Here is a 72,089-nt window from a genome sequence, read left to right on the forward strand (position 1 = left end):
AAGAGGACAGGAAAAACAAGAATGGCATGGAAAGAATGGCAGCAAAATATATTTAAGCCATCCAAAAGATAGTCCCACAAAACAAAGTATATTTCAATTTAAGTGCATGACCAATTTTGGATATTTTCATTGCTTCACCGTGCTGTGAGACAGACTTTTCTACTCTCCTCAAAGCCACCTTCCTCCATTCACAAAAACACTCGTTTTATCTCCCAGAATTGTATGTGATGTGTTATTGTATGACTTCAGTGTTTTAAAGGGTAACTCCGTATCACCCGAGTCACTCAATTACACGTACAAAATCAAGGAAGTGGTATATTAGCAGATTTGAGAGCTAAAAGGACTAAAATGTTTTTGTCCATGTAGCCTGGTGTCTTTCCAGAGAGCGTAGATTACGACTCAAGTTCCCTTAAGAAAGGTCTGAATAATATATAGAGAACACTTAAACTCTATTGATTTTCTTTTAACGTTGGCTCTTCCTAAAGGTGGCTTAAATATGTCCTTCTACTGCCATGGCAACACCTCATATAAAACCACTTCAAAATATCCGAACTATCCCTTTAACATGCCTACAATTACAATAATCATTTTCCCTGATATACATACCAACATTATGTACTAGTATAACTATTGTTTATGTTTGTTTAAAGGATACAACCATGGTTAAGTGTGGAATTTAGTGAGGTTTTTTTATGGATCAAAGCTGATGATCTTAGTGCTGAAAGGATTGTTGGGACTTCCCAACCTGACCTGGTTATAGTAATACAAATAGGAAGTTACAGTCACTGTTGCAGCTAAAATTAAGACAGAGTTTTCAGTGGATTTCAAAGCAGTTGTATATTTTGAACTTTATGGAGGTATAACAGTTTCTTTTAAAGCCTCCCCCTTCCTTTTTTTGCACTTTGTCATAATGCCCAGATCTTTAATCAACGTCTATTTATATACATGTTTGAGATATTGAAAGCAAATCTATATATATATTTGTAAAAGTGTTTTTTTGGCAACTGCAGTGAAAGAAGATGGAGTGTTTTGTGGGTGAGTTTACCAGCACACCATTGTTTGTTGTGTCTGATCCAAACATGCCTTGTTGGAGTTATTCACTCTGACTGCAGTTGGATACCAAAAAAAGGATTTCCCACCATACAACAACACTTGCTGTATAAAATGTTTTCTTATATCCAAGCTTTTATTAAATGATTGAAAGTGGATGTTGTTTTTTGTAATCCAAGCTTTTGAATTGGAAGGAAAGTCCCACTGAGGCGAGAAATAGAGGGGATTTCCTCAAAGTTGGTCCACTTTGACTCAAGTATGAATTAGTTAGAATGTGTTGGTTGAAGGTCAAACTTACTGGGATGTCACTAATACATGTAAGGCCAAAACTCAGCAACGTATACTCTAGTTTAAAGAATTTCCCACATGCTTTCCATAGGAGAAAATTAGGAAATCGTGACATTTTAGACAGATATGGATGTTGACATCGGAGGGATACAATGGGTTTTATACGTTGAGTGTTTTCTCTGTAAGGAACTCATGATCAGTGATGTATCACATGACATGTTTGTGTTGTTGGACGAGAGCAAAAAAAAGTCTTCTGTTTGTCAGAGCAGCTTCAAATGTGTGTTTTGGGTTTTAAAAATGTTTCCAGATGCAGAAACACTGAAGAATGCTGAGCCCTGTCTGCTTCTATGCCAACATCTGACAACAGGTTTTGTCCTTATTCCACATTTTCTGCCACCATTTCCCCCCCAGCATCGTGGATCAGCACTGAAACATCTCAACATCTATTGGCTGAAGAAGATGTCCTTTCCTTTGGTACTGGGATCCTTGATGTTTCATGCCACTGTTTAAGCCACTATTTAAAAAGAAAAATCTCGATCCCTCCATTCTCGCAAATTTCAGGCCCATCTCCCAGCTACCCTTTTTATCTAAAGCCCTGGAGCGAGTAGTCTATGCCCAGTTGCAGTCATTTTTAACCACGCATGGTATCCATGAAAAATGTCAGTATGGCTTTAAACCTATGCATAGCACTGAAACAGCCCTTTTAAGAGTTTTTAATGATCTGCTCTTAGCCGCCGATTCAGGCAGCCCAGCTGTTTTGGTGCTGTTAGATTTAACTGCTGCCTTTGACACTGTGGATCATAGTATCCTGTTGTCACGGCTTGAACAGTCCGCAGGCATTACAGGCTCTGCCCTTGCATGGTTCAGGTCTTATTTGACGGACCGTAGCTTCTCAGTGCAGTTAGGTGTCTTCTCCTCTGCCAAAGCCCCTCTTACCTGTGGGGTTCCCCAAGGCTCGATTCTGGGCCCCATCCTTTTCCTATTGTACATACTGCCCCTAGGTTCAATTCTTACAAAACATAATATCCCCTTCCATTGTTATGCTGATGGTGTAGAGATCTATCTGCCTCTCAATCAAAATGCCAACTCACTACAGCAGTTGATGGACTGCTTAACAGAGATTAAATCCTGGCTGAGCCAACACTTCCTCACCCTTAATGAGAGTAAGACCGGGGTCATCTTTTTTGGACCCCAACCAACAGTCTCCCCGGTTGATATTCTGGGCTCCCTCAATAAATATATTTTCCCCTCTGTTATGAACCTTGGAGTGACCTTCAACAGCGCATTTAAAGTTGATAAGCAGGTTAGCACTGCTTTTTCAAAATACGATTATTGGCTAAGACCAAGTCGTTTTTATCTTTTAAAGACCTAGAAAGGGTTATTAACGCCTTTGTTACCTCGAGATTGGATTACTGCAATGCTCTGTATGTGGATATGGACCAGGCCTCAATTAGACGCCTCCAGCTAGTTCAGAATGCAGCTGCACGTCTTCTCACTGGCCATAAAAAGTGCGACCATATCACCCCAATTCTGGCTTCATTGCACTGGCTTCCAGTTCGGTTCAGAATAGATTTTAAACTCCTTTTATTTGTTTTTAAAGCCCTAAATGGGCTGGCTCCTGCCTATATAGCCGAAATCCTGATAGTGCCTAAGACCAGGCTTAAAACCCGAGGGCATCGAGCTTTCGCAGCAGCTGGCCCTAGGCTCTGGAATACTTTGCCCCTCCATGTGAGGTCGGCCCAGACCCTGGGGGATTTTAAATCAACACTTAAAACTCACTTTTTCTCTCTGGCTTTTGTTTAATTGTCTATTTATTTATTTATTTATTCATTTAGTTCTTTATTTTAATATTTATAACATAACATAGTATTTCATAAAGTATTTTTAAAATAGTTTATACATTATTCAAATATAGAAATAGTAGATAGGATTACTTCAAATATAGTACCTTATATTTCATATTGTTTCCCTTTAGACCCTTGCGGTTTATTCTTAAAAACCCTTACCCTCCCCCCATGTTCCCTCTGCTGGTCTATGCCTTGTAAAGGGTAACGGGGTACAGAGTCACTTAGATAAGCGGGGGAGTGCATCTGACGAAGAGATAGGTTGTTGTGCTCCCTATCTCTGTTTCCTATATCTAATAGAACTGCTCGGGTCTTGATAGATTGAGTGGGGAAGTTCATGAGATCTTTCTAGAGGGTTATCAAGAATAACTTTTATCCAATGACCTTCTCCCTCTCTGTCTGTGTCTGTGTATTCTCTTGTTCCGATGAACCCAGCCACATCTTTTTTCTTGTTTTGTATCTATATCTACGCCGGGATCCGGAGTCGAGGCTGATCCTCTTGCTGTAGTCCTGTGTCTTGGATCCTCTGTCCTGAGTTCTGGATTAAGTCGTGGACTTCGGGTCGTGGCTGAACCTGCATGCGGTCCTGCCTTGGGTCTCGTCATGCTGCTTCCCTGATGGCTTCCACAGGACTGTAGCTGACATCCTCGTGGATTCATCTTCTCATTACAGACACATGCATTTCCTAACATTCGGTCTATATGCTGTAAAATGTATTATCTCTTCGATTTACACACGGCATCTATTGCACATCTGTCCGTCCTGGGAGAGGGATCCCTCCTCTGTTGCTCTCCCTGAGGTTTCTCCCATTTTTTCCCCTTTAAACTGTGGGGTTTTCTCTGGAAGTGTTTCCTTGTACGATGTGAGGGTCTAAGGATAGAGGGTGTCGTTTTTCTCATACTGATATTCTGAACAATCTGTGCTGTTGTATTTGCTGTAAAGTGTCTCTACTGTAGGCTATTGTTATTATATGTACAGCACTTTGGCTCGACCAAAAATCGTTTATAAATGGGCTATATAAATAAAACTTGATTTGAATTGATGTAGCACCATCCCTATTTTTAAAATGTCTATTTATTTGGCATTCCCATCAACCTGCCATGAACTTTGCAGGCGCACTGAATAAAATAGTGAACAAATTGTAAAAAATATACCTGCCAAACATTAGTATGAGACTAAATCGATAAACCATCAACCAACAAAAAGAAAACATATCTGGTGAAGTGTAATACTTTTTATATGAAATGAAATATCTTTGGGTCTTATACTAACAAAACAAAGCATTAAGAGACATCTTAATATTAACATATTGACATATTTCACTATTATTTGCTTGACCAATTCATCTAGAAACTACCCTTACCCTTACCATAAGGACCTTTTAAAGCTTTCCATTTTTCCTAACCAGTGTTGGACACACCACACAGTAAACTAAGATATAACTAAAACAATGTGGAGTGTACTAACCAGAACATGTCTTGAAGAATAGGGAAGGAGATATCCTACTGATGCTGTAACTAGAAAACTCTCCATGTTGACAAGGAAATTAAACAAACAAAAACAAATACCCATTTTGTGCACCACATAATTAAGTGCAAATTAGGGCTGCACGAAATTGGAAAAAACTGACATCCCCCCCCCCCATGCGATATATATTGCGATATGAAAACATCCAGGAATTGAATAAAAGACCGTGTTTTTTTCCGCAAACCATCCTCTCTTAAACTTTAATGCTATACAATTGGTATTTTTTTAACTATATTTAACCGGATGAAGGATTTTAGTCACGGACGTCTGGATCTTAAGTTATCAGAGCAACAAGCTGAGCTAGCTCGGTTAGCAGCGCCGAACTGGAGAAACACATGAAACAATTTTATTCAGTGTTTTTACCTTTAATCACCGTCCGGTTGCTTTGCAGATTTGATTGTGATCGGTGGTTTGCTGCATGCAGAGCCTGCGTATCACTCACTCAAGTACCCCTGACAAGTTTCCTTTTGTAGCAAGCAGCAAAATAATTGTAACATGACGTGTTTGAGTTAATTTGCCTACTTAATTAATATCGCAAGTCTTGCATTTTTAAAAAAAAGAAAACATTTAAAACATTGCACGTCCTGCGATGTGAATATCGCGATTATCGTCACGACACGATATATCGTGCAGCCCTAGTGCAAATACATTTTTCTTTGAGGGGGATCTAAGCTGCTTATTACCTACTAGTTTATAAGTTACAAATAGTATTTTCTTCACAGACGTCAGGAATACTTTTAACGTCTTGCAGCATGAAGTTTTGGGGCCTTCAAACTATTTCATGACACTGTACTGTAAGGGGAATACAAAGGAAGCCAAAATGTTCTTCAGTGGTGCATTTTACATAAAGTGCCTTATAGCACTCTTGTTATGTTGCCTCTGTTGACAGTGAGACATCACCTCTGCCTTTCCTGCTATTTCTTGCCTTTCCTTTTCTTTTCTGACATTTAACAGAATGACAGGACACAGCTAGCAGGTATCCAGATATTTGCTCATTGATGACCTTTCATGCTCTCCTGTGATTTTCTTCAATCTTTACCTGTGAATCAATATTAAAAAAGGTCAGACAAATATAAATCATGCATTTATTTAACGACAAAAGAACTGTCGGTTTTATCCCTACTTTTTCTTATTTTTCGTTTTTATTTACTGCCAGAGTTCGGGTGGTGATTGGCCCACTGCAGTATTATGAACCGTGGCAACATTCTCAACATTCAAGTGGTTACACAATTTGGATCTTAGGGAAGTATAAAAAACATGTGCTTTACCAATTATCGCCATAAGTGCTGCCAAACTGTATAAGCAATTTTTTTATATTGATCAAATTGTCCATGGCTTCCTGTTGTTCACGTGAGTTAAAACCCATTTCGTTGGTAATTCTATTATCTGTTAAAAGGAAACGTTATGTGACAAAGGTCGGACAGACAAACAACCTTATTGACAGGATGAAAAATCCATGTTAAAATAAAATATGGCCAACATTCACAACACTTCATGGTCAGAGTCTGCATCCCCAACATTTTGCCCCAACATTTAATCTAAGCCTGGAGTTTCGAGTGTTTTTCCACAAAAGGAGCTGCTGCATAATTTTTTTCTGATTACCGTTCTGCACAGCCACTTCTGCCTTTTCCAAACAGCATTGTCTTCTAAGTGGAAAGCTTAAAACACAATGTATGCGTTTCATCCTGTTACTATTACACTGGGCAGTTTAAGGACGTTTTACAGATGCTTGTGCATGGATTGCTTTGGCTCTGATGCAGAGGCTGTAGTTACATGTGCAGATGGCTCCACTGCCAACTATTACTGCTCTCCAGACAAATCGCTACATCCAATTAGATGTATTTGAGCATGACATCCAGCAGGCATTTTGTCCCCGCTGCTTTCCTCCTTTGTTTTTACATGAATGTGCTGCAATGACATCAAAACACAAACCTGACAACATTGACACCTTGTGGTCAGTTATCTCCACTTTCACATCAGAAGCACTCGAAATAAATGCAATGCAGCAGAAACGATGTTAACCTCAGAGTAAGGTCTTCATTTATTCACATGCTCCTGCAGGTTGAACAAGTACTGCACAGGTCGTCCGCTGAATTCATAATCGCAGCCAAGGATGGGGACATTCATCTTGTTTGCATTTTACTATCCCACTGGAATCGAGCCGTACTCTAGTCTCCGGCATCACCCCTCCAAACACTTGTAATCATAAACAGGCTATTTTAAATGACTGGCATAAACAAAGTATTTGTCATGCACGAAAAAAGTGTCCAAACACGCCACTAGGTTCTGTGATAAATGCAGCTTGCATGTAATTGAGAAGATAAAAGCTCTCGGCTCTATTCGGGCAACGTCCATGAATGCCGAGGAGTTTCTCCCCCCATTGCAAACAGCATTCTTATGATAATGGAATGATGCTGGTGCTTTAGTTAATTGTGTATGGCCGATAGTGGTGGGCACCTTTTGTTGTGAGCTCTCGTGAGCCCAAAGGAAAGAGCTGCCAGGGATTATAACTTATAGAACTTCTTAAGTTCCCCCACTTTGCATTCAATGAGTAGAGTGTTTTTCTTAGATTGATTTAAGATCTTAGGATGAATTGAGGATATGTAAAGCATTTTTGTATCATTTAACACATTGCATGCTGCCTAACCTGGGGGGTAAATGATTTGTTTCTTTATGAATAGCTCTAAAAGGATCTTTGACAACATGTGCAATCAATTTGTTCACCATGTGTCCAAATCTAAATCAGTTCTGGTTGAATAGGATAGCAGCTTAGCTTTAAGTGGGCCTTTTTTTTTTTTTTAAATATACTCATATGCTCTAATTCAAACTCCAACCTTGAGGTTTCAGTTTGATTTAGAATTAGTTTTTGCAATTTTCCCCATAAAATGATTCACCAGGTAGGGTTTGACTCTGGATATAAGGGAAGATGCTGCCAAAGATGTTGAGGAATCCCGAATCACTGTTGGTAAGACCATGTAATTGAGCTTACAAAATAAATAGCATACTATAAAAGTGGTATAACACTAAATATAAACTTAACAATTACCATTGAAAAGCCAGTATGCTAATCTTAATGGTCTGTTATTCCTATTTTAGCATCACTGTCTATTTGCTTTTTGTGACTGTGTGGCATTTTCATTTTGTTATATTTTGTAAAGCACGGTGAGCTACATATATAGCTATATCTTTGGATCCATTACGGCATGAAGTGTGGTAAACACATTGCAACAACTATGCATGAGTGCTATCTATCTACTATTGGCATTAGTTATAGTACTTCTTCCTGCTCAAGGCCTAATTATAGACCTACAGTATGCAACTTATTATACATTTTACTTTAAGAAGCCTATTGTACTTTATTGATTGTGTTAATAAACTATGTTGTACCTCTGTTAGAGGAGACAGTGTGGCACACATGGACACATTTGGGACACAACACATGGCTACTTAACAGGAGTGAAAACATAATTACATTACATGTTAGACACTTTTATCCAAAGCGACTTACATACTCAATACTGTGGACAATCCCCACAGGAGAAATGTGGGGTTAAGTGTCTTGCCCAGGGACACAACAACATGCTGACTGCAGTGGGGTTTGAACCTGTGACCCCTGATCCCAACACCAAGGCTCTATCCACTGCGCCACACGCCTCCCATAATGAACGCTAAAAAAACGATACACATGCACATATTTAAAAAAAAGTCAAAGCAAATATGAACACAATCCATCTCCTTAGATATTACAGCTACAACACTTCACAAACTGAGCTATGTGAAATGTTTTGCACCAAAGTGTAGAAAACAAATCAAGGCATTCTACAGACATGTTAGAGAGGAAAAAGGCCCGTATCTTAGATTGTGATATCATGGCAAAAAGAACGAAGAGTGCATTTCATTTTTCTCACATGGGACATTTTCGATACTTCTCTTTTCGTTTCCATCGCCAGAGGCAAAGTACCACATCTGACCTGGGCTCAGACCTCTGAAACGTTTCTTTACTCAAAACTTTTTCTGACTATTGCTGTTCATGTTTGTTTGTTTGTCGCCTTGATTTAACAAGGTAAAATCAATATATTTTTCAAGGGAGACCTGCAGCACATTGGTTACACATACAAACAACAGAAAACAAAAAGGACATCATACAACATAAATACAGGGGTACAAATGACAACCTATTCACAATGACAGGTAACATAACATTTCATCTATCCGAACTTTAAAATGATGCAGGGGAACCAACATGCTCACTTTCAAATACATGTGCATAGTATTCCAGGCTAGACGAGCAGCGCACATACAAGCTTTTGTACCTAAAACAGTCCTAGCACTTGCAATAAAAACACATCCTGGGATCTCAGACAATAGCTACTTGCCACTCTCTGTGAGATCAAAGAGCATATATAAGTTGGTAGTTTACCCAACATGGCTTTACAGATAAACATGTACCAATGACTGAGCCTCCGTACAGTTAGTGAAGGCAAACCTCATTGTTTTCTCATGAACAATTGAAATAGTAATGTGTTTTTTTTATTTCATTTAATTTCAAACCTTTATTTAACAGGTCCCATTGAGATCATTGATCTCTTTTTCAAGGGAGACCTGAATATAAGAATAAAAAGTACAATTTTATTTATGGTGACCTGCCTTTGTAAACTCCCTTACACAAGAAATAACCAAATAGAAAATGTCTTTGGTAATTCTGTTATTGGGCAGCTAAAATAATCTTTTTCACAGTTCCAACATGTCCCGACACTTCAAATATGTGATATACCTCTAATTACTAAAAACTAAACTAACTACACCATTAGCATACTTGTTGTGTTCTCAATCTATGATACAGAGTATGCCCCCTAATGATAGAGCTTTATTACTTTGTTAAAGCAGCTTTCTATCACTCAACCATAAAAAGTATACATTTTTCTTATTTAGCATTAGGGACTCGGCAGTGACCACAAAACAACCTTGATCTTGTATTACTCTGTACAATTATTTATATGAAACTAGTATATTGTGCTGTTTTAATTAATACCCTCGTCTGAAGTAAATCTTTAGTGCTTGTGTTACAACTTATTTTATATTTTTTGGAAAGTAGCCTGTGAGATGAGATGTTTTAAATATAAAAATGAGTTGTAAAAAACTATGGTAACAAAGCATTTAACTAAAATAGGCCTACTAATGCATTAAAAGGTTTAATAAACTTTATTGTTTGACCACAGCCTTTTCTAGTCAGTTTACTTCAACCCATTTTCATGTATTCTATTTATGTATTGTAGAATGTTTTGATATGAATATTATTATCTTTTAAAACGGGACAAACTCCAGGATAGACACAATTGTACAAGATAATTAACCGGCTTCCCCTAATTAATCATAACTTATACACTTTAGGCTACATAGAATAACATACACTAGCTAGCTAACTTTAGCTTAATATTTAGCTTGTTGTAGTGCTTGTTAACTTTACTCTACTTAGTGAATGGATATTTAAGTTGTTTTTCAGTCAATGTGTGATTTATATTTGACATAACTCGAATAGTATTCATATTTTATTAGACATTGAAGTGATGAACCGGATGATACACACGTTTTTGTTCAATGGCCTGGGACCAAGGTAAGGCTGTGCTGTCTATATTTCCTTGTAAACGGTTTTATTGTCCATAAATGTAAAAAAATACAAATTATAACATTTTAAATAATTGTTATTTTAAATCGAAAAATCGCAGAAGAGCAGTGTCACCCTTCAGTTTAAAAAATAACGAGGACAATACGTTTGTTTTTAGCCGTTTCTGCATCAAGCATCTATGCTAATTTAGCTAGTTTTGGTAAGAATTAGCATAATCTAGCTAAAATGCTAAAGCGACAATCAATACATTAATTGAGAATATGATAAAACCTTTGGGTATTTTCATGGTTTGGTATCATTGGTTAGTTGTGATTAAGTAGCAGTTGTTGTGAGATAAAGGGAACTTTAAGTTTGGCTAAACCGTTATTTCTTAGCTAACATCTACATTGGTACATTAGTTAGCAGCATGGCTAGCCGTTACATTTTAGAATTCACTTACTTAACACTGCTTCAACGTGTGATATGCATTAAATCAAATACTGAATAATACTAATGTCACAATAACACTATTCACAGTTGGCTTAGTCTTTTCTGTCAACTATTGATTTACTCAGTATTGGCTTTCTGTGCTCTCTATTAGCACTGATCGGATTTTTTTAAAGGAGACTGAAAACACTAGAATCAGCATTTTAGTAAATCTGGGAGAAGTTATGTTGTTAGGGGACTTAAGTGGATTCCCATCCAAATGAATGATACTTCATTAATACCAGAGTTGGAATAAGTACTCAAGTAAAAGAAGAAATACTACAAGTCCTGCATTAAAATACTATACTTTAAGTGCCATAAGTAAAAGTACTTGTTGTGCAAAATGGCCAGCTCCAGATGTAATAAAAGAACAATAATTTATTGGTGCATTTTTGTGATCATCACTTTAACGTTGCACTTGGTGTTTTTTTTTATTTGAGTTACTTTACTACTGGGTAGATTAACCTATACTAATATAATGTGTGTCGATTTGAATATAATGTAACTGCAAATACATCTGGAAAGTAACTACATAGTAAAATACATGTTGTCGAGTAAAAAGTTCAATATCTGCTTAAAATATATATATATATATATAAAATAGTGAAGTAAAAGTACATAGTAGCATCATGTGTAAATACAACACAGTACTTGAATACATGCACTTGGTTACACCTTGTACTCTTAGGCAAAGTGTAGAAAGTGATGTTGAACAAGTTAAATATAATATTCTGTATAGCCTAATGCTTAGCTGAACAAGGGACATACTATTGTCAGATGTGGTTCATAGTAGGACAATAAACCAAACAGTGTTCAATGTATCTGCAGCATACTTGTGTATCCTCTTTTTGGAGAAATTTGAATTTGGACAATGTGTATTTTAATGAATCAATGGCTCACATTTCTTCAGATTATTGACTTTATTCGTGTTGTTACCCAAACAATGAAGTTGGTATTTAGTTGATGATGGGGCCATTTATCTGTTGTAGCCTATTAAGTTTTGAGAGGGTGTATCCACCCCTGTAATATTTGGCGTTTGCGTCGTGGACTCTCGTGGAGAGCTAAACAGGTTGCGCGTTACAACCGTGGCCTTTGGTTTAAAACGGGAACATAATCTAACTTTTCTTATTCAAAAGACGTCAAATCGTTCTTTTTTGTGCCAATGTTGCTCTAAAGTTCCCACATTTCAAGCTGAAATTGGACGTAGAGGTTGCACCTTTGCGCAGAGGCTGGTTTTTACACTGAGAGGCTCCTCTGGGTGCACAAAGACAGCGGCTCGCAGAGGAACTTGTTCAGAGTGAACCGGGGACGCTGGGAGGCGAAATAAACAATCTCCGGACTCGAAGTAGCTACGAACGCGTAGTTTTACCCTCTCAAACACTCAATTACACCACCCATCGAACCTAGACAAGGTAAGGACTTGTTTTTAGTGCGTTTCAGCGGAGGAAGAGGGCTGCGGAGCGGGTTAAACCTCCTTCGCTTTGGCTTCCCGAGCATGGTTGTTTTTTGCAGAAAATGGCGTCATCGCCCTCTTGTTTCTGCCTGGCCGCGGCGGGGAGAGGAATAGTTTCAGAGACTTGTAGCAGCCTCTACACGCAGCGTTTACCTCCTAAAAGAGGAAATCAGCTAGTAGGATGTGTTTTATTCAATGGTAAATCGTCAAAACGTGAGATAGTTCATGGTTTCGCTCGATAGAAGGACGCGCAAAGATGGAAGGGTCTCCGGTCCTGTGCGCCAAGCTGCTTCTTGGAAAAGGTGGCACGGAGCCGCACAACGCAGCGTTTTACATACATAATAATGCCATCCTCACCGGCCTAATGCTTATCCACATGACGACGGATGTTTTAGTGTTGTTACCATAGTGGCGATGAACGTATTTATGGAAGCATTGCACCTTGTCTTTGTGTGTATTTTATTCGGGTTAGCTCGTTTTTACGCCGCACTCCCCTGCCATGCTGCAATCGTTACGAGGGGCCTCTCTTATACGGTGTGAAAGGTGCATTTTGTACTTGGCTTTTCCTTTGATCAAGTCAAGCTGTCCCATTGTTGTTCAAAACTGTGTTTTTTAGGCTGACAATATAAGCGTGTAAAAAGAGATTTTCGGGGATAATGGGGGCGATGCAAATCGTGCCATGAGAACGGCGACTGCCCTGCGCTCTGGTTCCCTGCTCACCAGACAAGGACAGCCTGAATGAGATGCACATAAAAGTATTTCAGACAAATCACATAGTTTGCACACAACTGGGGAAGTCCGGCGCGGCGCAATGAGTGTGCTGCTGCTTTGCGCAGAGCAGCTGCTGTAACCGCCGCCACCATTTCGCCGCGATATTTTTTTGTGTGTGTTGGCCAACCTTTTGTAAATAGTTGGGGACTCTTGGATAAAAGAGCACAATAGTATTCATGCGGGCCCTTTATGGCCTGTGAATGCGGTCCTATAAGTCCCACTCCGGCTGTCCTGTCTCTCCCCGTCAGCTACGTGCATGCGTCCTTTGGCCACCACACATCCACCATAGCGAGGCCACTCGGTTCCCTGTATGTACGCTCTGCTTGGTTCCTCCTGTGGCCAAAAGTCGAGCACTGATCGTGTGCAGAGTGATACGGCACAGGCCATCACGATCAACCCGAAACAGCACATCAGCTTTGGAGACTGCACATCGCTCGCTCCGTGCACATTTTTATTAAGTTTCCCGAGTTATGCAATCGCATCCCCGTAGAGCAAACTGCTCATCCGCCTTTATTTACTCGTCACCCACCGTCGGAGGGATATGTGTGTGTGTGTGTGTGTGTAATATCTCGTGAATTGGACTAGTCCCTGTGGCGACGGTAGTGAATTAGGAAGATATGTCATTTGCGAATCACTCAGTGCCATTTGCGTCACAGCCCGCGGCCTCGCACGCCCATGGGGGGCGATGGAGTTGCAAATGGAGACTGTGTGTGAGCTGACGCTGCCCCAGCTGAAAGGGAACCAATAGACAGGGACCCGGGCGGCAGCGATCGCCGTGCGCTTCCACTCTCGAGTAGTGCTCCGACTCAGGATTGCGTGTCAACACGGAAGATCGCTCGGTTTATTCGGGATGGTTAGGTTTCTTTCGCCCAGCCCGGGATGCGTAAGTGGATGCGTACACACACTGGTTTACGCTGATTCAAAGGCCAGCCGGAGAGGAGTATATCCGTCCGGTGCTTCCCTCATGGTGCTCGGTGCATGTGGCTATTGTGGAGTCACTCGTGTGTGAGGGTACATGTTTCCCCACTGGATCGTGACGATGTGACCGTAAAGGCTTTGTTAACAGCGAAGAGAATACGGGTTGGTTGTGTTTTGGACACTGGATACACGTTCGCATTGTTTCTGTTGGATCCACGGCGCGCCACGCGTTTCTGCTATAGACATGAGCAGGGCGTTTATATCCAGCAAGGTTTTGTTTGTTGCTGTTGCGCTTTTGGGCACTGCGCACGGGTCCACCCAGCAGAGCTCAGGGAACTTATTGACACGACTGAAAGCCCGTGGATTGTCAAAATAGTCTGTGCAGATTCACATCATTGCAATCTTGTATCGGTTTAAACTGTAAGAGAAAGCAATGTTGTGTGTTTTTTCACAGTTGGATTTGAAAAATAGTTGATTGCTTTTATGACAACATTTCATAAAAAGCATTCTTTTGGAGAATATGACTAAAATGTTTGAATATGTTCATCTGCAGAAATATGGGAATATAGCAAACACGTATACTGTTAAAGTAGTGATTTAGTTTAGATGTGTATTTTATTGTCTGTTTAAACATTTCCTGGTGGCTAAGCCAAGGTATTTTTGCATTTCTTTATTTGAAATGACTGTTTGTCTTACCTGTGTTGAGTTTGAAGCTGCAGTTACAGTTACAACTAAATCAAGGACTAGTGAGTGTTACCTGCATCCCAGAATGATGTCCACTGAGGTAGAGGATCAACTCAGAAGCACTGAGCGAGAAAGCCCTGCTGCTATGGACTGTTTGTATCTCTGATCATTTAAGGTTCAACTTTGAACCTGAATGTGGCTGCTGTTACAAGTTGTGTCAGCGATGCTGGTTTTGTTTTCACCTGTGAGCCGGTGTTGTCTTGGAGACACCTAGTCAAATGTGATATGACTGTCTGTCTATGGTCAACCGAACCGTGCAATAAGCAGTCAGAAACTTGCCGTGTGTGTAGAGTAGATGGCAGAGATTGATGAGTGGGGACTGGGCCTTTTCTTCTCCCACCTAAAGCTTTCAGTTTAAGAATATCATCGTTTGAGCGGAGACATATTTAGCACTTTATATTAAACGATACGACGGCTCAGTGTTATTTCCGAGGAAGAGATGGTTTACTGAACACGTGTAAAGCGAGTGAATATCAGATCAGAGCCATAAGCACGACGTCCTCTAAATATCACAGTCCATGCGTATTTGGACACAACAGAGATGGCCAGCTTAACCTTGAGAAGATATGAATGGGTAACTGGGGCATGAGTGTAGTTAACAAAGTGGGTTATGCAGAACTAAAATAAAACCGACAGATGGGCCTGAAGTTGATTGAAGTGGCTTGCATTATTCTAAATGCACCACATGAGTTGTTACGTACAGTAAATACCTTAGTGTTAGCGTTCATCCCATTTGCAACTCTCTTGACTATCTCAGCTGTCCTCCCATCAACTCGTGCAAATGTGGGTTAAAGCGAGCGAAGATCGTTTTTTACTTGAATACAACAGCTGCCGTGACTCCCTGGCTGTCCTCCCTGATAAAAAAAACGTCCGTACTTGTCATTGGGTTTTGACTGCAACGGTTTAACGATGTCACCGTGTGATTCAGTCAGTTTAATGATGTGTTCAGTCACCGAGTCATCTTATTTGAACAAAGTTAAATCAGTCGACAAACCCAATAATCTGCCGGTCGTATAACCAGCAACTAGTAAGGCAAACGGAGAGCCGGACACGAGTGTAATCCACCCAGAAAATCAGTGTCAGCCAGTCAATAACTGAGTCCACGACAGAGTCTTATTATCCACACACCAGGAAGCTGCAGCCATACACTTGCACGGTTTACTGTGTCAAAACTAAACAGTTGTGTTAGTGGTGAAGGTGAGCATTGACTTTCCAGCTCAGCTTCACGTGTCAACAAAGGCCTACCGTCTGCCCTTTGTGACATAGCGCCGACTTCTTGGTATAAGAACAGTCTGAAACCAGTACCCTTGGATGACCCAGGAAGTGCTCTGGCAGTCCCTTCTCACCATATACGACGCATATATCTATACATTCACATGTGATTTTATTGGCTCGATTTCAAAGATAATTTCCGTCCACACCTGGCCTGAACATGGCCATTATGCATTTCCCACATCTATATTGAAATCCGTGTCCTTTCCCTCTGCTGCTGCCGCATGCTTCTTTTTTTCTTTTTTACGACGCTCCAATGGGCTTTGTGCCTGCTTTAAATCCTGACTTCGAAACAACGTACTGCGCTGAAGTTTCCTTGCGTATCTGGTTTAAAAGATTCAACAGCTAATTTAGCGAAATCCAACTGTCTGGGTACCAGCTGTCCTGCCGCGGAGATGTTTGTTTTGATTGGGCGGTGAAAGTGATCACGGAAAAACAAGTGGCGCTTATTGCAGACCTTGGAAACAGCATATGGTTCTGTTGTTGAGAAATGTTCTTTGTGTCCGCACTGAAATGTGCTGTTTGGGAGAGCAGTGCGTGTTTGTATAATTGTGGTTAGTGTTTGAATAATATATGTTTGTTTTTCCTCATTTGCAAAGAATTCTGCGCAGAGAGAGGATTGTTTGCCGGATTGATGAATGTTCCGGAGGTTTCCTCATACAGAGGTGCGATATTCCCACGCAGGATACATCATTTACAACTGGCGTGTGTTTGTATGGGAGATGACCTGTTTGTTCTTGATCGTTGTCACAAAGGACATTAAAGCAGTAAGGTCAGACAATTATTCTTCAAAGGTTATTAGTTCATTTATTTTTACATCAGTCAGCTGAGTGAAGCATGTTATTAAACGTTTCCAAGTGCCGTCTCGCACGTGTTTCCCTTTGCCACTGTGGTAAAACAAAGGCATGTTTTATTGCACATGGGATCTCGGTCAGTGCCCGACAGCATTTCCCAGCCCGTGTGGTGGTCAGCTGGTGTCACTGGTGCGTCTGTCTGCCTGCAGTCGGCATCATGTCAGTGAGTGGCGTCCGTCCATTAGGAGGAAGTCCTCCGCCTCCACACAGCCATCGGAAATAACTACGAGAAGGCAGTGGTGATTGCAGGATACACACATCTCCTCTTGAACAACACACACACACACACACACACACACACACACACACACACACACACACACACACACACACACACACACACACACACACACACACACACACACACACACACACACACACACACACACACACATAAATGCATATATATTACGTACCATGTAGGCATTCATAGCATAGATAGATAGATAGATAGATAGATAGATAGGTACTTTATTGATCCCAATTTGGGAATTTTTTGCGTTTAAGACACATAAATAAACAGTCCAATATATTGCCCTCCCAAACCAGCTGAGGACACCACAGACTGTGGAGGCTTTCAAAAAAGGCCTAAAAAAGCATCTTTTTAGAATAGTCTTTAACTAGATTTTTAAATCCCCCACATTATGCCATGCGGGCATGAATGTCACAGCTTTTATTATGTTGTTTTAATTGTTTTTTTATTGTTTTTGTTGTTTTGTTTCACCCTTTTTAATTTTTAATTTTGTAGCACTTTGAGTTTTGTTTACGCAAATGAAAAGTGCGCTTATAAATAAAATATATTATTATTATTATTTCAAAAATAGAAATAAAATGGCATTAAAAAGAAAAAAAGATTTTTTTTAATATATATATACATGTGGAAATACACATTTCCACTAACAAACAACATTTCAGAATAACAAATATTATTTGATTGTTCAATATTATATAGAACATGAATGTAAAATCCTAAGATACACTTGCACACACTTTCACGACTAAACATGACAGGCTGCTTTTACTACGAGGTAGACGGCTCACTGGAAAGAAAGTCTGACTCTTTCCGCACATAGAATTATCCGTTTGTTGCAGCGTTTCCGCCAGACCAGGGCTGAGAGGGCGTCCACCCCGAGAGCAAGTCATAACGTCACGCGACTCGCATTTTGAATTGAGCCGTCCCATATAGACAATATGTGACCCGCTCTATCGAAATCAGTCGGAAGTCGCAACGGCTCATTCCAAAATAAACGTGGATTTGCGTAAATAGTTTTTCGGGGTTCGGGTGTTTTGTTTGATTTCAACTAAACAAAGTCTTGGCTTTCAGAATATTATTATATTATTGTTTCGGCAAATTCAGATGATAAATACAGCTTTGAAGCTTCGGCATAATTACAAGCGGAGAACGGAGTAACTTGACGTCACAGCGGGAAAAACAACAGCCGGTGTTTCTCGTGAGGGTTTTCCCCGGGAGACAAACACAATACACACAAACGCAAAATACACAAACACACACACTCGCGAGCTTCCCCCAGACCAGTAATCCAAACGAAAATATCTTCCCTCCGTAATATTTTGATCATTTGCTAATAACCAATCAGATCGATGGGTTCCAGAGAAGAGGAAACTTTAAAGGCCTTTTTCTCAAAATGATGACTCGGTGACAGTCGTTATATAATGTGACATATTTCGCTTAATATTTGGAGTACAACAACAATCCTGATATCATTAGAAAGCTAGGAATCTCCTCTTTCCAACAGGGCATACAACTCAAAATGTGTCTTCGGGTCAATGCGACTGATTTCGATGGAGCAGGTCACACATCTCTTTACGTCAGTGATGGGACTTACGGCTCTTTTCAGTGAGCCGGATTATTTGGCTCGGCTCACTGAGAAGAAGAGCCGGCTCCGTTTACCGCAGTATACCACGGAGCCTCAGTTTCGCCGCTGCGAGGCTCCGGCGCTCGCAGTTAACGCGCACGCTCCACCGCTCGTCGCGTACACATCGCACACGTTCCGCGTTGCCCCGTGGCAGACGGTCCAAGATATGAAAAGCTGAGAAGAGGCCGATGGCGGGGATGTTGGACGCCCTCGGCTCGAGTTCAGGGCGTTCCGAGCTGAATAAGGCCGTCAAGACGCCCCCCCCTGGCGGAAACACTGGTTTGTGGCCTCTGTAGGGGCGAACAGATTCGTCCCCTACAATAAGGGACATTCCCAAAAGGAAAGCACTTAATCGGAGATGAAAATTAAACATATTTTCTTATAAAAGAGAAGAAGATATTAGTATTTGTGAAACATGTAGCAAAGGATCACAGCATTTCCCCGGAGGGTTAGTATGGAGACGTGTACTTTTTAATGTGTCAGGACCAAGTTTTACATTTGGAAATGATCGGTTTAGATCAGGGGTGTCAAACTCAATTTCATCGCGGGCCACATTTGCATTATGGTTGCACTCAAAGGGCCGGTTGTAACTTTAAGACGATATAAATTTATAAAATAATGTATTATATGACATTATTGCCTCTGCATTGGATTAGTATCGGATAGGGTAATAACTTCATAATTAACTACGTCTGAAGGCGAAAGTCCAGGGCAAATAATTGCAAGTCTCTTCAGTGCGCATGTCACAAAAGGAGATGCATTGTGGGACATGTTGTTTATTGGCAACCTGCTTCTGTAAAGTGACAAGTAACCGTATAATAAACATATTATATTCTTTGAAAGCTCTTGCGGGCCACATAACATGAAGTCGTGGGCCGGATTTGGCCTTGAGTTTGACACCCCTGGGTTAGAGGCAAGTTGATAATGTGTAGCAGAGGAGAAGATAATGCCATATATTTCAGAGTGTTAGCCGTTAGTTCTTAGGATTGTCAGTCTCATATATTTTCTCCAAAGTGCCTCAGACACTAGAGGCTCATTACAATTACAATTGTCTTTCAAGAACTACGAGAAGGAAGAAAAGAAAGGCCTTTTGCAAATCTGTAGTGGTTCTCATTTCATTTTTTTGAGAGCTTGTGTCGAAGAGGGAGTCATTTTCATTTACCCTGCTTTGGGTATCCAGAGCAATGTTGTTTGCTCAGTTGCTACGAGCAGTTGTTGAAATCAAAGGTCAGGACATCAATGATTACTGCTTACCCAAAACATTAACACCCAAACGAAGCTTGGAGCTGAATTTAATTGATGTATCAAGGGGCTGAGAAGACTTTGGTATATTGGGATTTCATTTCTAAAGAATAACAACAAAGCGTGCACGAGCAGGAAGTGGAGTGCGGGCGACGGGGTCGGACCACGGACGCCAACCATCCTCAAATCCTCCCCGAGAGCGCAGGACACCTTCAATCTCATTACCTCCGTCAGAACTGGAGTCACTACTTCACGAGCACTTCTGTCTGTTGCCACGGTAACGGGAGAGTCCCTCGTGTTAGTGCGCGAGTGTATTATTGGCGCGTTTGTGTGGCTATAGATGTGTTTGTTTTAAAAACCCTTTGTCGTGCGGAGAGCCTCTTTGGAAGTGTTCTCAGACAGTCGTCCACAGTGGGGTCTTTTTTACGAAACGCTTCTCATCAAATTAATGAGGCTGCTGTTAGTCTCGGGTTTGCAGCCTTCACTGTGCCGCGGTTCGCTCAGATAACAGAGTCCCAGGACAACCTGAGCAGTTGATTACCATCTTCTCAAAATGGCAATGTGGATGTACATGAGGGCTGTAAAGTGACTTTTTTGCTTGTAAACTTGTGTCACTCTGCTCGTACAAAGTCACCCTGAACTGATGTGTGACGCACACAGCCGGGACCGGAGCGCTTGTTGACATTCGGGGATTATGAAGTTTGACAAAGTTGTCTGTTTCATAATTGAAGGTGTTTTGTCAGTATATTTGAAGTGATGAGGTTAGCTCCGTTAGCTAGCTAGCTTACAGCAGATCTGCAGCAATATCTGTGACATTGTTCAAATAAGCCGAGTGACAGCGTTTCTGTGAGTCCCCGTTGTGTTTTGAGTTTATTGCATCGTTTTTTTTTTTTTTGCAACGGTTCCAGAACACGTTGTTGTTTCATCAAGTCGTCGAAGAACTTTCTTAATTTGCACGTGTTTTGGCATATTGGTGTTTTTTATATGCATTGTTTTTGAAACGGCAGCGTGTTTCTTTTTAGGGAATTGTTTTGGGCTAATGCGTTTGCCCGTGTCCGTCGACGTAGTTTTGATGAAGTATACTGTATATGTCCTGTTTAAAATATTCTGAGATGTTGTTTAGATTTTATTTGTATCTTGTTTTATTGTATATATAATTTTGGCACAGCAACTTGCACTCGTTCAGGTTCTTTCTGTGGGTCACTCGGTACGATCCTCTGTTGCACTCCACGGTGTACATCGCCTCGTTTAGGCGATTCTATTCTCCTCTCTAGTATTTTTCCATGATTGTCAAAAGGCCTGTAAAGCGTTGCTCTGATGACACGTTGTTGGCAGCTGTACTACTATTCACAAAACACAGCACAGTGATCGGTCAACATGACTTCTCCAACTGCTGAATTTGTGATGCTTTTCGTCTGCTGATTTCTGACGGCAGTGCTTGAAGCTCCGCAGTGTGGCGCTTCTTCCTTTTCGCTTTTAAGTGGATACATGTCTGATTAGGATCACATCTCTACAACTCATGTATACTCATGAACAGGTGACATTCATCAGGCAATTATCGACACATGTGTACGAGTGGTTGGTCACAAAGTTACAGAGATGTTTAAGATAGACAATGAGATTGTTCTTGCATCATTCGACTCATTGAAGAAATGATAGACGGTAAAAAATGGAATTTGCTGCTTTTTCTCATGTGTTGGATTGTATCCTGGCTTGCATTTTCTAAACAATGAAAACACCATCAACAGGCCATCAAAAGGCCTCACAGATCAGTGTTTCCCACAGAATTAGATTCTATGTGTGGGGGCACAGCACCCAGAGTTCCCGTTAGCCGGTAATTACCGGACTATGACCGGTAAAATATGCTGAAGACCGGCAAATCTAGATCTCTCCGGTCAAAATGATTTCCCCTTAGCGCAATACCGCATCAGTTGCGCCACTTATGAGACAGACAGAAGAGTATGTGACAGACAAGAATAGTCAACTCTAATGTCTAACACTTAATGTGGAGAAAGAGATGTCCTGGATGGGTTGATTGTGCGTTGATCTGTTGGTAATGCCTCGGGGTTCGGGTGGGGATGTAAACAAAGGCATAATGCTGCGCTATACTTTGCGGCCTCACCCGGTTGCATAGCGACGCTTATTGTTTAGGCGTCTTTTAATAAGCAGGTAGTCATATCATTAGCTAGAACTAGCTGGATCTGATCGATATGGACATAAACGCGAGTCTGACAAAACACACACTTCAGGTTAGAATATCACACGTAGCTATTTTAATTACCTCTCAAACTACCGTAACTAGTTATAGATATGTTTAGTTGGACTGTCGGGTCACTCTGGATCCGCGAGCTGCACGAGACGGATACTGACACTTTTGAATAATTTAGTTAATCTACTATAGTTAGTGTGTTTAATATCGAATCGTATCAATTTGTTTTAAAGCTCAATAAATAACAAAAAATACCTTTGACCGGCACTTTTCTCATTTGTCCGGAAGATTTAAACTTTAACGAAAAAAAAATATTCTAACGGAAACTCTGACAGCACCACATTCTCCCTGGAGTAACTGAGGGCTGACTCAAGGGCACACTCGTAGTGGTGTTCCAGGCAGGATTTGAACTCGCAACCTTCCGATCATCAGCCCACCTCACTGTCCATTAGACCACCAAAATAAAAACAGTAGACAAAATGTTGGCACGCCACAAATAAATCAATGTATGGGAAACGACACACAGAAGAGTTCATTTAACTCACACTCACAGATAATGTAGAGCTTCACCTGAACTAGATGCATCTACACACCGTTTCAGTATACTACCGACACAAATTAACTTTATTTTCACAAGATAAAGAAGTAGAATCTTTGAATTCGTTTTCCCCAGACCTCAGTAGTCGGTAAGGTAGACAGACTTTCCTGTCCAAGTCCCTAATTTCTCATTTAGGGGTGTCAAAGTCAAGGCCCGGGGGCCAAATCCGGCCCGCGACATCATTTCATGTGGCCCGCAAGAGCTCTGAAAGAATGTGATATGTTTATTATACGGTTACATGCCGATTTACAGATGCACCATGTCCATAAACTACATGTCCCACAATGCATCTTACATTTGACTTTTTTCAAAATGTTACTTTATTTTTAATTTTGACTTTTTTTCAGAATTTGGCTTTTCTTTTAAAATAATTGTGTGACATTCTCACTGAAGAGACTTGCACTTATTTGCCCTAGACTTCTTCTTTCAGACGTAGTTATTCATGAAGTTATTACCCTATCCGATAATAATCCAATGCAATAAAGTAATAATACATACATACATTACATTATACATTATTTTATATATATAAAATATTTATATATGTATGTGAATATAGTCTTAAAGTTACAACCGGCCCTTTGAGTGCAGCCATAATGCTGATGTGGCCCGTGATGAAATTGAGTTTGACACCCCTGATTGAAATGGAACCTGGAACGGTGCGTAATGCATTAATATCCCTGCTCTCAATCTGGCCAGAATATACCGTGTTTGTATCTAATGGTTCCGTTTAAATAAACTCATGACAGTTAAAGCTCAGAAAGGCATTCCTGAGCTCAAAGCGCTCAGGAATGAAGTCCCTAAATCAGAGTCCACCTGCAGCGCCTCTCCTCTCCTCTCCTCTCACTCAGAATTTGGTGCAACTGTGGTTTTGCGGTGTCACAGTAGGTGTCAGATATATGAAGTGTGTCATCTACCAGTGTGAGATACGTTTAGAGTTGTATTTGTTTTGGACATTCCCTTGTCTGCTGCCCTTCATTTGAGGCTCAGCTATAATTGGGTGTAGCCTCTCACAAGCAGCTGTCTTGTCAATATTTGTATTATTATTATTATTATCTATAATGTTCGATAAATAACTTGCAATTACGTAACGACCACTACGTTTTTTTTGCACTACTAAATACTAAATAATGTTCATTTAATGATGTGACCATCTCTGTTTCCTGTAGTTATTGAATTGCCCTTTTAACCACACTGTCAGTGTACAGTTTTATTATTATGGTGCTTCTGTGTTTATTTGTGTTACTCTGGCACAACAATTTCCTTCAGCATAAATAAAGTCCTATCTTATCTTATTGCAAAGTTCATTATTAGTTCATCCTCATGACCTCACGCAGATTATTGAATGTTTTACTGTCCGCTTTGTAGTTTGATCAAACCCTTGACTTGTCCACACAGATCTGATTAAAACAGACACATCACCATGAACAATCTTTCATCTTGTCTATTTGTTTATTATATTGTGTCCTCCAATTTCATTGACCGCAATCTGGGAAAATCTATCGCTCCAATTTCACAATAATTTGTCTTTGTTGTGTCAATAACACTTGCTAATGACTTGTCTCAGTAATAACCTAAAGCTCACGTTGCACTCTGACCTACAAATGATATGGAAACACTAGACATGAGCTATTTCTGTTGAACTTCACAAACAACTTGACTAATATTGATGTGAAATCCATAGTAGCGTCCTGAATTAGTGCCTACAAAACACAGGTGCAACATGTATTTTTAAATTCTATACTTCAATTTGTCTTGTTATAAGTGATACGTCCATACCCGTGTGAGAAAACATGATTCACACAGCTGTTATCTCTAAAGTATTCAATTTCCTGTCACAAGGCAATTGTGTAGTTGTTGTTTTGAAATGTAATCAGCTAACCTGCTCCCCTGTGCTTCGGCTGCTTTAATTACCCGGCAGGACTCTTTCCATTATCATGCAATAAAGCAAAATCACATTCTTTTTTATTAAGACATACGTTGGGGCAACCCCTCTGTGGCCCCTTCACTGTGTCCCCCTCACCGTGTCCCCCTTTACTCATACATCAGCAGACTGCAAAACTTAAAAAAAAAACATTTTAAAGTTCACGCTTTGTCTCCCTCTGCTGGAGATCAGGTGGAACTACACATATACCCAGGTGGGGATGTGCCGGTGCTGTGAATATGACATTGGCTGTGTCATGAAAGCATGTGACGTTCCCACCACGCTTATCACTTAGGGCTGTCATGTGACCGCACTGTAGACACAAGCTTTTCAGTGAAGTATCTTAAACCATGTGATTTCTCTCAGATTGTGCCATTAAGTAGTCATTTTAATTGTCCCACAGTAGTAAGGCACAATGATTATTTTTGTATTTACTACAGATTCCATATCGGCAGCCCCAGACGTAGAGACGATGTTTTTGAAGATCAGTGCAGCTTCATATTCCTCTTATTATAGAGGTAGAATTCTCCACTGACAAAAACTGTCCATATCTCAATGGCTATACTTATTATTATTTGCACTTATGATGTCAGGTGCAGGTGGCTGAGTTGGACCAAGCTGCTTTATCTTAAGCGGCCACTAGAGGGCAGCAACATACTTTTTTTTGGTTGCGGGCTAGGATTATTATTAATAGTGATTAACATAAGCTTAATTAGTAGGGGCTCAGGGACAGATTTTTGTATAAAGACTTCATTTATCCCAGGGATGTCTATTTATTTCCCAGGAGGGGGTGCAACGGATGAAAAGTGGTTTGAATATCCACCCTTAAGTTCTCTTATATCCCAAAAGTAAGTTATATACCACAGAAATGACCAGAAATATAGGATATACGTTGATACTGACTCAGGACATTTTTCTTATTTTCTTTTTAACTACAGTAGAAGTTATTTGTGTACTTCATTAATGTGTATGTAGACTACGGCTGCGAGGGAGTGCGGTCGTCTTTCCACCAGAAGGTTGTGGGTTCGATCCCAGCCCATGCAGTCAACATGTCGATGTATCCTTGGGCAAGATACTTAACCCTGAGTTGCTCCTGATGGCATGGCCAACGGTGTGTGAATGTGTATGCGTGTTAGTTCCTAGAGTAATATACACTGCTCTGTATGAATGGGTGTGAATGGGTGAACGACATGTAGTATGTAAAGCGCTTTGAGGGGTCTTAAAGACTGGATAAAGTGCTATATAAGTACAGTCCATTTACCATTTACTACAACATTACTTATACGAATGAAGTATACGTGGTATGATTTTTTTATATGCAGATCCACATACTGTACCTATGCAGTGTTCCCTGTGCTGTAAGGTCCTCTGGGAAAACCCCCATAGCCATTAGCATGAATGTTTATTTAAGGAAGGCTAGAGCTCATCTGAAATGCACACAGGGATGGCGTGCCTCACACTGACTCTGCTGCTGCTGCTATCATTGGTTTAATTGTCCTGCTGCCACCAATATGGCAAGCAGCCAAATTAGCATTGTTTGAAACTATTACTCTGACCTTTTAAAATATTCTATTCAGATTTATATTTAGAAGCAGCGAGCAGCATGCTGGTCTCTAAGCAGTGCACTTACAGAGCTCTTATTGCGTGTTTTCTGCAGCATGAAAAATGTTGAGATTTTTTCTCTCAATTCCTGCATTCTAGTGAATTTTCATAGTAACACTGCACTTCAGACAACCTACAACTGGTGATGGTGTCTAGGTCTTTAAGTGTTAAACAGCTGAGAGCAGTCACTGCTGTTTTTTGTGGTCTTCTTTCACACACACACATCTTACCAAGTGTGTATGAACATCCTCACATTAACTGAGTTGTAAACATCACTTTAAATGGAAGATCTCCATAGGCCCCGCCCACTCGATCCATCGGGCCGATACTGATTCCGGCGATCGGCCCCAAACATGGCGATCGGAGCGTCCCTAATTAACACGCGCATACTTTACTGTTATTTGGTGATTTGAACTACTTTCGGAAGTTTAATCTCTAACAATTGATCATATTATTTAAACTGATCATTGTTCTGAATCTAAAACATAACAAAAATTAAACTGGTAACTATAGTTATTTAATTAGTTATTTGTTAAAATAAAATTCTCTTAACAGTGAAGTATAAAGTAGCATAACATTTACCTCAAAATTGTACTTGAGTAAATGTACGTAGTTACTGCTGTTTAGAGGATTAACACATGTCTATTAGCATTTCCATTGCAATCTTACAATATGGTTTCAAATATTGAAATATTTCCCTCTTGTCCTTAAGTGTTTGATTGTCAGCGTGAAGCAGGTAGATTGTGTTTCACAGAGAGAGTAAAGATGAGACATGACACGCCTCGTGTGTCATTGTTTCATTCATGTATTTATATTGAATCAAAGGAAGCTCACGTACGGACGTACACATTATACATGTGTAGTGTAATGTGATGGCTGTGTGTGTTCCCTGGCTCATGTGCGGTGTTGTTGCAGATCGCCGGAGGCTGCTGGCAGTGACCCTGTGGTGCAGGAGGCCCCTCTCGGCGCCATGGTGAAGGTCCAGAGGTCGACGAGGAGGAAGAGCTCCCACTGTCTCCGCAGACTGGAGGTACTGAAAAACAACAACAACAACAACAATGCCTCGATGTGACTCTCCAGTCCCACCCCCTCATTGTCAGATTGACACTTCATTTATTTAAAGGTCACCTATTATGTCAAATCCACGTATTTATGTCTCTTCTACATCAACATGTGTCCCCTCTTCTTCATGTCTCTTCTACATCAACATGTGTCCCCTCTTCTTCATGTCTCTTCTCCATCAACATGTGTCCCCTCTTCTTCATGTCTCTTCTACATCAACATGTGTCCCCTCTTCTTCATGTCTCTTCTACATCAACATGTGTCCCCTCTTCTCCATGTCTCTTCTACATCAACATGTGTCCCCTCTTCTTCATGTCTTTTCTACATCAACATGTGTCCCCTCTTCTTCATGTCTCTTCTACATCAACATGTGTCCCCTCTTCTTCATGTCTCTTCTACATCAACATGTGTCCCCTCTTCTTCATGTCTCCTCTACATCAACATGTGTCCCCTCTTTTTCATGTCTCTTCCACATCAACATGTGTCCCCTCTTCTTCATGTCTCCTCTACATCAACATGTGTCCCCTCTTCTTCATGTCTCCTCTACATCAACATGTGTCCCCTCTTCTCCATGTCTCTTCTACATCAACATGTGTCCCCTCTTCTTCATGTCTCTCCTACATCAACATGTGTCCCCTCTTCTCCATGTCTCTTCTACATCAACATGTGTCCCCTCTTCTCCATGTCTCTTCTACATCAACATGTGTCCCCTCTTCTTCATGTCTCTTCCACATCAACATGTGTCCCCTCTTCTCCAGGTCTCTTCTACATCAACATGTGTCCCCTCTTCTCCATGTCTCTTCTACATCAACATGTGTCCCCTCTGTGTGAAGAGATTCTGAAAGTTTCCGGAAAAAAGATTCTCTCTTTTTGTCCTGATCCATTTCTATAAAAAACTTTTGGCCACTTTATGATGTCATAACGATGTTTTGTGTAACCATTAGCCAATCAGCAAACAAATACAAAACTTTTCAGAGTTTTACGGGGCGTGGTTTGCATTTCGCCCAGCCAATCAGAACTGGGGCACTTTCCCCCCAGGATAGCACCAAAAACATATAATACAAAACAAAACGCCTGCCTGCTCTCCACACTGATCAATGACAGCGAACAGATGGTCAAAGTAAGGTACAAATAAACACTAAGCCTGGTTAGTGTGTGGTTGCATTCTAGTCACTTTGCTCAGCGCTACTGCTTGTTACAACTTTCATTTTCCGTACTCGCCATAATCTCTTATTGCTCAGGTTGATCCCGCCCCTGCCCTCACCTCCGACGTTAGCGTGATGGATGCGGTTATTTTTGGTTTTCGGAGCTTAGAGCCGGCTCCGCTGCGGTGTGAACAGGACAAACCGCTGCTTTTCAGGCTCTAGCTCCGAACCGGCCCTGGAACCGCGTTGGTGTGAAAGGGGCAAGAGACATGTTTTGTATATATCTGAGACCTATAATATATTGATGAAAAACAGTATAATGGAGGACCTTTAATACATGTCAAATTAAAAGACAATGTCCTCCTATAATCATATGAAACCTGGCTTTATACTCAAGGTGATAGCTGCTCAGAACAACACAACACTCCCCTGTGTGTCTGCATGTTTGTTCCTTTATTTGTTCACAACTTTATTCATAGCCTTTACCGACCGCAGGGACAGGCCGCCTGAGCTCCAACACCAGGCACCACGATGAAAGTCCCTGAGGGAGATGCATTCACATGGTCGTATTCCAGGAAGCTCCTCAGAGACGCTAGTTGCTCTTTTAATGAACAAAATAAATTACGAGGTCATATCATAATGTAATTTTTATCATTATGATTTTAATCCAACCTGTTAAGTCGAGGTCTATTTAATTCTGTTGTTCTCCATGGCTAGTCCGCCCACTCCAATCAGCACTTAGTGATACATAACAATGATGCACGAGCAATGGATTGATTGACAAATGAATATTACTAACTGTGTGTGTGTGTGTGTGTGTGTGTGTGTGTGTGTGTGTGTGTGTGTGTGTGTGTGTGTGTGTGTGTGTGTGGTGTGTGTGTGTGTGTGTGTGTGTGTGTGTGTGTGTGTGTGTGTGTGTGTGTGTGTGTGTGTGGTGTGTGTGTCTGTATGTGTGTGTGTGTGATTGGCCCACTTGCCCTGTGTCAATGTGCGGTAGTGAAGTCATTTATCCTGTTCAAGGGCAGCGGGGACGCCAGGAGTGAGAGAAACAGACACTGCGAGAAAATTAGGATAAATTGGTGGGTGGGAGAGGAGAACAAAGATTTGGGACTTAGAGAGAAAGGTAGTGTCAAGTAACACAGACACACACACACACACACACACACACACACACACACACACACACACACACACACACACACCACACACACACACACACACACACACACACACACACACACACACACACACACAGATGTATGTCCTCAAACTGAAGGGTTGATGTGTAGTCACTTATCTGCTGAAGGGTGGCTCTGTGCGACAAGGTTAATGCCCCCTTACAAAATCTCAGGAGACGTGACACACACTCACACACACTCACACACACTCATTCTGCCCGACAATATGGATTTTCTAGCATGGGGTGGTGACACATTTTATTCACGATGGGCACTGTTTCCTCTCTTGGATTTATGCCCGTATTTATTTATTTAGGATCAACTTCCACTTATTAGATTTTCTGTGTGTGTGTTTGTTTTAGGCGTTTGAGCTGGACTGGTGGTCTCTATATATTGAATTTGAACATTTCAAACTTTGGCGCCTTATCTCGCTTTCACTGTGGCCCAGATTAGGCCCCAAGACACTGAGCAACACACTGAGTGTTTCTCAATCTCGAGGATGCTGGCTTGGTAGTCGCGTACTTCCGAAATGAAGCAAGTATGCTTCCAAGCCACGGCTTCGGAAAACAAAGAAGAATGGAACAGGCTAACAAGTGTGCCACTCTCTCTAACGTTTTCAACATAAACTGTACCGAAAATAAATACCTCACGATGTCTATCTAATTATGAACTTGCTTTACTTTCACGGAACACATTTTTGATGATAACAAATGTAACAAAGTAACATATTTACCAACACATGTTCTACGCCACTACACACTTACATTTAAATGTGTGCTGCGTCGGGTCAGCCATTCTCCCCAAGGGTTTTTGAAATTGGTCCGTGCGCAAAGCATTGTGGGGATTGTAAGGACGCGAAGTCTACCCATGTGCAGCCTCGAAATTACCCCCAAACCAAGGACGTGGCCTCGGTGGAATTCCAAGTATGCTGGACATTGGAACAGTACTTCGGCGGCACTCGATGTAGCATCCTTGAAATATTGGCTTGGAAGCCAGAATCCTCGAGATTGAGAAACGGCCACTGGCTGCTCTATACTTTTAACATTTGCGTTTCCTTGTTTCTTCATTAAAAAAAAGAAGCTAAAATTATGCGTACAATTCAAATGCTTCTTTTTATTCATACCTCTCATGGTTTATGTGTCTATGTATTATTATATATTTATAATTGGGTGTACAGGAGTGTATGCATGTATGAATATATTCATATATGTATATTCTTATAAACGTAACAAAAAAAGTAAGGCAATTTGTGTTTGGTAAATCATTTCTATGTTGTAACGATGCTTTTGTTTTGGTACCACTTTTGTGAGGAACAAGCATGTGTGGGATGAGCAGCAGAGCTGAGTATGTGGGGTGCCCCCATGAACAATGTGACACATCTCCTCTGCCAATGCCAAACAGGCTTTCCGACGGTATAAGATGTATTGCCAAAAAGCATTGTTACAACATAGAAGTCATCGACCAAACAGTTTATATCTGTATTCTTTGGGACGGTGAGGAACGGCATTTCGCTCTCCCTGTTGGTATCACACATGCAGAGAAATTGACAATACAGTTGACCTTTTTTCCACATCTCATGATTTGATGTGATCTTTTGTCCCCACAGAATGTCGCTGAGACGGAGATGGAGGAAGGCCAGACCCAGCCAGACCCCCCGCGGCCACCACAGGAGCCCAAAGGAGGAGACCAGCCCTCCGAACCAGCCCCGCTCCAGACCCCCGCTCCAGAGGAGGCTCCGTCAGAGGGCTTGGACCAGAAGGAGCCACCGGGCGACGAGGAGGAAACGGGCGACTCAGCGTCCCAGCTCCAAGCCAAGCCGCTGTGGAAGCCCATCCCCCCTCTCCTGCCCGAGTCCAACATGAGTGAGAACGGAAGGACCAGGGACCAGATCTGCCAGACTGACGGCAGCGAGGGTCACAACTCAGGTGGGTGAAGCTCCCTCCGTCCTCGTTCAGCCACCTTCACGCTGACGCTGTCCGCCAGCCTCCCGTGGAGCTTTATGGCTGGCTGCGTGCTCCACATCACTTCACGCAGGAAGTGGAGCAAAAAGGGGCGGTGCAGATACTGCGCACCGCTGAGTAGTCTAACATTTCGAAAAGTCTTTATTTAGAACCTTTCATTAAATGTTCAGACCTGCAAAAGTAAACCTTTGGGAAAGTACATTGAATATGAGAGGCATATAAATATACAACATAAGATTTATATTCTGGAAAGACAGAATGTTCTCCTAAATGGATATTTGGCGCACCGAGCTGTAACCACTTCCTCCACCGAACCGAGCTGGCTCAGCATTACGCCTCCGTCAGCAGGTCGATCTGAAGCTACAGGAAACCAGTTCTGCAACACTTCTTCAGCTGACAACTCGCGTGATTCACGGATAAGAACGTGTGCCGCATGGCCATTGCATCTGCCACCATGGTGACATCACGTCTAAATCGGACATATTTGTTTCCTTCCTCCGTTAGTTCCTTCCTTCCTTCCTGCTTTTCTTCCACAGTAGCTTCCCTTTAAGAACAAAGGTGGACATCTTGATTCAGATCCTGCTACAGAGCTACTCGCGGTAAAGGGAACTTTTTAGCTGGGCCGACATTTCTGCTTGGTTGATCTTTGACCCTGTTGCGGGGGGGGGGTCGGGGGTCACTGACCTGCCCCGCTGGAACTATAGCAGCTAGCCGCGGTGTGGGGGGAGGGGCACGGGGGAAACTCATTCCGTCACACGTTAACACGTAATCTCCATCGCTCTCTCTGTCAAACTCACTCACACAGTTGTCAGTCACTTTTTTTGCTCTTTTTCTGTGTCTGCGTCTTTGTGGGTGTGTCTGCCTGTGTCTCACACACACACACACACACACACACACACACACACACACACACACACACACACACACACACACACACACACACACACACACACACACACCACACACACACACACACACACACACACACACACACACACACACACAGTGTTGTTATCTGACCAGAAGTAATAATAATAAATAATAATTCATTTATTTTATATAGGCGCCTTTCAAGGCTCTCAAGGTCGCCGTACAGATACATAAAAAACAAGATACACGATACATAACACCAGCATAAGAGACATAAACAAGACAATGCAGTTTATATCAATCAAATGACCAAATCAATAAAAACAGAGGGTGTGTGATGGATAACGATCAGGGTGGATATGCGAGTGTGAAGAGATGTGTTTTGAGGCGTGATTGAAAATGGGGAGAGAGTCAGTGTTGCGGATGTCAGGTGGGAGGGAGTTCCAGAGGCGGGGTGCAGAGCGGCTGAAGGCTCTAGACCCCATGGTGGTGAAACGGAAGGGGGCTGCCGTGAGGCTGAGGGAAGCGGAAGGGAAGTAACTTGATCTTCCAGAGAACAAAAATAAATATCAAAAACAAAACGGACTAATAAACAAAACGTGGATCTTTGTCACAGCGAGAAACATCGACAGTGTTTTACTGAGAGATTCATCGCGGTGCTTTTAAAATAATGAGACATGTGATTGCAGGGTGTTCGCTGGTGTTTGTGAGAGTGATTGCTCTCGCTGCTGCTCACCCCTCTCTGATTACTGTTCATTGCAACGGGCATACAGTCGTTGTATTGATGTAAAAGCCAAGTGGCTGGAGTAATAAAAAAAACATGAACATCGCTAGAACGAGAGCACCTCGACTCCCGCAATCCATCTTAATAGCTAGTGGGGACCGTGGAGTCTCAGGCCATGAATTATACAGGAAGCAACAGCTTTATTTTTAATGTTTTATACAAAGGAAAAATACAATTGTTCGGACCTATTAGTGAAAAACACCGTAACAGGATCCCCTCCTTTCAAAAAGTGTTTTTCTAATGTTTATCATGGCGATGAAACCATAAGAGCAACTCAGTGAATCAAAGAATGATGATTCTCCAAATACACTTACATTAATTTCATCCTGGTTCATATTTTTTATTAGTTTTAGCTGATAAAGTGAAACTGTGACACCCAAGCTGTTGGACTAAGCACAACAACAATTGTTGTGTGTGTGTGTGTGTGTGTGTGTGTGTGTGTGTGTGTGTGTGTGTGTGTGTGTGTGTGTGTTTAGGCTTTTATTGTCATGTGTGCATATCTACAGTGTTGTTATCACAATGAAGATCTTAGGTCACAGACTCCTCCAACAGTGCAACACAATACACAGATACAATAGTACAAATAAATAAAATAGAATATAATAGCAACAGAATATGAGAGAAACTATGCAGAATAGTCTATACAGCCATTGGAATATTGATATATATATATGTGAGTGGCAAACAGATGAATGTTATGTATGTTCTTTCAAAAGTTCAGGTGTGTAACAGTCTTGTGTGTGTGTGTGTGTGTGTGTGTGTGTGTGTGTGTGTGTGTGTGTGTGTGTGTGTGTGTGTGTGTGTGTGTGTGTGTGTGTGTGTGTGTGTGTGTGTGTGTGTGTGTGTGTGTGTGTGTGTGTGTGTGTGTGTGTGTGTGTGTGTGTGTGTGTGTGTGTGTGTGTGTGTGTGTGTGTGTGTGTGTGTGTGGTGTGTGTGTGTGTGTGTGTGTGTGGTGTGTGTGTGTGTGTGTGTGTGTGTGTGTTGATGGAGGTAATGAGGTGAGAGTGAATCACTGTCTCATTCAGACCTCACTGCCTGACAGTGATTGTGTGTAGCCTTTAACCACACTGCAATATACCCTCTGTGTCGTAGCCGGTGATGGAGTACTTCTCTGAGTCTGTCTTACTGATGTAATTATATGCCGGATTTGATCAAATACACCCCCCCTCTCTCTCCAGGCCTGTGTGCGGAGCCCGGAGATCCTCCTCTTCTCCAGCAGCCTCTGCAGACCTCCAAGTCAGGGATCCAGCAGATAATTGAATGCTTCCGTTCAGGTTCGTGTGTTTTCTTATGATTTATTTTCATTATTTATGGCGCGAGCAAAGTGCAAAGGTTTCCAGATGGCAGGAATTACACGTCCTGCGTCTTTATGTCTTGCAATATATAAAAAAAATCAAATGAACCAGCAAGAAAAGAAAGATAATGTGTTTAATGTAAACCAATTTCGAATAGAGTATAATTTGTCTGTCTCCAGCAGTTCGTCACTTTCCACCGGGGAGCGTTTAAGAATGTAAAACAGTGGCAGTACTTTGCACTAACTGCAGCTCAACTCCAGGTGACTCAGTGCGACTCGTGTGTGACTGAAATACCAAACAGAGAACAATAATACACGATACTACTCAGACAGTGCTCTATTTGTTGCTTCACATATGACTCACATCCGACAAAGCACTGAACACATCCACATGCACAAACCGAATGGAAATTGAAAGTATGAGTCAGACGGCAATGACGGAAAACGTGGAGCTGATGACAGCGGTGACGCAGAAGTGGCACAAAGCAATCGTCATGGCAGTCCTTTTTTTAAACGTCACAGCGGTTCTGCAGTAGGGCTGCTCAATTATTTGGGTCAATAATTGATATCACGATTATTAAAAACGATTATTATTTACTTTGAACACATCCATTTATTGAGAAAATGTGACCGGTATGTTTTGAACAGTGAACCCTGAACTTACCCTGAACTTTAACTCAACTGAAAAACCAATACAAATGTTTTTTAATAATAATAAAAATAATCGTTTTATTTCGATTACGTTGTTTTCGTAATCGTCGCCAGCCATAATCGTAGCCTACAGTTTTCTTCTGTTTTCTCGGATCATATACGATTATATTATGCCCAGAGTTTACAGACCTTCTTCTCGTTCCTATTCAAGCTGTATCCACTAGAATTTACAATTTAAAAGGCTTGTTGTATCGAAACACTTCAGCGATAAATGCCAGCTAAAGAAACATCTTTTTAGATTCGCTTTTTATTAGCACCCCCCCCCCCCCCCTTAAATGTTATTTTATTCTTTATTATTTACCTACCGTTATAATAGGCGCTTTCACACCAAGTACTTTGCCGTACTTAGTTCCCAGTACTTAGTCTGATTAACTAATATATATATTATATATAGCCCGTATTAGGGATGCTCCGATCGCCAATTTCGGGGCCGATCGCCGGAATCAGTATCGGCCGATCCGATCGAGTGGGCGGGACCTAAATGGAAGATTTAAACATCACTTTAAATCTTCCATTTAAAGTGATGTTTAAACTCAGCTAATGCTCATTCACTGGAGCTTCCACAAACAACAACCAACTTAATTATTACATTCAAATGATTTACATTATTCAAGTTTACATTCACTTTGGATAACACGGGAGAGATGAGCGGAAGCGCTCTCTTTTCCTCTCTCCCCCCTCTCTCCCTCTCTCTCTCCCCTCTCTCTCTCTCTCTCCCCTCTCTCTCTCTCTCCCCCCTCTCTCTCTCTCCCCCTCTCTCCCTCCTGACAGCCTGTCAGCATCTCATGCAGCTCACTGATCCAGTAATGAGTGACCCGACAGTGAAGAATAAACATATTTCTAACTAGTTTAGCTTCTTCCAGAGGTAGATAAATAGCTAAGTGTGTCAGGTCTAACTCTTAGTGTGTGTTTCGTCCCGCACCCCGGTCCGGCGGGCGGAGCTGCAGGACTTCTGCTTCACACACGTTGCATACCGATATTTTACTGTCTTTTTCGGACACCTTGAAATACTGCCAGACCGGTGAAGCCATGTTGGCGAGCTTGTTTTGCCGCACACAGAGAAAAGTGTCATGTATTTTACGTCATGCGATCGGCTGTCGCGATCGGCATGTTTAGAGAGCACCGATCGATCGGTAGAGAGTGAGTATCGGCCGATCGATCGGAGCATCCCTAGCCCGCGTCGCCCTTTCGTTCACACGAGGCCGTAACAAAACGATAGAAACGGGCCCCGCAAACGATAACGGGTCCCAAGGTGGATAGATCTGCAAGCGGAGCGCTCTGGGGGTCAAACGGCTCTGTGTAATCGCCGCTATACGATCATTTTCTGATAACGATGAAATAGCCCCGCCTCCCTCTCCCCACGTCTCCTGCTCAGCGTTTCCAGCGGTCTCGTGTGAACGGACACGTTAGTTGAGCCGAATGCAAGACTTTTTTGAAAACGCATACGGTGCGCAAACGTTCCCGTGTAAATGGGGTAAAAAGGTTCACATGAACTAAGTTCTAGTTCTGGATTATTTATCCGGAACTATGTTGTGAACGCAACATTTCAAGAACTATCGGAACTATACTGGGAAAAGTACTCCGGTGTGAAAGCGCCTATTGTTTTATTCTTTTTATTTGTATTTCTGTTGTACCTATATGTTCACTTTATGTTTTATATCGTTGCATATCGGTTCAGTCAGAGAGAAGCTATTATGTATTTTACTTAATTTTTATTATCCTACATTTTACCTCCTTGTCTATTAACCTGATAAAATGTGTTGCATGTACCTTTTTAAAGTTCTTAACAAATAATCTGAGGGGAATTTCTTGTTGTTTGTTTTTAACTTGTGATGTGTCGCCATTTTGTACTTTGAGCTGCACGTGTTTCAATAAAGCTTTATTATTATTATTGTTACAGACATCTGTCAAACAACTACATGACTAAACAATTAAACTCATTTCCTTGTCCGTTGGCTTGCAGGCACGAGCCAGCTGAGACACATGCTGCTGAGGGAGGTGGACACCATCTTTGAGTGTAAACTGTGTCGCAGTCTGTTCAGAGGCCTGCCCAACCTCATCACACACAAGAGTACTACTGCCTGTCACGGATGCCCGAGCCCGACGGTTAGTGACGCACGTCAGCATGCACGACCTGCACACACACACACACACACACACACACACACACACACACACACCACACACACACAACACACACACACACACCACACACACACCACACACAACACACACACACACACACACACACACACACACACACACACACACCACACACACACACACACACACACACACACACACACCACACACACACACACCACACACACACACACACACACCACACGCGTCCAGAATACAAACAACTAAACTGCTTTCAAAAATCTAAGCACAAAAACACGACCAGAAAGCTCAATATAAAAATGAAAAGGCAAAGCAGGTAGAACGAGTGCATGCGAGGACATGGAAATGCAATCTTTATCGTATCAACCTGACAAACAGGCAAGAATCAAACTGTATCGGGCACATATGTTAGTTTGTGCCTAATACACAAACTTATGAAGATAATCATTGTTAACTTCTCCACATTTTACTTTAAAGGTCCCCTATTATACTCTCTTTCATCAATATATTATAGCTCTCAGATATATACAAAACATGTCTCTGATTGGCTGAAACACCAAACAGATCATAGCAGCATTACCCATAATCCCCTCTGTTTCAGCCCTGTTTCCAAAGTGCTGATTCTGTGTCTGTTACTTTAGATGAAAATAAGGAGCCCCTCCCCACGCCCCTCTGAGAGACATTTGGTTAAAAAGAACTAGGGATCGACCGATATGGCTTTTTCAAGGCCGATACCGATACCGATTATTAGTAATCAAGGAGACCGATAACCGATATTTGGAACCGATATACATTTGCAGTAGAAAAAAAAAACTTGGTGTCAAAATGTAGAATAACACAAACTCCAACACAACTCAACACAACTTTTTTGAAATGCATTTAAGCATAGCCTATATTATGTTTAATTAACTTTTAAACATTTTACAACTGGTTTCCTCTCTGTGCCCTTTTCTTTAGTGCAGCCATCTGCTATGAGTTAGAGAGAGACAAGAAGTGGGGCTGCAGGCTGACATGCCTAACTAACAATTAGAGATGTCCCGATCCGATCACGTGATCGGGGATCGGAGCCGATCACGTGATTTTCAAAAGATCGGAATCGGAAGAAAAAAATCGGGGATCGGGATTTTTATTTATTTTTCTTAATAATTTTAATTTTTTAATTTAATGTTACAAAACAAAAATGACCATGTTCACGTCTTAAAGTCATCCTGAGGACTTAGTTTTGGTTTAAAATTACACAACATCATGTCTGTGTTGCTTCTTTTGGGCTTGTTTTCAGACCTGCTTATTTCTCTGAAATCTGGCAACAGAGTGGGCGCAGTGTCTAATAGTAGCAGCAAGCTAACGAGAGGCTACGTTCAGCTGGTGACTCGGGAGTCGGGACGGAGAAAATGTCAGGAGTTTGGAAGTATTATAAAATTGAAAGCGAAGGCAGTGTAACAGCCAGATGCAATGTTTGCAAGGCGGAGGTTCCGCGTGGTGGAAAGAACAGAGCTACGTTCAACACGACCAATCTAATACGCTACCTGAGAAACAAACACCAACAACAACACGGCGAGTACACAGCGGCCACTCAGGTAACGGCACTGAAACAAGCGACACTTTCAGAGACTTTCAAAAGGAAAGAGAAACTGAACAGTGAAAAGGCCAAACAATAACAGCCAAGATAGCTGAATTCATCGCGTTGGATGACCAGCCGTTATCTGTTACCTTTTTTTTCTCTTAATGCATAAAGATCGGATCGGGAAAAATCGTTATCGGCAGATTGTCAAAATCAAATGATCGGAATCGGATCGGGAGCAAAAAAAGGTGATCGGGAGGTCCCTACTAACAATAATGCTTAATTTATTATATCTGTCTGTCTAGCATAACATCCCAATAAGCTGCTAGCAACTGCAAAACACTAGTGCTAGCTAATGTTTTGCAAAGTATTAAAAGTGAGGCTATCACAGTAGACCTAACGTTAGACTAGTGGCCTCACTTCTAATATGTTGCTAAACATTTGCTCGATACATGTTGGCTAGCTAACGAGCTTCACATATCAACCTGAAAAACTGCGAGGCTCCACTCGCAGCCCCTCCCCCACTACAGTTACTCCGCTGCGAGACGCTGCACGCACCCCCAACTCTGACTGACTTCCCGCGTCCCTGTGTAACTGGGAAGCTGATAGAATTGCGTCATAAGATCGTGGTACCTTGGTTGCTGATTGGCTAATGGTTACACAAGCTAAAAAAAATCGTTATGACATCATAAAGTGGCCAAAATCTGATCAGCTCACTTTCAGACAGGTTTTTATAGAAATGGATCAAAAAGAGAGAGAATCTTTGTTCAGGGGGGACACATGTTGATGTAGAAGAGACATGAAGAAGAGGGGACACATGTTGATGTAGAAGAGACATGAAGAAGAGGGGACACATGTTGATGTAGAAGAGACATGAAGAAGAGGGGACACATGTTGACGTAGAAGAGACATGAAGAAGAGGATTTTGCATAATAGCTGACCTTTAAAATCGTCACTACAATGTTTCTTCTCTCTCTGTCACGCTTTCGGCCTTCCACTCATTATTCTCCCTAAATGTCCTCCATCGTTACACATGACTCTTTCATCCACACACACACACACACACACACACACACACACACACACACACACACACACACACACACACACACACACACACACACACACACACACACACACACACACACACACACACACACACACACACACACACACACACACACACACACACACACACACACACACACACACACACACACACACACACACACACACAGCAACGTGTTGGATCCATCAATCCTTCCCCCCACTCGGAGTGAGTGGATCTAAGGAAGTCCGCTTAGAGCCGGCAGCATGGCGTTATGAACGTCTCATTAGCACCAGCGTGTCCGATTCTCTGTTCTCTGCTGCTCAGAAGTGGAAGGAGACCACGGAGCCTCTGAGGGTTCTCTGTTTTAATTCAACTCACCTCTCCTCCTAAAAGGGAAATCAATCTCAACACGTATTATGCACAGTGAAATCCACTATAATGATCGGTGTAGTGAGAAAATAACTTAATGAATCTCCTTTCCATCTGCTTGTGGCCTTAATGCTCTTGTTTGTTACAGAGGCAGAAAGTGTATCGTGTTGTTATTTTGATGAATGGAGTAATTGGTGTCTGTTTCTCTCCGTCGAGACGCTGGGCATTCATTGTGCATTTTCTTGTAAACCCCTCAATTTTCCCCACCCTCCCCGACAGCGGACCTTTACAGCCCCCAGGGATGATTTGTGGTGCGAGTGCCCTTACATTGAAACCCACTCTCCATCCTCTCTTTATCTCCCGGTGTAAATAATGGTAGGAAGTAAACTTGCACATTTAGCAAAAGAAAAACATCCACATAAAGGAGGCTTTCGAGAGGCGGAATAATTGCATTCACTTTAAAAGCCCTGCGTGGATAAGATAATGTTCCAAACAAAAAGTGCACAAACAGGAAGTGTGTGAGACCCTCGTCTGCTGAGAAGTGGAGTCACAGAAACCTATTCACATGCTGCCTTTGTTTGTGTCCAGTAGCACACAGGAGAATCAAAGAGACGAGGTGTCTGGTCTTTGGGAGAGGATATGGTCTTTTCAAAATATGGGCTTTTATCTGATGCCACCGTGATGCACTCGTTTCCTCATTATGATGATTTGCTAACTATTAGAAGACTCCTTTCCACTAATTCCTACATTGCCATTCTGGTTTGTTATCTACTTCTGCTACTTTATACTATCAAGGCTACGGGTACATTTTAAAAGCTGCTATAAGGAAACATGGCTTGTGTCCTTTTTTTGTTTTTTCCGATGGAAATCTTAATTTAGTTTAGCTTTCTTTCTGTAAGACCAGAGTTTGGTTTAGATTAAGTTTCCACATGTTACACGGGGACCTCCACTAAGTACACACGGACTCAGGTGGTGCCATTCTTCTTTAGCTAGTCGTAAAAGCTATATAACACCTACAGTAGTAAGACGTCGCTCAATTTCCAGGAGGTTTGTTAAGCAGACTAAAATGCTGTGGCAAGCTCACACCGGTTCTATGCAAAAAACATTAGCTGATGTTGCTAACGGTAGCTACCACTGTCTGAAGCTCCACGCGCTGCAGCCTTGTTCACTAGGTTTGTGGAAAAAACAAAACAAAAGCAAAGCACACTGTGTCTACTTCAGAGACCCTGGGAAATTCAAGCACCCAATGATAAGTGAGCTGGGTCGAGTCTGATATTGGTTTGAGACGCTCAAGGATGCTCGGACCTACCTTGAATTAACCTTAATCAACCCTTCTGTAACTATTATCTTTAATTCTTATAGATTTCCTTCATTTTGATTAATTATAGGTCCGTCGGGTGATGACAAGCAGAGTGTGGCCATGAAGGAATTACTGGACGTCATTTACCCCCGAGCTCCAGACTACGTGGTCCGACTGGAGCCCATTCAGACCAGCAACAAGGCCGTGTTCCAGTACCTCACCACCGAGGAGGAGCTGGCTAGATTTCCATCGCAGACACCCAGGTAGGGGGGGGGCACGCCGATGTTTTTAAATACACTTATTTTGTTAGCGGTTGTTGGGAAAATACTGAATGTATTCTTCCAATATCAGAGTACACATGATAACAAAGACCAGTGTTTCCCCTAGGTTTACTGCTTTGGGGGGTGCTGCCTGAGCGGAGGGGGGGGGGGGGGGGTGCTGCCTGAGCGGAGGGGGGGGGGGGGTGCTGCCTGAGCGGAGAGAGGAGCTGTGGATTATTGTTATTGAAAGTGTTTAGTTTATTTAATAAAAGAGCACATGTTCAATGTGAAAAGGGACAGTAGATATAGATTAGTTGCTATTTGGTTCCAAATTTTAAAACATTTATATAAAAAAAAAAAATTATATATATATATTTTTTTAAACACCTTGAATTTCAGGGGGGGCGCGGGGCTCCGTTGCCGGGGCGCAGCGCCCCTCCAAGACAATGGTAGGGGAAACACTGAAGACCCTACGTATAGAATGAGTAGCTGTGTATGTAACAGGATGTATGATTACCAAGCCGGTGACGAGTGATTATTAACATTTTTAAGTATTCAGAAAAGGTCTGCATTTTGAGATTTTGAGAAAAAGTCAGAATTTTGAGAAAAAGTCAGAATTTTGAGAAAAAGTTAGAATTTTCAGATTTGCAGAAAAAAAAGCCAACATTTTGAGAAAAAACTCAGTATTTTGTACATTACAGGATGTATGATTACCTACAAGACCCGGTATTCCTCCACCTTGTGACTGTGTAACTCCCTCTCTTGTATATCAGCATGTGAAGGACACTGCACATTCTGGAGAGGACCACAGATACATGGATCCTGATTAGTGAAGCTCAAGCCGGGGACGAGTGATATCTTCTTAACAGCGGTTTACAGAGGATTCATGTGGTGTCTCTTGGCTGTCTTCAAATCAAATGGGATTTTAGGAGAGCTTCTCTCGTCTCTGACGGTTTGTCTCGATGTCCTTCACAGTGCTCGAGAGAGTCCGGTAGCGTGGGAGGGAGAGCAGGGGGAGGGAGCCGACAACAGCCAGGCGAGCCAGCCGGAGAGCCACAGCAGCCCGGGACACACTCAGGATAAGAAGAAGTGGGAGGGGGAGGAGGAGGCCAAAGAAGAGCCGCCGCCACCGCCCGAAGACGAGGGCTCCACCAGCGGGGTAAGTGACCCGAGAAACACCTGCCGTGTCCATACGCTCGCTGATGATGTTTCTCACACGTTGTTCCTCTTCCCCCCCCGACCAGGTGGACGATGTGACCATCTCCTGCTGCCTGTGCGGTCAGGACTTCAACTCGCGCCGCAGCATCCGCCGTCACTGTCGCAAAATGCACCAGAGCAAACTGGACGAGCTCCGGAAGTTCACGGAGACACGGACTGTTCCCACCAGCCTGCTCTCCATGGTGAAAGGTGAGAGGTGAAATACAGCCTGCCCCGAAACATTGTGAATGGTTGTGATTGAGAGTCCAGGTAATTATGATAAGAAATGTTTTATAAACCCACCATACGGTCAGTGATTAAAATGTTCCCAACATTTTTGCAAAAAGCAAATGATAATACGGATGTTTTCTTGCGTTGGTGGAAAACTATATTTTCAAGACAAGCAGCCTTAAACTCGTCAGCACTTCATTGGATGCGGAGACATTTCAATGTGTTGTAAATAACTAATGAAAAGAAAAACAATGCTCAATATCTCATTATGGGGACAACACATATTTAGTCTATTCATCATTACGTGACACGAGCTCCGCTCCGTAGTTCTCTTTACTCTTTGTTTGCTATAGAAGTCATTTCTTTCTTCGAGTTTCAAGATAAGGATGAGTAATGATTGTTGTTGTTGCTTCAGGTCGACCGAGGACTCTCAGCACACCGACCGGAAAGTCCTGTCCCGTCTGCATGAAAACCTTCGCCACCAAAGCCAACGTGCGGCGTCACTTCGACGAGGTGCACCGCGGCCTGCGGAGGGATAACATCACCCCCAACATAGCATCTCGCCCCGGACAGCCCCTCAATCTGGAGGTCACCCCCCCCAGGAAGAGCAACAACTCCTCTCCGACGCGTAGCAGCAGCTCCAAGTCGACCCCTGTGACCTCTAAGACTCCGCCTCCCAGCCAAACCCAGTCCAAAGCTCCGAGCACGCCCCCCGCCTCGTCACAGGCGGCCCCTTCCTCCAGCCGCTGCACGCTCTGCAAGAGGAACTACAGCTCTCAGGTTAGTGTGTCAGCGTTCTGTTACGGCCCGTCCACACAGCAGCGTTACAAAAATATTCCACCGCTTCTCTGCCCTTTGACTTTGAATGGGGATGACGTCACTTTGCCTCGCTTTTCGCCGAACTGCATTGTGGGGGAGCGAAGCGAAGATTTCTAGGATTTCCAGGATTTCCAGGATTCAAAAGTTGAGCAATGTTCAACTTTTGAAGCTGAGGTGGAAGCGTCAGCCAATCAAATCCCGTTTATGCAAATCTGACAGTACAAGCGCTAGCCAATCAAACCGCGTGCAAGCTGGGAGAGCCAGACCGCAGTTCCTTTTCTATATTGCTGAAAATGGAGTTCGTTATTACGGTAGCAAATCACCCGGTTCTTTATGACCAGTCGCTAATAACTTACCGGGATACAAACCGGAGGAACCAGCATGGAGGGAGGAGGCAGAGACAGTGGGTGGAACTGGTAGGTTTTCGCCTGTTTGGGGAGTTTATATCCAGTTTACTTCGTTTTAACATTGCTATTGCTTTGAATGTCGGGGGCGGGAGATTCATGTGATTGGTTGTTGGTCGCGTTGCTCGCAAAAAATCCCCAAGCTTTCAGACACGCCCAGCTCCAAGATTTTCAAGATTTTTTTAACGCTGCTGTGTGGACGGGCCGTTAGTGTGCTCCAAACATCTGGAACACACTAGAAACCTGCAGGTCCGCTGCAACTCTTAATACTTTTAAATCCAGGCTGAAGACTTTCCTTTTTGCCGCTGCTTTTAATTGACATATCTCACACTGCACTGTAACTTTTATTCATGTACCTTTTGTCATGCATGTTTTATTATCTTTGCTTTTCAATTAGTGCAGCAGAAACATATTCGAAAATGGCATTTCAAAACACTATGTCTTCACGCTCTCAATGTCTTTCATTGTTGTAAAGCACTTTGAATGACCTTGTGTTGAAAGGTGCTATATCAATAAACTTGCCTTACTCTCAGCTTTTCTAGATTTGAAAAAGTCTCCGTGCCGGGCATCTGTTCTAGTTGGTGCTATTTATCACCTTGTATTGGTTGGAATTCTAAAGGAGGAAAACGATGATTCATTATTATTTCTCTCTGTGTATTTCAGCTCATGTTGAAGAGACACATGCGCATCGTCCACAAAATATACAGCATGAAAAACGTTCGCTCTGCCCCTCCGCCCGCCCCCCCCGCTCCGGCGGCCCCGCCTCCGAGCAGCAGCGCTAACTCCACCACGAGCAACAACGTCAGGGTGAAAGAGGAAGCAGTAGAAGCCTCGGATGAAGAGGAAGAGGAGGAGGAAGAGGAGGAGGAGGAGGAAGAAGAAGAGGAGGAAGTGGACACTAGTCCGACCCCGTCTCCTAGCAACAGCACCGCGACAGCTAAAGGTGTCCCTGTGGCGAACAACGCCATGAAAGTGAAGGAGGAGGAGGCGCCGTCGAGCCCGAAGGTGGCGTCGTTATCCTCGTCATCCTCACGCGGCACCGGACCCTCCAAAACCCCCAAACTGTCGGTGGGCTTCGACTTCAAGCAGCTCTTCTGCAAACTGTGCAAGCGGCAGTTCAGCTCCCGGCAGAACCTCACGAAGCACATCGAGCTGCACACGGACGGCAACGAGATCTTCATCAAGTTCTACCGCTGCCCGCTCTGCCGCTACGAGTCGCGCCGCAAACGGGACGTCCTGCGCCACGTGACGGTGGTCCACAAGAAGTCCTCGGCGTACCTGGGCAAGATCATGCCCAAGCTGGAGAGCCGGGCGGTGAAGAGGCAGGCCGAAGTGGTCCTGAACAGCGGGACCCCCAACAAGAGGATCGGCAGCAGCGGGGTCAAGGAGGAAGTGAACGGGCGCCCGCCTTCTTCCTCCCCCTCTTCCTCCCCTTCGCCTCCCATCACACGCAAGCAGGAGGTCTCCACACCTGCAGCAACCTCCTCCTCTTCATCGTCTTCCTCCTCGCACCCCGCCCCCGCCACTCGCAAACAACAGGAAGTGTCATCGCCGGCGTTAAGCCCCTCCCCTCCCCTCACCCGTAAGCAGGAGAGACAGCAGACGCACCAGCCTCGCCCCGTCAGCCCCCCGCTGACCCGCCGCAGTGAGAAACACACACACCAACGCAGCTCCTACTCCAACAGCTCGCCCGGCAACCAGACGCCACACACCCGGCAACACGACAGCCAATCAGAGTGCAGCGGCTCGTCGTCCTCCACCGAAGTCAGAGTGACCAAGAACTTCTCCCTGCACGCCTGCGACCAGTGCGGGCGAGCCTTCGCCAAGAAGGTACTGGATTTAAACTTCTGATATGCATGTTTCATGGAGTGAGGGATGTTAGTGGATTTAAAAAGTGCATCTGTGTGGAAATGATCAGCTGTAGGAACTCCAGTGTGAGGAGTGGGTGAGACGGTTAGCGTAAAGACACGGACAGCAGGGGTGGCTCTCTCAAAACTTGGATCAAGTGCTTTGAATTTCTGTGAACTGAGTGTGTCTCAAAGTCTCAGTTTTAAAACACAAGTTCTTCCTTTTCAGCGACACAGACGTGAGAGGCTGGTTTTTGACTTATTTATTGTTATGTAAATGTGTGTTTTGTGGAAGAGATGAGACACATTTGAAGATGCCTGAGGACAACTACACATTTTTAACTCAAAAGTGAACTCGTAAATCAAAAATAATTATAACTGCAGTTGATAGATCAAGACGTGCTAAACAGCTGATAGTAAGTAGATGATAACACGACCTTTCCTGTGTTCGTCAGCTGTACCTGGAGTCTCACAAGCGAAGCCATCGCAACGCAGTGACGGCGGCGGCCAGCAGGAGGAAAGGAGTCAGCACCCGCTCCAAATCCCTGGTCTGGTGAAACACTCGGTGAGAACACACTCTCCTCTTCCTCACTGTCCACTCGTCCTCCTCTCAAGTCGCCTGGATTGCTTCCTGTCACGTTACGCCTCTGTTCAGTGTCTTCACAATGAGGTTAAGCAACCAGGCAGAGGTGGAAGAAGTACTCAAATGATTCACTTGAGTCAAGGTAGCAATACTACAGTGTAGACATACTCAGTTACAAGTACAAGTGAAAAAGGTATTTGCATTACAGATATTTTAAGTGCGAAGAGTAAAAGTACCTTTTATGCAAAACGGCCTTTTTAAGCACCTGATATTAAAATAAATAATTGTTTGTGTTCATCACTTTAATGTGGCACTTGGTAAAAGTGGGGTTTATTTGAGTTACTTTTCATACTTAACCTATTATAATATATTATAATGTGTGTCGATTTGAATAAAACTGCATATAAATCTGCAAAATAAATAAATATGTAAAATAAATGTATTAAAGTAAAAAGTGGCATAATGTGAACATACTCAGTACAAGTAACTCAACGTCTTACTTAAGTTCAGTACTTGAGTGTGTGTGTGTGTGTGTGTGTGTGTGTGTGTGTGTGTGTGTGTGTGTGTGTGTGTGTGTGTGTGTGTGTGTGTGTGTGGTGTGTGTGTGTGTGTGTGTGTGTGTGTGTGTGTGTGTGTGTGTGTGTGTGTGTGTGTGTGTGTGTGTGTGTGTGTGTAAAGATAAGAGAAGTGACCGCTCAGCAGGTGTAACAGCTGTTTCCTCTCTGTGTGTGTATAACTCTTCTCATTAGAAATCTTCCTCTTTGTCTAATTGTCTTCCTCTCCTTTTTTATTCCCTCTTGATCTCTCTCTCCGTCTTTTCTCTGCTTCCTTTTGTCGTTGTCTCCTCTCTCTCTCTCCCTCTCTCTCTCTCTCTCTCTCTCTCTCTCTCTCTCTCTGCTCACAGTCCGCAGGGATAACGCCGCTAACAATGAAGGAGCCAATCAAAACTCTCAACGGGAATATAATGGATGAATGGACGGAGCGCAAACCAACAGAAGGAGAGCAAAGGGTTTCCACCTTTTGCTCGAGAACCAAATATAACGTTGGGAACCTTGACATGTATTTGAGTGAAGTGTCATCAGCCGCACAAAGCCGCTGCTATCCACCGAGACTGTAGCAGACAGAGGATTCATTATGCTGTACATATCTGTATCTACTGAATGATCAGAGTCATATGCAGATGGCTCGTTTCTACCGCTTTGCTCTCTGTAGCTGAAGGATGGAGGGTGTGTGTGTGTGTGTGTGTGTGTGTGTGTGTGTGTGTGTGTGTGTGTGTGTGTGTGTGTGTGTGTGTGTGTGTGTGTGTGTGTGTGTGTGTGTGTGTGTGTGTGTGTGTGTGTGTGTGTGTGTGTGGTGTGTGTGTGTGTGTGTGTGTGTGTGTGTGTGTGTGTGTAAGTCAGAACTGGATTGCGACCTACAGAGAAAATCAACTGGAAAGGACATTTGGACACATGTTTGGGTCCAACTTATGTTTCGTGTCATTAAGTTATTTGATACTCTCACATCTACGTGCTCAACAGACACACATTTCTCTATTCCAATTTGATTTACCTGACCTTTCCCCACGAACAATTAAGGCTTGGATATTTCCCTTTACTTGAGAAACTTCCCCCAAGTGTGTCCTCTTGTAAGTCTTCACGTGGCTACATGCTTACCTTGAACATACGAGTTGAAATGTTCTCTTCTAAACGTTGATACTGACAAACCGTCGTATCCAAGTTCCCGAAGTAATCTTCATGCAAGCAGCTCCGTAAACTGACTGACCTTAGTGACCGACAGGGACGTGTTCATTAAGACCAGGGTATGGGTAAGTGAAGGGAACCCCAACATATATTCTTAGTTTCCCCTGAATGAATTGCTTGTGTGCGCTTTGAAAAACAAACGTCTGTCGAGATGTAAATTGTGTTTCCTTACATGTCCCCGTCATGTTGTCCCCGTTTTGTTTGACTGCATGTGAAATCATTTTGTGACGGGCGTTTCCTTTACCTTGACCGTACCCTGTTTTATTTATAAAGCTATATAAAATGTTCGACGAATAGCCTGGTTGTAAGAGAACTGTAAGGCAATGTGAAGTGAGGATTAGGTACTCCTACGGTGGCCCACAGGCGGCACTGCAACGACCCAAAACACTTTCATTCGTTGAAAACGCGCTGCCGTTTCAAAAACGATGCAAATATAAAAACGGTGTCTAAACACAAGAAAACATGACTTTATAATAGCCAACTTTATAACCCCTGAATGTCAGCAAGCGCTCGTGTTTTTCAGCTTTTTAGTGTCCCTGTTTTCGTTATCTGCACGTCTTTTGACACAATTGTGTTTTTAAATTTGCATCGTTTTTGAATGATGGGAAGGGAGGGAAGCATTTCGAGGAAAAGTGACACCTTTACTCAACACAAATCCAACAAACTGCACTAACTATGATGATTTGAAACATAGAAATATGCTTTTTTTTATGCTTGAAGATTAAATCAAATACATGTTCTTCCAATTTATTGAATTATACTTCAATGTAACAGCTCCGTTTAACTGTTGACTCAAAGGTGTGCTTCATAACATTTAAACTATGAAATGACCCCCGATGTGGTGAATTACCACTTCTAATGTGTGAGAATCTAATATAAGGCGAGCAGGAGAGGTGTTTCGGATTGGTTGGTGTCGCAGGAACATAGAAACAATTAACTGGAAGGATTTAATTTCCGAGCAGCCGGTGCAGGAGCTCTGAACTGGTTGTTTGTGGTGTTATAACGGGCCAACATGTGTGAGAAAGCTGCACACTTCTTGTCTCCAAAAGTAAAAAGTTTACATTAAACTTTTCGTTCCTTTTACGAAACTGGGATTTCAACTTTGTGAACTTTTCTTTAAGCTTAAGGGGGCTGCGTTGTTTGACGGCAGCAACAGGAACCCCGAGGTAGTCTCTGAAAACACTGGCACGTGAGTTTGGTGGAAAGAACCGGAGGAAATGTAGAAATGTTTTAATGTCTTAGACGGAAAGCCATGAAAAGGATCAAAACCAGTGGGAAAGGAAAGACCAAACTTTATTTTTATAAACGCTACTGCAACAAGGTCTTATCTTGGTATACATAATAGTTCTAATATTCAGAGTAGTTATCGACTTGAACTTAACTGTTGGTTGACCATGCGCTTCAAACATCGTTAGTTCTGTCACTGTTTCAAACTGTTTGTGTTTCACATTAAATGTCTTTTTTTGTATTTCATTCCTTTTTTGTTGGAAAGAACAGAACTTTAATCGAACCTCACGAGGACATGTTGTAAACTTGTCATCATTTCCTCATCAGCTGTACTATGTTATTAGAGAAGCCTTCAGATGTGACAGGAATGTTAAAACCAACCACTTAATGAATAAAAAATTAACTGCTTCAAACCTCACAGGCGACTGTTTCGTGGCTTCCTCTTGTTCTTTCATGTGTGAGTCATTAGGCTTGTTTGAGACACATTGCGGCTCGCCTCGAAAGTAGACGAGAGTAGCCGATCGCAGCCGGGGGAGGTGTCAAAATGCTCGTCTTAAGTCGGACAGCTCGGACTCGGAGTCGGCTTGACTGGCTGGGTTTGCAATGGCGGAAATTGCGTTGGCGTTTTTCGTTGCAGATGAAGTGGATGCAATAGAAATCCCACATGTATTGTATGGAGAATAACATGATCTAAAGGGACTGTGATTGAGAGAAAATTAAATATTTGTTTACAATAAACATGAATATGTCATTTGTTTGATTTGCATTAAAAGACAATACCATTTTTGATTTAAATGATATTACCTTGTGCATTTGTTGCAGCCCGTGCTTGCTGCATAAGTGCAGCTGCTAAACTGTTATCTGAAAAATAATTTACATCATTTAAAATCATATCCAGATTGTTGGAATGTAATTTAGTTGTTTACTCACCATTTTGTAGTCTTTGGGAAATGTCTTGTGAGACTCTTACAGTGATGTCTCCCTGTCCATCACGCAGTGTAAGCACCACAAATTCCATTTTACCCACTGTAGACAAAGGTGATCTCCATTGCTTTATATAGGTTTGTTAATTCAGTCATGATGAGGAACCACACCAGTGACTGGGTTCCATAATTAGAAATGCTCCTCCCTCTTAATGTTTGCAAAACTGATAGGTGGACAGGCTACAAATGACTAGTCCCTTCAGATCCGCACACATGAAGCTTCATGAGCATGAATTGAACAGACCTGCTGCTGTGTTAATTCTTTAGCTGCCACTTTAAGCTTTATGATGTGTACAACATGGATGTAATTTGATTTAATCTTGCCATTTTAAATGATGTATTCAATAAATAAGGTTAAACCAAATCATTACATTACAATAGATTTTATTTTAATGATTTGGTTTAACTTAAAGAGAAACTTTATTGTTATTGCACATATTACAGGTACTGAGACAACGAAATGCAGTTTAGCTTCTAACCAGGTGCAACAAGCAGTGAAGTGGAAAGTAATGTACACAATCTACAGAATAACATATAGAATGAATTGAATGATGAATAAACAGTGGGATATGAATACACTAGATATCAGCCTGTGAGCAGTATGAACAGTGTGTATTAATACACTAGATATCAGCCTGTGAGCAGTATGAACAGTGTGTATGAATATGCTAAGATATATAAAGTATGAAAACGGTAAGCAGTATAGTATAAAATATATAGATATTAATTTCATGATGATAAACATTGTGGAACAATGATGAAAAATGGGAATGGATGTGGCGACGTAAAACTGACACAAAACAACAACAAACTTTTGCCAGCCAATTGGAGAGTTTCATCAGCAGCACGTGGTAAAAAACCACCAATGAGCGCTCAGCTCGAGATACCAGCGAGCCGTTTCCCATCAAGCATTTCGCTTCCGCAGCTCGTGGAGAGCAACTAGGCTTGTTTGAGACAAGCAAGACCTGCGCAGACCTGCGCAGACCTGCGCAGTTGCGATCAACGTCTTGCTAGTGCGTTGCATGATGGTTAGTCATTTTGTCCGACTTGCTCTGGAGGCTCGCCCACATGAGACTTTGAAATCTCGCGGGACAAAGACGGCCGCAGCCTTGAGAGCGAGGCGAGGCGAGTTGGCGCACTTGCTCTCCACGAGCTGCGGAAGCGAAATGCTTGATGGGAAACAGCTCGCTGGTATCTCGAGCTGAGCGCTCATTGGTGGTTTTTACCACGTGCTGCTGATGAAACTCTCCAATTGGCTGGCAAAAGTTTGTTGTTGTTTTGTGTCAGTTTTACGTCGCCACATCCATTCCCATTTTTCATCATTGTTCCACAATGTTTATCATCATGAAATTAATATCTATATATTTTATACTATACTGCTTACCGTCTTCATACTTTATATATCTTAGCATATTCATACACACTGTTCATACTGCTCACAGGCTGATATCTAGTGTATTCATACCCCACTGTTTATTCATCATTCAATTCATTCTATATGTTATTCTGTAGATTGTGTACATTACTTTCCACTTCACTGCTTGTTGCACCTGGTTAGAAGCTAAACTGCATTTCGTTGTCTCAGTACCTGTAATATGTGCAATAACAATAAAGTTGAATCTAATCTTGAGCAGGAACACATGTATTTACTTAGTACATATCTGACATTAACGATTAAACACATGTGTGCATTCTTTATAAATGCAAACCGAGTCAAGCCGACTCCGGAGGTGGCGGTATGCACCTTCAAGCTGTTTGCAATCCACCAAAAAACCGAGAGAAGAAGAAAAAGATGAAGAAGCCGACTCCGAGCTGTCCGACTTCAGGCGAGCTTTTTGAGACCTCCCCCGGCTGCGATCGGCTACTCTCGTCTACTTTCGAGGCGAGCCGCAACGCCTCTCAAACAAGCCTACTGTGCCAACTCGCCTCGCCTCGCTCTTAAGGCTGCGGGCATCTTTGTCCCGCGAGATTTCAAAGTCTCATGTGGGCGAGCCTCCAGAGCAAGTCGGACAAAATGACTAACCATCATGCAACGCACTAGCAAGACGTTGATCGCAACTGCGCAGGTCTGCGCAGGTTTTGCTTGTCTCAAACAAGCCTATTGACTTCCATCAATCATGTTTGTTTACTGCCTTTGCGCACGGCACACTTCATTTGCCTTCTCAGAAATCGCTTCTACATCTAGTTTCCCTTCCCACATAATTTCCTGCGTTCCAATCTTTATGTATACAGTCTATAGGCGCATTCACACTGCGGTACTTTTCCCACAAAGGTTCAAGCGAACTTAGTTCATGATCGCGTTCACACCAAAAAGAGCCGGTACTAAAATTAGTTCTTTTAAACCTTTAAAGAGCCTTTGACACGGTTTTCCCCCATCATCCAAACCCATCAATTTGAGTACATATTGTCCCCTTGAAAACCGTTACTGAACTGATTTTGGATATTTGTACTTTGATAACCATTAATCTGCCTTCAATGTTGACAATTTTCTGGATCTTCTCGCGGATTCTTCAAGTCCCGCCAAATGATGGGTGACGTCATTGCGGGCACAGCGCTCCAGCTGCACCGTCCAGGATCCCAGCATCTGCATGTAAACCTTTATATATATACAGTCAGATGTAAACGCACGACGGCGCACACAGCAGCAAGCTCAGACAGCGATGACAGGTTAATGTTGAACGTGTCTGAGAGCTCATATGAGGCTGAAGGATCGGTTTATGTTGTATCTGTCTAGAGTTTAGGAATGAGGTGCGTCAATATGGGCGATCATATGGTCATGTAGCCAGTGGTGGACTGGGACTACAAATCATCCCGGGACTCTCGACCGGCCCACTTCGGTACCGCTAGTAAGCTGTCAACGGGGGGAGTGGGGGATGTAAAATACAAATATAATGTATAATGTCTGTGTCTTTGACCTTAGCGCTACTCGCCACCTGTGCCCTGTACTACGAAGCCAGTTCAACAGACCCTGGATATGTTTGAGTAACAAACAAACTAACAACAACAAACTAACAAACGAGATCTCGCTAAGCGGTCCTACGACGCTGGTTATCAACTCGGTAAATCAAGCCAGGGTTTCTCTCTCCAGCTGAGAGCGCGTTCACGTCTAAGACACGAGTGGATCTGACTTTAATTACATTTGTCTCGAGTGTTTCGTCAACATAATGTGTTAAATAATACTTCTGCATCCAGTCTGTGACACTGTGAGTGTTGCACGGCCAGATGAGGCTGGAGAAGCTGACTCAGATAAGGAAATATATGATATATTATGATTATTATATGATCGATGATCTGATTGATGATGTAATATGAATGATAAGTGCGACACGTCGGCGTCTTCTCTGCATACGGCAGTTTAAACTGTATTTCCTTTATCCTGTAATATGACTTGAGAGATTTAAACTCCGCACACTGAGTGGATCTCTTTTCTATAGACGCCAGAGGCGGGCAGCGTCAGGTAAAATAAGTTATTTAGCCTTCTCAAACCTGAGCCTCACGCGCCGCCTATGGGGGATGTGCTAGTTACTTATCCGACCGGCCCACTTCGGTACCGGCCCATCGGGATTCGTCCCGATGGCCAGTCCGCCACTGCACCCACAGTCCGCCACTGCACCCAGACACGTAAACTGTCAACGGGGGGAGCCTCGCTGCGGGGAAACGGTGGACCTAGTGTCCCGATCGGAGTGGGAATAATAATAATAATCCGTGCATTTTATCCATTAATTTCCCCAACATTGTGGTAAAAAACCAAAAACCACACGTTTAATCCACGTTGTTGGTGCCTACTACAACTACAAAAAGCATCGGTTTGTTTTCTCATCAGTAAATGCAGACCGGCTCAAACAAACGATTTTTAATCATCATCCTCACTCATCATTTAATGTGTTCATATGTTCGCCGAATTGACATGAAAGCACTAATAAATGTAGTTTCATCCACTTGAGTTTATAACCACAAAAATAATCGATTTGTTTTTATATCACATCCGACGGGAGGAAATTCAGCAGCTCTCACTCCCGATTTTTAATCCTAATGTAATCATCATCTTCACCACGATCATCTATGTTTATGTCGCCGAATTGACATGAAAGCACTGACAAATATGAATATACTGTAGTCAACTTCATTAAAACGTTATTAACGTGCCTAAACTCAGTAATTCACCATTTATACGCATGACAACACACTTTGTCCGTGTTTGGCTCTCGAAGCGTTCCCGCATTGACGTCACTTCCGGCTTCCCCCAAAACTTCAAAATGAGTGAAGGAATTTCCCCGCGATGTTCGAAATTATTGATATTTAACGAAACGGTATCGCCTTTTCTTTTTTAAACTGACGGTTCGAGATTACTAGTAGCCCAATATTTCATTGCACAACAGTTGTTGGGATGCTGTCACAGGCTCTTTAAACCTTTTTACCCCCTCGAAAGTCCCTGCTAGAGAGCAGGGACTTTCGAGCGGCTCTTTTGTGAGAAAAGAGCTATATTTCTGATTGGCTGGGCGGATTGCAAACCACGCCCCGAAAAACTCCCAAAAAGTTTTGTGAAGCCGCCATTTTATTATCCTCGCATTAGCATTATTAGCATTAGCCCATCGCAGAAACGCAGAGAGACTAATTTATGGCAACACAAACCTTTGTGGGAAAAGTACCGCAGTGTGAATGCGCCTAATGGTTCCAATACGTTTTTTCTTTCAATGTCTCCAAGATACAACATGTTATGCTTGGTTCATTGAGAAACAATATGTTTTAGGCACATTGACATACAATTAATCCATGGTTGATTGAAAACTCAGAAACAGAAGTATTTGCTAATTTTGTAATTTGACGGATTTTTACTGATGTCATCAGGGTATTTCTGCTTCTAGTTACAAATGTTCAACAGAAATACTGGTTACACAAAGTGGGGGTGTGGACAGAATAATAAACTCAAATGTTACTTATTTTATTTACTTCCAGTGGTTGCATCCTGGGAAATACAACAAAACATGGGCGTCAGAAATGTAATCTAATAGGAACTGGTGCAAACAAGTCATGAATACATAATATATCAAAAACTGACATGATATAAAAATAAATAACCGTTTTTCTAATAATTTTTTTTTTTCATTAATCTTAGGGCTTTAAGGAAACATAATACTCAGTGAGTTCCCTTTCATACAATGTATATAGAATGTTATTAACTTCTGTGTGTCTTGTGTAGTTAGCAATACTAATAATTAAAAAAAGCTTTATATAGCACCATACAACACGTGCAGCTCAAAGTGCTTTACAAAATGGCGACACATCACAAGTTGAGAACAAACAAGAAATTCCCCTCAGATTATTAAAAAGGTACATGCAGCAAAATATAACGTTTTATCAGGTTAATAGACACAAGGAGGTAAATGTATGATAATAATGGTTTCTCTCTGAGAGGTAAAACACAAGACCACTGAGTCGATGCAACAATAAATAATATATAAAATATAATATAAAACTCTCAGCAGGAAACCAATGGACTGTCCACTCCAAGTAGAGAATGAGTCCTTACCCCAAGTGAAGGAGTTCAAGTATCTCGGGGTCTTATTCTCGAGTGTGAGATGGGCCGGAGAACCGGAGCAGCTGGAGCGGTACTGCAGTCGCTTTACCGCACCGTTGTGACGAAAAGGGAGCTGAGCCAGAAGGCAAAGCTCTCTGTCTACTGGGCCATTTTCGTTCCTACCCTCACCTATGGGTAGGTCACCTATTAAGACCTTCCATTTTGATAAAGCTTATAGTTAGGGCTGATTAGATTCGGGGGACATCTTACTTCTATACCTGTGTACTCTCATGTTCCGATTAACCCAGCTTCCCCAAATGTCTTTCTTTTTGGTGTCTATATACACGCCGGGGTCCGGAGTCATGGATGATCCTGCGGTCCTGTGTCCTGGATCGCGAGCCCTGGATCTTGAGTCGTGGCTGTGGTCCTGGATCATCGGTCCTGGATGGATATCCTCGTGGATTCATCTTCCTATTATACACACATGCATTTCCAAACATTTGGACTACCTATGTTGCAAAAAATCTTTACAATTTACACACGGCATCTATTGCACGTCTGTCCGTCCTGGGGGAGGGATCCCTCCTCTGTTGCTCTCCCTGAGGTTTCTCCCATGTTCCCTTTAAACTGTGGGTTTTCTCTGGAAGTTTTTCCTTGTACGATGTGAGGGTCTAAGGACAGAGGGTGTCGTATTGTCATACTGATATTCTGTACAAACTGTGAAGACCACTGACACCAATGTAACATTTGTGATATTGGGCTATATAAATAAACATTCATTTCATTTCAAACCTTTATTTATACAGATAAAATCCCATTGAGATCATTGATCTCTTTTTCAAGGGAGACCTGCTCAAGTAGTTCCACATGAAACATAAAAACATAAATACAACAACAAAAGGACATCATACAGCATCATTGATTGATTGATTGACCTATGGTCATGAAGGATGGGTCATGACCCAAAGAACGAGATCGCGGATACAAGCGGCCGAGATGGGTTTTCTCCGCAGGGTGGCTGGTGTCTCCCTTAGAGATAAGGTGAGAAGTTCAGTCATCAGGGAGGGACTCGGAGTTGAGCCGCTCCTCCTTTGCGTCGAAAGGAGTCAGTTGAGGTGGTTCGGGCACCTAGTAAGGATGCCACCTGGGCGCCTCCCTAGGGAGGTGTTCCAGGCACGTCCAGCTGGGAAGAGACCAAGGGGTAGACCTAGGACCAGGTGGACGGATTATATCTCTACGCTGGCCTGGGAGCGCCTTGGGATCCCCCAGTCAGAGCTGGTTGATGTGGCCAGGGGAAGAACGTTTGGGACTCTCTGCTGGAACTATACCTCCGCGACCCGACCACGGATAAGTGGGAGAAGATGGATGGATAATATAAAACAAATAACAGATCACATGTTCAACTGTTTCCTCATCTAAACCACATTCACATGTTCCTGATGGGGTTTTCCCAATTATTCCATCCCCTCTCTTTCCAGTCACATTTATAGCAGCCCACCTCCACAATTAAATCCAACCAATCAGGTCATGACTCAAACATTGGGTGTTTCTCAATGTCGAGTACGCTTCCTTGGTAGGACATGTCTTCCGAGTCAGGTCCAGAATCCTTCCTAGCCTCGGAAAACGAAGAATGGAGGAACAGGCTAACAGGTGTGCGTCATATGAGAGGCCCCGCCATAAATGGAGCACGATTTCCGCCAAAGATTTTGGAAATTGGTTTGTGCGCAAAGCATTGTGGGGATTTTAAGACAGCGGAGGATACACATGTGCAGCCTTGAAATTTCCCGCAACGAAGGACGCCGGCCTCGGTACAATTCCAAGGATCCTGGACATTGGAACAGTCCTTTGGCGGGACTCCATGACGTAGAATCCTTGAAATAGTGGCTCTGGAGCAGCCTTCCTCGACATTGAGAAACATCCATTGTTTCCTAAATCTCACAAAATCATCAAGGCTTAAGTCGATTCATTATTTTATTCACAAGAATATTGCACCTTCAAAAAACAAACAATATCTGCAAAAAACTGTTAGTATTTAAGTTAATTGGCCAACATTACATCACATATTATTTGACCAATGACAATAGAGACTCCAATTCCTCCTACAACACAGATAAGTAGAACTTTGGAGGCGTGCTCCCCCCCCCCCCATTGAGCACTGAAACAAGATGGCTTCCAGGACTGAAACACAGGAAATGGTGATAACTTGCATGGTTGTGTCTTTTAAACATATTTTTAAGAAGTACAGTGTTACGCCCAGATCTAGGGGAACCTAGGCGCAGCATAAAATTGCCCTCTCCCAACTCTTCCCACTCCCAAGAATTGGTCAATGAAACAGGAAATCAGCTTTTTGACATTTAATATACTCAAAAACGAGATGCGACAACCTTGTGAGACTGACCGTCGAGCGGCCCGACCAAGCAAGGAGGCAGAGGCAGAGAGTTCACATATATCCCGGTGTGGGCATTTATTTAATCATAGACACAGCCGCAATCTGACTGTCCATGTGAACACCATCACCAACCACAAGGATCTCACACACTGGCAGGAAAAACAGAGCCTAACTACAGCCAGACCAATCAGACCAACAATACGCAGGTGAGGGGGAGGAGACAACACCAGGTGCACACAATCAGCAGCAACAGACACGGGGGAGTGATATGTCAACTTTACACAGCGGTAACTTGTACAATTAATGCAACTTAACGTCATCATTTATACACCCTCAACATATTATTTGCACCCTGATTACTCTCAACCGCTGTCATTCTTACACCAGCATAAATACTTTCGGCGCTCTCGCTAACTCCCCTATCTTTTCAGGCGGAGCCGAGGACCCGACCAGCACCTGCCAGACGACATTCCAATCAATACGGTTTAATCAGTTAATAAATACTACCTGAATAATTAGTATAAATTATGTAAAATGTGCAAATATGTGATGCCAAACTGTACTGTGCAATCACGCTAATAAAGTGCAAACTGTTCACTAAAGTGCTGAGTTACAAGGCCCGAAGCCGTCAGTCCACAGTCGTCACAAATCTCAACAACTAGCAAAAATCGTCTTTACAGAGTATTCCTTAAACTTGCCTAACCAAAGTAAAGTACAGGCTTCTAGTTCTTACCTAACTCCTACCAGTAAACAGGAGAAAAAAAGGTTCAAACAAAAAAGGATTTCTCACTCCTAAACAAAACAAAGCGTGTCCTCAAGACAGGTTCAATTAGCTTAGCTTGTAAGGTACAACAATGTACAATGTACCTGTACAATGACACAATTAAAGATCTATCTATCAACAGGGTCCGGTAAACGGTAACTTTAGCAATACAGAGCAACAAACCAGATATTCGCCACGGAGTAGGAGAGGTCGATGAGAGAGAGGGCAGAGGGACTGCATGGCTGCAGCTTAAATGCTCCCCTCTTCTTCAGGTGGACCAATCAGCAGGTTGAAGGTAGCTAATCAGCTAACGGGCACCACCTGCTTGCTCACTCACACACTCAGACACAGGAGGAGGGAAACATATCAACACAAATGACTTAACGACCTATAGGGTCGTAACAACAGTTAATGTAAATGTGAGTATATTAACATTGATATTCGAAATAATGCAAATGCCCACCTTTCTTTACAAAAAAAGAGCTAAGCCAAATGTTAGTGAGGGTCGGGAGTGTGTGCTTCCTCACAGAAGTGCATTTATAAATCCCTGGAAAAACGTTGTAACCACTTGTTCCTTGGATAGGAACATGTTCCGTTGTTGAGTATACTTTTATTTTTATTATTTTTACCTTATACACCTTTGAAACCATTGCAGCAACATGAAAGCAGGATTTTTCTCCTGAAGTTGCTCAGGGTGGGGCTGGCTGGAATTGACCTAAGCATGTAGGATATTAATAATCGTGTTCAATGTAAAATCTTTATTTGTAAAGTAGAAGCGACCATGTCTCAGATAAATATAGTGGCGTAAAAAAGTAGCCTATAAAGTTTAAATACAACTTAAAGTAACATGAAGTGAAAATACATGACACTCAATTAGATTAAAAGATTCAAAGGGTTTATTAAAAGCTAGTGTGTAATAATCCTAACACAAAAGTGAAAAAGAAAAAAAAGTGCTAGAGAATGGTGCAAGTGAATTCGTGCAAGTAGCCTAAATGCAGAAATAATTATATATATATTGTGAAAAACTTGCATAAACTGACATTTTCAGAACTTTTATGTATTTTGTATGTATATGTTTATACATTTACAAGGCATTGGGATAATATAACCAGCTTCCTTAGTTCCCACTTTTTGGTAAGGTGGTGGCGAAGTCGATAGGGACTTGGCTTGGCAACTGGAAAGTCACCAGTTCAAGTCCCGGCAAGACCAAGTGCTGCCGAGGTGTCCCTGAGCAAGGCACCGTTCCACACACTGCTCCCCGGGCGCCGTTCAAAATGGTAGCACACTGCTCCTAACACTAGGATGGGTCAAATGCAGAGAAACAATTCCCCCACGAGGGATTAATAAAAGTCCATTAAAAAAACTGATCAGAATTACCACACAGCTGTGGAAATGAATGTAAAAATAATTAAATGTGTAAGAAATATGTTACTCTTTTTTGCACTAAAACAAACGGTTTGGAGTTGTGCTTATTTATTCTGCTATGATTTTCATAATGATGACTCACTATCTCATTATTTCGACTTACTATCATAATGAGATAGTAAGTCATATTGACAGTATACACTTTTTCTTTTCTGTGGCAGAAATGGGCTCCAGAGTTGTCACTCCAGCTCTAAAATAACACAAACGTCATTTCTTTAGTACTACTTTTTCTCACTGCAACCACGCCCTCTCACCACTAGATGGCGCCATCGCTCCGCCTGCACTCACCCTTTATTCGTGCCTCAGAGCCGCACATTGGACGTGTTGCGCACATCTCCCCTATTGTCACATCCAGAGAACTCCCGGGTCTGTTTCGATTGCCTGCTTTCTCTCCACACCGCTTATCAAATTGTTATTACACAGCAGATGGGATGCGGTTCATTTATTTAATTCCATTCACCACAAAGAGTCTCTATGGTTTTACAAGGCGGGATCAATGGGCGCAGTAAAAATGGATTGAAGTTAAAGCAATTAAGGATTGTGTGTGGCCATATTTCTGATGACTTATTAATGTGTGTGCTACAATATCCAAAGTTCTCTATTTGGGGGGGGGGGGGGGGGATATCGATCCCATTGGTCATAAACTTGATTGAATGTGGGGACGACGGTGGCGCAATTAGACGGCAATTTGGTGCAGACTGAGCACACGCACGTGTTTGCGAGTGGGAGTGTGAGCGTCACTTGGCTGAAGCGCGCGGGATTTATGCGCAAAAAAGCTCAGGGAGGACCGTGGATAAAATAAAAATAAAAATCAGGTGCGTTTTGCCAACATTATTGATCATGGCGGACAGATACCGTGTGTGATGAATTCCTCTGCTCCCTCCCTCTCTCTCTCTATCTCTCTCTCTCTCCCTCTCTCTCCCCTTCCCCTCTCTCTCTCTCTCTCTCTCTCTTTCCCTCTTTGTATCTGAGTCTCCTTCTCGTGCTTCATTCAGCCTCCCTCTATTGCCACCCTTAAACAAGTGCGGTTCATAATTTGCATTTTTTCACCCCCTTTTAGAATGATCTCTTTTGTCACGACGGACTACTTTTTGTGATATTTTTCTTCTTCGTGTCTTGCGGATGCTCTAATTGTCTCCAGACCTGACTCCAGGAGGACTGATATTTCGGAGGAAAACTGCTGAGCTCCGCAAGGAAGTTGCCTGAGGCGGACAGGGAGCCGGAGCAGGAGTGCTGTTTGGCGGCAGGAGACAGAGCCTCTCCCCCCCTTCACCCTGCCGGATCCATCTCCTAAAGGTATCTCATATTCAATCACGTTTCCTCCATTCTGCCTCTTTTTCATGTGGGTGTTTTCTCTCTTCCTCCCTCTTTTTTGTGACATTCCTCCAGTGATGGATTATCTCTCTGCTTTGTAATCTTCCTTTTCTTATTTAAGTGGATTCTGTACAATATGAGTGAACTATTTCCCACCATATGGAAAGAGGTAATCAACATTGTAGAAATTGAGTATTAAAGGTCTCCATACTGTTGGAATGCTCTTTCTGTCATGGTTCCAATTAGGGTGCATTGAGAATAGCAGCACAGCCAGTAGGTCTGCATTATAATGAGCATAGCCTGCACTTTGATCTCACATATAGAGTTATTCCTCAACCTGTAGGCAGTTTGATCTCACACACACATGACTGGATCGCATCACAGGCATGTGTGTGACAATGATGCATGAGCAATCTCTGTCTCTTAGCAAGCTGGGCTTTGATGGAAACATTTAGAATAGGATATAAAAAGTGTTTTCACTGGTAGGTAATACGATTCAAAAACCCAGATTTCTTTAAATGTCTTGCATTGTAACGGATGTCATCTCTTATATACCTTTAATATTTATGTAATGGTTAAGCCCACCTTATTGGCTCATGATCGTGCTGCAGCAATGGAAGGAATGCTGCTTCAAAGTGGTTGAAATGGGAGGAACAGGTGGACAGAAAAAAGTGAGGAATTACCTGGATGGAGGTGACGGGGAAACCGACGGCAATTGTTGAAATGGAGACACTTTAAGAGAGGGATAGAGGAGAAGAAGATGGGGCGGCAGGAATGCGACCCCCCCCGGGGAGACGAGGAGGCCTGCAGGAGACATAGGGAGAGAACCAGAGGGCGGTGGAAATAAGAAAGAGGGCAAATAAGTAAGTGGAGGAGACGAAGGAGGAAGGAGGGAGCTGCAGGGAGATGAGGAGAGGGAAAAGGGATGGAAAGGAGACAAGGTGGCAGAACAAGGAGAGTGCAACGTTCACACAGGCAGTGCCGTAGGTGTGAGTGATGAAGAGCGATGAGCCGGCGGCCGCTAACATCACAGTGAGGGAACCTCCTTCCTGGGGATGTCCGCTGCCTTCTTTAAAGCTGCCACACGGGGGGAGATAAATACTTTTTTAAAGAGGAGCTAAATCCAAGATGGGGTTATTAATTATGAATAGGAGTGTACGGAGAAGGACGTCACTGCTTCTCACCTTGCTGGAAATGTGATAATTGTCATTGAGTGTAAATGAGAAACCAATATTAACCGCAGGGCCTCACGGCGAATCTTCACATGTGAGTTGTTGGTGTCTATGCGAGGCATTTGCATGCCTCTTAAATTGACATTTTGAGTCATAAATGTGCTCATCGTGGATTCAATAAGTCACTTACTCTGAATTAAAATGAAACGTTGACTTTAGTTAAATGTATTGCGTCAACAAATTACACATAACTGTATTAGGTCAGTTGAAAGCAATAATATTGAGTTGAACCTACTATTTTTTTACTTGTACGTGACTCCAAGTCCCTGTGGCAAGATCTGATTTCTGCAAATATTAAGAGCAGCTACGATGAAAAGCTATTGTTATATTGATTTGTTTGTTTTATTGTGTGTATGTCTTGATCCAAAGCCTCATTTGCACCCTTTCTGTGCCTGAGCCAAGTGAAGAGTATTGAATAAACAATATTCCAGCGAGCACAATGCTGGCTAACCTATAAAAAGCAGGCTTTTTAATCATAGCGGGGCTCTGCTGTATGAGAAGCTTTGACCCAATTCCATTCAGAGTGGAGAGAACTGATAAGTTAATTGGGACAGAATCGAGTTATAAATGGATTCATCGAGAGAGCGCCTCACGCTGTGACCAGATCTCGGCCCGGAGCCCATTAGGAGGCCCCTGAGGGCGAAATTAGGCAGGCTGCTTAATATTTAAACTTTTGTGAATACTTTCTTTTTGTTTTGTATCATTAGTGAGATAGTGGGGTTGAGGATATGGGATAAAAGTGTTGGGTCTGATCCCAAGTTACCCTCAATTAGAAGGATCTCATGTAGGCAGGGCCGGATTAACTTAATAAGGGGCCCCGGGGCAAAATTAAGCAGGAGGCCCCTATTGACCCCCCCCTTACCTCTCGCCTCAAGATGAACTTATAAAACTGCCTTGTGGCTGTGACTCTTTTAATGTGTTACAATGAGGCATACAGTATTAACAAACACATTTACACATTTCGTTATTTACAATTATTATGAACATGTATTCTTTTGGGCCCCTTAGGGTCTGGGGCCCCTAGTTTGTCGCCAGCTTTGTGTAGTTGGTAATTTACATTTAATTAAAGTTGTCAGTGTTTTGGGGTTTGTTTGGACACTTCTTATGTCTATTTTTAAATGATTTTGTCACTTTCAGAAAGAGCTGGTGGGGTTTCACCCTCTATGTTAGTCTTTATTCTAGGCTAAGCTAACTGGCTACTATCTTCGGCCCTTACATATAATAAGGTGGTATCAATCTTCTCATAACTTGTCCAAAAGTGTCTCAAACTATTATTTTAACATTAGCGTTCTACTTTTGGTGCTCAGAGATGATTCTCTAAGGGGAGATGAGCAGTGGAATGGACTACATGGATAATTAAAAGGCTAAATTGTGTGAAAAAAGGCAAATTAATAATACTGCTTGTGTGTATTGAGGTAAGCAGGACGCCTTCAAAGTGATGGCCTGACATAATTTAGACCAAAAGCCATGAATAGCCCAGAATCGTATTAGATTCCATTACATTCACTAAGGCCTGAATATGACAATAGCAGTATTTTAAGTTTGTTTTGAGTAATAACTTCACCTTTTTTAATACTTATTTAGGGATCCGAATTTACAAATTGCTTGCTCACTATATACACTGAAAACACTGAAACATTGACTTTAATTAAATGTATTATGTCAACAAATTACACATAGTTGTATTTGGTTAGTTGAACGAAATAACATTTCAGTCAGACAACTCACGTGTTTCTTTAACATGTTTATTGGACGCAGCATATAGTTGAGTTTGGCGTCTAGGCTCGGGCCTCATCTCTCCACAGATATGCAAAGAACATTGAGTGATGATTAAATAACTAACCCCCGAGCCTACAGGTGGAAGCTGGGTGGTGGGGCAGCGAGCAGCAGCGACGTGGAAGTAGCTGCAGCAATAGCAGCAGCAAGCAAAGCATAGAGAGAGATCTGGCAGGTTAAATAGAGCAGCATATTAAGGAGACTCTGTTGGGTCAGTTGGAGAGTGGCAAGGGGCGTTATGTATGAATGCAGCATCAGTTCATTTCATTACATTTCAAACCTTTATTTAACCAGATTGGTCCCATTGAGATCATATATCTCTTTTTCAAGGGAGACCTGCAGCATATAGGTTCCACATGAAACATAAAACAATAAAGGACATTATACATTATATTTACAGGATACATAGTTATAGACATTTACAAGTGCCCATGGTATCAACGAGCATTTTATTTAGCCTAGCTTTAAAAACATGCAGAGGAATGAGATTGCTCAGTTTCAATTCTTGCTGAAGATTGTTCCAAGCAAGTGGAGCTGCGCACATAACAGCTGTCGTATCAGAGAGCAGATATAATACGGGAGTTTACCCAACAAAGCTTTATAAATAAACGTGTACCAGTGACTGAGCCTCCGTACAGTAAGTGATGGCAAACCTGTCTCGGCATACAGGGTACAGTGATGAGTAAGTGCTTTACAATTTGTGACAAATCTCAGTGCGCTGTGATAGGCGGCATCTAACTTGTTGACTGCCTGAACTAGCTCGCAGGCTTCACCCCATTAAGTTAACCTAATGTAGTATCGCTTTAAACTAACCCAATATAATTATGTGTGCGATATATATAGTATTGAAAGGAATACTACAATTACCTCAACTCTAATACTTATTTAGGGAATGTACAAATTGCCTGTTCACTCTAAGCAGTCTCCATGCAAAGCAAGTAATTGAATCAAGGTTTTGGATCATGGGAGGCAAATGAGAAAATAAATCCTCAGGGCCTTTGGCAGTGAAATCCCATCAGCAGCATGTAGCCACCACCCGTTCATCACAGCGATATCCAGCACCGAGTTACAGCTCCTCTCCAGGATCTGCTGCTAGTGTGCGGAGCAGGGGCGGATCAACATGTGTCCCCTCTTCTTCATGTCTCTTCTACATCAACATGTGTCCCCTCTTCTTCATGTCTCTTCTACATTAACATGTGTCCCCTCTTCCTCATGTCTCTTCTACATCAACATGTGTCCCCTCTTCTTCACGTCTCTTCCACATCAACATGTGTCCCCTCTTCTTCACGTCTCTTCTACATCAACATGTGTCCCCTCTTCTTCATGTCTCTTCTTCATCAACATGTGTCCCCTCTTCTTCATGTCTCTTCTACATCAACATGTGTCCCCTCTTCTTCATGTCTCTTCTTCATCAACATGTGTCCCCTCTTCCTCATGTCTCTTCTACATCAACATGTGTCCCCTCTTCTTCATGTCTCTTCTTCATCAACATGTGTCCCCTCTTCCTCATGTCTCTTCTACATAAACATGTGTCCCCTCTTCTTCATCTCTCTTCTTCATCAACATGTGTCCCCTCTTCCTCATGTCTCTTCTACATAAACATGTGTCCCCTCTTCTTCATGTCTCTTCTACATCAACATGTGTCCCCTCTTCTCCATGTCTCTCCTACATCAACATGTGTCCCCTCTTCTTCATGTCTCTTCTTCATCAACATGTGTCCCCTCTTCCTCATGTCTCTTCTACATCAACATGTGTCCCCTCTTCTTCATGTCTCTTCTACATCAACATGTGTCCCCTCTTCTTCATGTCTCTTCTACATCAACATGTGTCCCCTCTTCTTCATGTCTCTTCTACATCAACATGTGTCCCCTCTTCTTCATGTCTCTTCTACATCAACATGTGTCCCCTCTTCTTCATGTCTCTTCTACATCAACATGTGTCCCGTCTTCTTCATGTCTCTTCTACATCAACATGTGTCCCCTCTTCTTCATGTCTCTTCTACATCAACATGTGTCCCCTCTTCTTCATGTCTCTTCTACATCAACATGTGTCCCCTCTTCTTCATGTCTCTTCTACATCAACATGTGTCCCCCTCTTCTTCATGTCTCTTCTACATCACCATGTGTCCCCTCTTCTTCATGTCTCTTCTACATCAACATGTGTCCCCTCTTCTTCATGTCTCTTCTACATCAACATGTGTCCCCTCTTCTTCATGTCTCTTCTACATCAACATGTGTCCCCTCTTCTTCATGTCTCTTCTACATCAACATGTGTCCCCTCTTCTTCGTGTCTCTTCCACATCAACATGTGTCCCCTCTTCTTCATGTCTCTTCTACATCAACATGTGTCCCCTCTTCTTCATGTCTCTTCTACATCACCATGTGTCCCCTCTTCTTCATGTCTCTTCTACATCAACATGTGTCCCCTCTTCTTCATGTCTCTTCTACATCACCATGTGTCCCCTCTTCTTCATGTCTCTTCTACATCAACATGTGTCCCCTCTTCTTCGTGTCTCTTCTTCATCAACATGTGTCCCCTCTTCCTCATGTCTCTTCTACATCAACATGTGTCCCCTCTTCTTCATGTCTCTTCTACATCAACATGTGTCCCCTCTTCTTCGTGTCTCTTCTACATCAACATGTGTCCCCTCTTCTTCACGTCTCTTCTACATCAACATGTGTCCCCTCTTCTTCATGTCTCTTCTACATCACCATGTGTCCCCTCTTCTTCATGTCTCTTCTACATCAACATGTGTCCCCTCTTCTTCGTGTCTCTTCTACATCAACATGTGTCCCCTCTTCTTCATGTCTCTTCTACATCAACATGTGTCCCCTCTTCTTCATGTCTCTTCTACATCAACATGTGTCCCCTCTTCTTCATGTCTCTTCTACATCACCATGTGTCCCCTCTTCTTCATGTCTCTTCTACATCAACATGTGTCCCCTCTTCTTCATGTCTCTTCTACATCAACATGTGTCCCCTCTTCTTCATGTCTCTTCTACATCAACATGTGTCCCCTCTTCTTCATGTCTCTTCTACATCAACATGTGTCCCCCTCTTCTTCATGTCTCTTCTACATCACCATGTGTCCCCTCTTCTTCATGTCTCTTCTACATCAACATGTGTCCCCTCTTCTTCATGTCTCTTCTACATCAACATGTGTCCCCTCTTCTTCATGTCTCTTCCTACATCAACATGTGTCCCCTCTTCTTCATGTCTCTTCTACATCAACATGTGTCCCCTCTTCTTCATGTCTCTTCTACATCAACATGTGTCCCCTCTTCTTCATGTCTCTTCTACATCACCATGTGTCCCCTCTTCTTCATGTCTCTTCTACATCAACATGTGTCCCCTCTTCTTCATGTCTCTTCTACATCACCATGTGTCCCCTCTTCTTCATGTCTCTTCTACATCAACATGTGTCCCCTCTTCTTCGTGTCTCTTCCACATCAACATGTGTCCCCTCTTCTTCATGTCTCTTCTACATCAACATGTGTCCCCTCTTCTTCATGTCTCTTCTACATCAACATGTGTCCCCTCTTCTTCATGTCTCTTCTACATCACCATGTGTCCCCTCTTCTTCATGTCTCTTCTACATCAACATGTGTCCCCTCTTCTTCAACATGTGTCTCTTCCACATCAACATGTGTCCCCTCTTCTTCATGTCTCTTCAACATCAACATGTGTCCCCTCTTCTTCATGTCTCTTCTACATCAACATGTGTCCCCTCTTCTTCATGTCTCTTCTACATCAACATGTGTCCCCTCTTCTCCATGTCTCTTCTACATCAACATGTGTCCCCTCTTCTTCATGTCTCTTCTACATCAACATGTGTCCCCTCTTCTTCATGTCTCTTCTACATCACCATGTGTCCCCTCTTCTTCATGTCTCTTCTACATCAACATGTGTCCCCTCTGTGGAAAGAGACTCTGAAAGTTTCAGGAACAAAGATTCTCTCTCTTTTTGATCCATTTCTATAAAAACCTGAAAATGAGCTGATCAGATTTTGGCCACTTTATGATGTCATAACGATGTGTTGTCTCGTGTAACCATTAGCCAATCAGCAACCAAGGTAACCCCCCCCCCCCACCTTATCACCTGAATCCCCTCCTAGAGCACCTTTGAGTTCTTTGTAACCAAATCTCTCTCAGAGGGGCGTGGGGAGGGGCTCCTTGTCTTCATCTAAAGTAACAGACAGAGAATCAGCACTTTGGAAACAGGGCTGAAACAGAGGGGATTATGGGTAATGCTGCAATGATCTGTTTGGTGTTTCAGCCAATCAGAGACAGGCTCTGTATATATCTGAGACCTGTAATGTATTGATGAAAAACTGTATAATAAGGGACCTTTAAATACTGCTAATGCGTAGAACATTCAACATTAAATCTACCTGTTGGGAGCTCAGTGTGTGTGTGTGTGTGTGTGTGTGTGTGTGTGTGTGTGTGTGTGTGTGTGTGTGTGTGTGTGTGTGTGTGTGTGTGTGTGTGTGTGTGTGTGTGTGTGTGTGTGTGTGTGTGTGTGTGTGTGGCAGGGTGTTCTGGATGCAATGTGTTCATTTAGCTGCAGCAGAAACACCAGGTGTTTGAGTCTCGCTCCGAGGCACCGCTCTCCGTCTTTTTTCTGTGCTGTCTCTGTTTCTCTCACTCTGTCTCACGCGGTTTCTCTTTCTGTCCCCCCCCCCTCCCCGTCTCCATCCCTCCACCCCCCACCCCCCCGGCTCTCTTTGTCACCTCCACTGCAGCAGGTAGTCTTCCTCTTCGTGCTTGATAGCCCGAGGAGCTCGCCAAGGTTCTCTCCTGTCATTTTAACAGCTGTCTCACTCATCAATATGCCAAGAGACGAGTGTGTGAGTGTGTGAGTGAGTGTGTGTGTGTGTGTGTGTGTGTGTGTGTGTGTGTGTGTGTGTGTGTGTGTGTGTGTGTGTGTGTGTGGAGAAGATTAATGACATATTTTCAATTATAACATGGCTTACTGGAAATGCTGTACCCATTGGAGTGCCTTTTTTCTTTCGTTGCCTTTTGCCAATACGGCGGTCTCCACGTGTTTCAGTTCGATGTCCCCCTCACTCAGACTTCCTGTCTCTCTTCAACAGGCGTCCTCTGAACATGTGACTCGTGGATTACAGGCTGAACTCCAGATCGACATTTCTACGACATCACCGCCACGTTTCTACGATTCTCTCTGTGTCACGCCGTCGATTCTGGAATATGATTCGCTCATGGGGCTCGGCTAGCTCCACCCCTGGGGTCCCTTACCCCTCCTGTTTCGACCAATAGGAAGGCCATACCTTTTGAATATTAACCAAAAACTCGGAATATTTCCCTCAAAGTCCCGTTTGAGATCACGTTGGCTCTTGTTTCTATCGCCGTCATGGAGCTGCAGTGGAACCCGACTCCCTGTTTCTTCTTCCTGCTCATGGCTACTTCCTACACCTGGCTCCTTCCTGTCACCCCCACCCAGCGAGTCCCGACAGACCCCCAGGCGGCCCCCGAGTACGCCCACTCTATCCGACTGGACGGGGACATCATCCTCGGAGGATTATTTCCGGTTCACTCTCGGGGGGACCGCGGCACGCCCTGCGGGGAGTTGAAGAAGGAGAAGGGCATCCATCGACTGGAGGCCATGATGTTCGCCATAGACCTGATCAATAAAGACCCCGAGCTGCTGCCCAACATCACGCTGGGGGCCCGGATCTTGGATACCTGCTCCCGGGACACGTACGCTCTGGAGCAGTCCCTGACTTTTGTGCAGGCCTTGATCGAGAGGGACGGATCGGACGTCCGCTGCACTAACGGAGACCCTCCCATCTTCACCAAGCCGGATAAAATCGTCGGAGTCATTGGAGCCGCGGCCAGCTCCGTGTCCATCATGGTGGCCAACATCCTGCGCCTGTTTAAGGTAAGACTTTGATCTCCTCTCTTTTGTGTGTATGCTTATTTCCGTGACCGCCGTTTGCCCTCTTCCTCTCACTCATCATCGCCGGTGAGATAAAGTTCAACGATGACAGCCAATTAAAATGCAGTCTGTCTTCCAGTGCCACCTCTTCCTGTTACAATTGGGAGGGAATTTTTTTTTTGTCGAGCTTGCGCATTTCGCTTTGGAAGCCTAAAGTGTGATTTTTTGTATCTCTTGTGTTTCGGTGCGTGTGTGAGAAGAGATATGTCAAGATGTGTCAAGAAGGGGATTTGTGTGTGTGTGTGTGGGAATGTGTGTGTGTGCGCAGCTTAGATCGCTCCTGGCGTGTGGTCGAGCCAAATAAAAATGGCTGGCAGATATGGGTATTAATTACTGCCGAAATGTGTCAACAGCCACTTCATCCACTGCGGCGTGTGTGTGTGTGTGTGTGTGTGCGTGTGTGTGTGTGTGTGTGTGTGTGTGTGAGTTACCCAATAGGACATTTCTATTGTGCTAGCGAGTTTTCTAGTACATGTGTGGGCCTAATTGAGCATCCTCATGTGTATGCATGCGGCAGTGTTTCGTCCCCATCGTGCCGCTTGTGTGTGTCCTTGCAGAGGCTCTCCAGTCTGTGACAGAGACTCTCTCCAGGTGTGTGTTTGCAGGTGTGTGTGTTGGCGTTGTCACCATTAGCTGAACATGGCTGATGGATCGCCGTATGATTATGAAATACGAGTCCAGTAATGACGCCCATGGCATTTCACATCCACATCCATCCCACGCACTTTCACAGCAAGTGTGTGCGCTTGC

General features: G+C 42.8%; 3 protein-coding genes across 5 annotated transcripts in view; all 3 read left to right on the forward strand.

Annotated features, from left to right (window-relative positions):
• Window positions 1-1,206, forward strand: part of atxn7l1 (ataxin 7-like 1) — a 52,146-nt gene extending 50,940 nt beyond the window's left edge. Inside the window, 1 exon segment of the mRNA XM_071201765.1 lies at window positions 1-1,206. This exon segment is cut by the window's left edge and continues 2,161 nt beyond it. The gene's annotated coding sequence lies outside the window, so the exon portion shown is untranslated.
• An 8,829-nt stretch (window positions 1,207-10,035) lies between these two features.
• Window positions 10,036-48,299, forward strand: znf800b (zinc finger protein 800b). Its single transcript, XM_034112342.2, is given in 14 exon segments — window positions 10,036-10,323; window positions 16,558-16,623; window positions 27,180-27,294; window positions 31,256-31,574; window positions 34,443-34,538; window positions 37,233-37,334; window positions 37,337-37,375; window positions 41,763-41,937; window positions 42,910-43,093; window positions 43,179-43,341; window positions 43,778-44,142; window positions 45,249-46,415; window positions 46,888-46,997; window positions 47,920-48,299. Coding segments are annotated over 13 exon segments (2,940 nt in total). The 5' UTR covers window positions 10,036-10,276; the 3' UTR covers window positions 46,990-46,997; window positions 47,920-48,299.
• A 13,554-nt stretch (window positions 48,300-61,853) lies between these two features.
• Window positions 61,854-72,089, forward strand: part of grm8a (glutamate receptor, metabotropic 8a) — a 331,157-nt gene continuing 320,921 nt past the window's right edge. For 2 of the 3 annotated variants that reach the window (XM_034075077.1, XM_071201745.1), the window contains exons 1-2: window positions 62,045-62,358; window positions 70,477-71,282. In XM_034075077.1, the coding sequence (XP_033930968.1) occupies window positions 70,755-71,282 (528 nt within the window). In that variant the 5' untranslated portion in view covers window positions 62,045-62,358; window positions 70,477-70,754. Of the gene's footprint in view, window positions 61,878-62,044; window positions 62,359-70,476; window positions 71,283-72,089 lie in introns of those variants that run through there. The other variant, XM_034075075.2, reaches the window with a different exon arrangement.

The sequence above is a fragment of the Pseudochaenichthys georgianus genome, chromosome 23 (genome assembly GCF_902827115.2).
Source record: "Pseudochaenichthys georgianus chromosome 23, fPseGeo1.2, whole genome shotgun sequence".
Taxonomy (NCBI): domain Eukaryota; kingdom Metazoa; phylum Chordata; class Actinopteri; order Perciformes; family Channichthyidae; genus Pseudochaenichthys; species Pseudochaenichthys georgianus.